Consider the following 72,089-nt stretch of genomic DNA (forward strand, 5'->3'; position numbering starts at 1 on the left):
ACCAAGGACGTTTTTGGCACTTAATCTTGGGGGGGGGGGAAGCGGGGAAGGTGAATTCTGGGCACCATGGAGGGCGGGTGAGCGGGCGCTATTGCTTTGCTGTAATTTGTTCTGGCTGGCGTGGCAGGCATCGTTGGCGGCTTCGCCGCCTCCTCGCCCGGCTTTCCCGTCCTCCTGTTTGCATTGGCCGGCTTCCCCGTCCTCCTCCTTGTCCTTTCTTCCTCCAGGCGGGCAGAGGCGGGGGCCAGGAGAAACGGGCAGCATGGCCGCCTTTCCCTGCCCGTCCCCGCCGTCTTTCCCTCCCGTCCCCACCATCTTTCCCGCTGTTTTTCCCTGTCGCCGTATTTCCCAGTCCTTTCCTCCTCCGGGCGGGCAGAGGCGGCGGCAGGAGAACCGGCCAACATGGCCACCTGGTCCCTTTGTCTGTTTCTGACTCGGCGTGTTCTGGGCATGCGCTCCGCGCATGCCCAGAACCGCCAAGGGAGGCACGAACACACGCTTGGTGTCTGTCCACGGACGGACACCAAGCGTTTTATTAGAGAGGATAAGGACCCATGCTAACAAAGCTAATGAAGATCAAGTATGAAGCTGCTCAGAGAACAATTGTTATGGCAAATTTAAAAAATAGCCAGGCTCTGGTCTATTGATCCTTTTTCTGTATGGACTCATGCTGCTTAGGAGAGGAGATTTGGTCTTGTGGTAACAAGTGTGACTTGTTCTCTTAGCTAAGCAGGGTCCACCCTGGTTGCATATGAATGGGAGACTAGAAGTGTGAGCACCATAAGATATTCCACTTAGGGGATGGAGCTGCTCTGGGAAGAGCAGAAGGTTTCAAGTGCCCTCCCTGGCTTCTTCAAGATAGGTCTGAGAGAAATTCCTGCCTGCAACCTTGGAGAAGCTGCTGCCTGTCTGTGAAGACAATACTGAGCTATAGACCAATGGCTATTCCCATGATCAACGGAAAGTGGGCTAAGGGAGCTTAGCCTGCTCTCCATGGAGCGTGGGAACCACCAGGCTTGCGAACGAGTACAGTGCTCCCATGGCGGCTAGCCCACCTAGAACACCCTCCTCTTAAATGAGGTTAACAGAGCAAGTGCTCCGTTAACCTCATTTCTTTGCTTGTGTGTCATCATGGCACGTGTGGCAACACACGAGTAGAACCCCGACTGGGAGGCTGCAAGTAGCCTCCTGGGATTGGGGGTCTCTCCAGTATGCCCCACATGCTTGCGTGGGACATCCTGGAACTTCTGGTGGCAGTGTGGCCCCTGATCCCTGCAGCCCCTGCTGGCTCTGTGATGTGTGGGCTAAGCCCACTCTCTTTGCAGAACGCCATCAGGTGCTTCACACATGTCATTTGAAGCACCTCAGTATATGGCAGCTTCCTATGTTCCTATGCTGCTATGTTCCTCTTCAGTGTACTGTGACCTTGCTAAGCTGCTGCTCACCCAAGGCCCAACATGGAGTAACCTCAACAGAAATCCCCATATGAAAGGCAGCCAGATGAAAGAAAAAAATAAAATAAAAAAATACTTTGAGTCTCAGCAGAAGGAATATATTGCACTCAATTTTGGAAGGTTATCAACACCTCCTCCATTTCCCTTTCAAGAGTTTGGTGTGAAATATGCTCCTTCTAATTGCACTTGAAACCCCTTTATTCAAACAGCCTGCATGACATTGGAGATTACAGGGCAAAAAGGTTCCACTTTGAAGCAAAATCAATGTGTAATCTAGATCAGGCTTCCTTGGATGAGGCCACCAGGGGCATTTGATGGGCAAGAGTCTGCAAAATGGAGAGCCATTAATGGGGGAGGGAAGAGAGACATCTGCAGCCATTGTGCAGGTTATGTGTCCACATTAAAACCTAGTTTCAGGACCTCTAATATTTGATTTGATATTTAAGTATTGCATTCATTAGACTTCACAACACTAGAAGAGAAAGGAGCCCAGGAAGGATCACTTGGCACCTCTGCTACTGTCTTTTAGGTCCCAGACTATATATATAAATAAATCTCCCATCATTTTTAGCCTATTTTCCTTTATTTATTTATCATATTTCTTTATTGCCTGATATGTACATCTCTAGGTGGTAAAGTAAGCTTATGAGATCACTCGGCTTGCTGTGTTTGTGCCCCTCTTGTAGGTATGTGCATGGAACCGGTTCAAATGGCAGGCAGTTCTGCCAGTTCAAAAGTGTGTTTGTGGGCGGTACTGCTTTAAGGGCGGAGGAGGTTGCACTTACCCCTCCCTCCGCTTCCTCCTGGCTGGAGCTGTTTTTCCAAAATCCATCAGGGCAGCAGCGTACCCCCCTGCCGCCCTGTTGCCACCTTTACCAGAAGTAACTGGAAGTATCTGATGTGACTGCGTGTGCCAGGCACAGGTTCCGTGCACATCCCTAATAGTTTGTAAAGATGTTGTCCACCCCAATTCAAGATGGTGGATGAACATTTGAAGCGCAAGTGGGCTAAGTTGTGAATTGTCTAATCAATTTGGACCAAATTTGGTACTGTTGTAGGGACCCTTCAGTAACATAGTTTGTGATGTCATCCACTCCAATTCAAGATTGCAGATGCATTAACATTTCAGGTGGTAGCAGCCTAACTTGTGAAGATGATAAATATCAATCATGATTATAGTGAAAGGAAAGTAAGCAGAACAGTTCTTACTAGATCTTCTTGTAGTCATTGTAGTGGAATGTTGATAAGACAAGTCCTTTCATTCTTGTAGGAGCCACCAGGTCCTGTAGTATTTGCATAATTTTCATAATTATTATACATATGCTGCTCTTCCACAGGGTTCCTCGGGATCTTAAATAAGCTTTGCGATAATAAAGAAGATTTGTTGAGCCTGGTGGAGCTCTTGCCAGAGCTCAACTGCTCCATGAGAACACATTTTTCGGAAGATCAGCTGCACACTTGGCACTATAAACAGAACACAACAAAAGGCCACAATCAATAAAGCTTGCAAAAAGTACAGAACTCTGCCTGTTATTTGCAGCCTGTTCAAAAACCAAACAGTGATTGATGAGAAACAGGATGGCTTCATATGCGGAAAGGTCATGTTGAATGCCATCATAAAGCTGAACTTCAGTACTTAAAAGGACCCACCAAAATGAGAAAACTGCATATTTATGTTCTGTCAACCAAAAAACATTAGATGGCACCAAACACCACAAATGGTTTTGACACATTCAGATCCACCAGAATTCATAATGGGCTCAAACTATGGGTAATAACACAAACCTATTAGAACATAAAAGCAGCCGAATAGAGATTAAAAGTGAGCTCAGAAAAGGCTGTACAATATCAACAACTTGATTCAGCATCTTGAGTAAGTGTCTAATGATGGCAATTGAAAAAACAAGTTAAGAATAAATGAATATAAATGGCCCATGAATACCAAAAGCCAGCCTAAAGAGGAATTTCTGGCAGTACTTTGTGGAGGGGGGAGTTCACAATTGAGCTGGGGCAGATTCTGAGAAGGAACAAAGTTCTACAATGATGGAGCAGCCACTAAGGGCTTATTTGCATGACTCTCTGAAAAGCATGAAGAGGTATAGCTCAGTGATATAGCACAAGCCCTGTTCAGGCATTCAAATAGAAAAATAGCAAACAAGTAGGGCTCCCAAATAGGTCCAGAAGTCCCTCCCCCAGAGTGTCACTGGCTGGGGCGCCCCAGCCTGCTGATCACAAGAACAGATGTGATCATGCTTACAATGGTCACCTCTTCAGACGAACGTCGCTGTAAACGTGACACGCTGTGAGAGGAACTTCCAGACCTGCTTTGGGCACTTGTGTTTGCTACCTTTTTTTTTTTAAATGCCCAGACACAAGGTACCCAGTTCAATTCCCAGGATTTCTAGTTAAAGAATTGCAAGGCCAAATTACACATTACTTCTAATGTGTCATTTGCTCTTGTACATGTCTTTTTCCCTCTTAAAAGAGCAGCTTCTGGGAGGGTGTAATGAAGAAAAGCACTTAGCCAAATTTTAGTGTTAAATCAGTGACAGCTAGTAGTTGTTGGAAGTTAAAGGACTTTGCGCTGTCTCTTGTCTCAGACAGTGGAGGTCAGACCAGTGAGTCAGAGGGCTAGAGGGTCAAGATATTGGTCACCCCTTCTCCACTGCTCTGACACTATCCCTTTGAAACGTAGATTGGTACTCTTAGGGATTAACTTCCTTCCTCTCTCTCTTCCCTACTTGTCCTTCTACCTTGCAACATGGCAAGCTCCTCTCCCCAGAGGCGTAACTATAGGGGGGGCAGGGGGGGCACGTGCCCCGGGCGCCATCTTTTCTGGTCACGTGGGGGGCGCCGCCATGACAAAAAAATTTTTTAAAAAATTTTTTTTTGTTAATACAAATGTTTCCTGCTCAGTGCAGCAGCGCTGCAGCAGTCAAGGGAGCGCGTTGGTGCCCCCTTCCCCACGAGCGGTCCCTTCCGCGCCGCCTGCGCCCCCCCCCCATTGCTTTGCTGGCGCCTAGCGGCCAGTCAGTGGCCTGGCTTGGCGGCGGCGGCGGGCGCTTGTGAGGAAAAACCTAAGTATAAAGTAGTATGTTGGGGGGGCGGGGGGGCGCCATTTCAGTGCTTGCCCCGGGCGCCGTTTTCCCTAGTTACGCCTCTGCCTCTCCCTGCACCATGTGTGCAGAGAAGATGCAGAATCCATCTGCATCCAGCTAGATAGATAGATTAGAGATCCTAACTCCTCACTTTCCTATCTAGAATGGAGTTCCTTAATAAATGCCTTATATATTGATTTGAAACTATGAATTGGCTCCAAGTTACTTTACTCTCAGCATACATGCACGCCTAAGTGAATTCTGCTGTGTTGTGCCTCTGTACACTCTGCTATAATGAGAAAGGGATTCTCTCACCACAGAGAACTTCCAACAGTAGTGGCAGTAGCTGATATACAGAGCAGGTATGTACCATTGCAGCAAGAAAGCAGCCTGATAGAACTTCCCAACTAACTGCATTAGTGCAGCAGGGATGCAGCCATTTTTGATGCAGCAAAATGAGAAAAGCAGCCGTCTTTTCCAGGAAGCCCTCTGTGCCACCAGAAAATATGCCCCTGAGGATTGTGTAGCCCTTTGGGACATTATTGGTTGACCTTTGGGGACATATTTTTGAGTGGCACAGAGGGCTTCCTGGGGAAGGGGAAGAGCATCAAAAATTCCTGCTTCCCCACAGTACCACTGCAGTTAGTTGGGCAGTTAGTTCTTTCAAGCTGATCTCTCACTACACTAGAGCTTCCTTGCCCAGTATGTCATACAAGAGTACTCAGTCTCAATGAACATTAGAAACCCTGACAGGTCCTAATAATATAACAATTATTTGAAATGGGCTTAAAGTATTCACTGCGAACATCATTTGCAGTGCCATAGTTCAGAATTTAGCAGCATTACCTTGACTGCCTTCCCTATTTATTTCAATCAGAATGGAGTTCTCAATGTTTTCCATGTTAAATGCCGCCAATTACAAGTTTTTATTAGGATTTATATTACACAGCACAAAGAAATTCAATTCTGGGTTGTTTGATAACCTTGCTACATACTGCAACACAAACATGGCATTACTCCCAAATATTCTGTATTCATAACCTGACATAAATAATATCTCAAATTTATTTTACAATCATCTGTGTATTCAGCTCAGCAATTATTAAGATGATGTGTAATTTATGCTTCTAGTATTAATTTACTACATTGCAGCAATACATGGGCAATACCTCATTCAAAACCATTGCAATAACAATGAGTAAAACCAAAACAAACTCATACAAGAAGTTAAAAGATGCAGTGAAGAGCAAAGTATAAAATGTTCAAACTGCAAGATTACACAATCGGAAAGCAAGAAAGAAAGCCAGTCCACTCCATCACCCAGGAAAGAATATTGAGCCACCAGTGGATTGTGGAGCAGCCACAGTCCTTATCTAGGGTAGTGTCATGAGCCATGGGAAGATAACAGGGTGGTATAAGGCTTCCTTATATGAAAATTTACCAAACATTTGATATGAGTGGACAAACTATTTGCAGCCCCCTTCTGAATACCAGCGTCAGGGTGACGTATACCACTCATCTCCTGCTTGTGGACTTCCCAGAGGCATCTGGCTGGGAAACATGATGCTGGCCTAGATAGGCTTTTGGTTTGAACCAGCAGGGCTCTTCTTGTGAGTGAATTTCTCAGACGAGGAATAAACGTGTTTCTGACAGAGTCCTTTTTGTTTCCCATTGATGGCTGAGAATCCCTTCTATCAAAAAGAGCACATTCTGGGAAATAAAGATTTAAATGCCACCCTATGACTAGTTTGCTTTTAAAAAAGATCTCCTTGGGTATTTAACAGTTCCTTTTCTGATCAAGTTCCCCTGTAGCTTTAAGCTCTCATACAGTTTTGTCACTCCTTTGCTTTCTGTGCTTTCCATCTTCCCCCACCACATCAGGGACTACGTGCCTGCTAACTTTATTTCTGTCACAAAACAAGAATTTTTTAAAAAGCAATATATAATCACAGAGAGGGTGAAATATGGATAACAAAAAATATATGGTGGTCAGACTGAGAAAAACATGGTGTGTTTCTCAATAAGACCAAAGATTGGGTTCAAGGAAAAGCTGGGGAAAACCAAAGGACACAGAGGATAAAATGTATATTTAAGTAATCATAGCATAATGTCTTGTCAGTATCCTCCTCTCTTCATCAAGAGTCAATGGACTGCATACTGTTATACCTGGCTGGGTCAGGTGTGGCAGGAAACACACTGTGGGAGCAGGCAAGGCAAAGTCAAACCAGCAGGAGGTCAGGAGCCAGAGATCAGTCCAGGAGGGGCAGGCAGGTCAGAGTCAAACAGGCAAAGGGTCAGAAGCCAAAGATCAGTTCCTTAGGAGCAAGCAGGGTCAAAAGCCAAAAAACAAGCAGAGGGTCAGAAGCCAGGGAAACCAGGAGCAGGAGCAGAATCAAGGCTGGCAGCACACATCCACAACAAAGTTGCCTCAGGAAATAGTGGGGGCAAACTGAGGCACTGAATACAGAGGCAGCACTGCAGCCCCACTTGAGCCTGCAGGGTCTTAAAGGGGCTGCACCCTCCTTCTTAAGCACTGGCTGCGATGTAGCTGGGTAGTTGCTGGTGGGGATTGGGGTGCTTTTGGTTCATCCTCCAACTCACAGGCAAGGGTGTGTTGATGGGATCAGCAGGTGCTGGCATTTCCATTGAGGCCCCTTGCCTCATCCTGTGAGTCTTCTTGGTCAGAGCCAGGCTCAAGGTCATGACCACTTCCCCTCGGGAGTCCCTTGTGTCCAGCTCAGGGTTGTGAACCCTTCATCCTGGGATTCTTTCATGTCAGACTGGTTCATATACAGCTATATGATAGACCATATAACCACATGTTTCTCTTTCCTAATTCTCATAATGTATATAAAAGATTTCTCAGTTGTGAATCCCAGCTACTTTTGATCTCAGGGTGGCAATATTAAAAAAGCAGGGGGAAAGAGCTTAATCACTCCAGCACCCTGCAAAAATTATAAAATGGACACATGCCTTGCAGATGAATGATCTGTAATGCCTGTTTCAGGGAAGAGAGGGAAAGAGGGAGGGAAGGAAGGGGGATGCCATAAAAACACTGGCAAGTCTCCTTGATTTCAGCAGAAGAGGGAAGTACATGCTTAAATCTCACTAAGTGTGGCTGACATCCTGACTAACAAAGCACAAGTGTACTGAGAGATTGCAGGGATGTGCTGGGAGCCCTCGTGCAACTCCCTCATTCCCCCCTGCATGTGTCATGCTGTGCAAGAACTATTAGAGTTCACAGTGCTCCCCATGCTCCAGGGGAGCTTTGTAAGATTGGAAACACATTGCTTGCCCTTGTGCCATGAGAGTAATGTATTCATTAACACACTACTTTTATCCAATACTCGCCTTCTGGGAGTATGCCTCATTAACTGCAATGGGAACTGTCTCAATTAGGCAGTGGGGGGGGACTGCCTCTGGACACCCATGTTCATCCATGCTGAAACAGAAAATGGAATACATACAGTTCTCAAGTGGCCCAAACAGGCACTGGATAGACCTGCTCAACTTCAGCAAGTTTGTTGCTTCATGCGCCTTCAGATCAAGCCCTGAAAATCTGAGAATTTCAGCAATCCTTGCACAGCAATCCTGAGAATTTTAGAGCTCATTTTAAAAGGGCATATTTCTAGTCCTCAAGATTGTGAAAATGAGCTTCAAGTTTCAGGCAAAGCCGGCTGATATCTCAGCAATGGGGTGTGCAGAGTTTGGGCTGAGCAAGAGGTCCATCAGTCAATGCTGTTGGTAGCTGTGCTTATTCTGCCCGGCTCCCATGAGCCTCCCTGTTTGTAGTTGCATCTCCAGGCTTGGAGATTGCACTTTGGATATGCTCAGGAGCTTCACAGTAACATGAGTTCTTAGTTTATGGTACACATGGAGACAGGCCACTCAGTTGGCAATGGGCTAGTCTCCCTAGATTGGCTACAAACAAAGCAAATTGGAATGGGAATCAAAATACACGCTTCCTCCCTATGCGGGAGCCCCAGCTAAGCAGTCTCCAGAGTTAACTTCAGTGAGTTAACTGGCATCCAAGACAACTCTAAACTCAGCGTGAAATGCCTTCACTCACCTCATCCTCTCACAAGAGATAACAACACGCTAACGGGCCAATTATGCCAAGCTGGAAGAAAAATAAATAAGATAGTGAAACAATGGTCTCCCCATCACAAAGAAGATGAGTCAGTGACGTAGACCTAGAGGTATATCTATTGAAATCAGTGAAAGGATTACTAGAGATCCCGTCTAGGCAGGCATACTCTTTTGCGCACCTGCATACTCTGATTTTCATCACAATCAGCCTTGCACATAAAAGGCGATTCCCACATTGTTACACCCAGGAAAGAGCAATCAGACACAATGCATTCCATGCAGGTCCATCCTAGCACTTCTAATCAGACAAGTAGGGCAGTAGGAGTTTGCCCCCAAGGTATGTTTTGGGATATAAGTATTCCCACTTCCATGAATCAGTGTGTTCCCTTGGGTTTGCTACCTGGGACTCCAACAAGTGCTTCCTTGTATACTCCATTGTGCGCTGTACTTGGGACTCCACTGAGCACTCCTTGTGCTCTCTTGCAACCTGCAAAGAGCTTGAACTCACTAGCAGCTTGTGCAATCTGCTGCACCATTGCAACTGGGGGTGTCCAGTTTTTCATACCACTTTCCGGATTGGTCCTTCTCTCGATTCATCCAGCTTGCCTAGCCACCGTAGGAAGCTGGCTCCACAGAGGTACCCTTCTCGTGGGCACCTCTCCCTCTACTAATCCCTGCAAACCTGCTTCCAATCATGCTGTCTTGGAGGATGTGTCTCTACAACCCTCCCCAGAGTCCTGAGTCCCCATTGTCCAGAACAGGTGAAGGTGGCTGTTTGCCTGGCAACTAGGCTCAAACTATCTCTTTCTTAAATCTAAGCTACCCCCTATTTCTCTTGCAAGCCTCTTTCTCTTGCCTGCCTGGGAACTTACACAATTAGACTTTAAGCTAAAATGCCTCATTGCAGTTGGTTTTCTTAGGAATGTATCTTTGTTAGACATTAAGCTAAAATGCCTCATAATAGTAGATTTATCTAGAAATGTATTTGTAATTGTTTTAGTCACACAATTCTCTTTTCTGTATCACCCCCTCAAATAAATTCTTCGTTTTATTTTGAAACTATTACCTTGTCTCAATCCAGTCATTTCTTGAGTCTAAATATTTGCACAACTTAAAAATACTCAGTAGGTCACAAGAATATTTCAAAAAGCATCCCAGATGATCTTGGTGCAGCACACTCTAAAAATCGTATTTACCCAGTTGCAAAGAACATGTATGTATGAAAAAGCAAAAGCACACCTAGAACAGTATCAGGGATATACCAAACACACACAAAAGAAACTGAAGGTCCAACACGAAATCTGACTAAACAGACCTTTCCCTAGACTAACTCACCAAAGCCAAAAGCCCTGGCTTCATTTTCTTGAACTCACCAAACCTTGGTAGAGGATTCAAGCCTCCTCCCTTCCTGGCTTCCCCGGGACCCACTGAAGGGACATTTTCCTGCAGCCAGCCTTTATGGCTGCATGTCCTCTTCTCCACTCCCAGTCAGCTTCTTCTAACAAAGAGCTCTTCTCTTTCTCCCAATGGCTCTCTAGGTCCCACTCACCTGCTCTGCTGATTGGCTGACCCCTGGAGTTCACCAGCCTGTCAGTCAGGACAGGGTTAACTTCCAGTTAACTCTTTAGGGGAGGGGTGGCTGGTCACTACATATGTACATTTGAACAGTTTTTAAAATATATGCACATTGTAGAATTCAGTTCTTCTTGGTGTAGAACTATTTATTATTGAAATCAATTTTGAGGTATTCAGTCCTGCATACTGTCCTATCCAGGGTGAACTGCATATTACAAACAAAAGTGTGTAACAAGACCACCATGGGTTTTTCTTCTAAAAAGAAGTTTCAGGATTTGGAGTGGAGAAATGGGAAAGGCGGGGAAAGGGTTGCATCACTCTTTTTCCACTGGCCACTTTTATTTTGCCACTCCTCCTCTCCCAGGATTACAGGGAGATTTGTGAGATAAACACACATTTGAAAAGCAACTGGAGAAGGAGGAGCTAAAGTGGAAGAGTGGCAGGCAAGGGAAGTGTTAAGCAGCTCATTCCTCTTGCTGCTTCTCCACAAAGTATCAGCTCCTCCTGAGGCTGCATGTGTAATGGGGTGCTCTGTCCTAAGTCTTGCTGCAACAACAAATACTGGCATATGTGACACGTAATATTCCAAAGGGGAGAAGGTGGTTCCTGGTCTTTCTTGAATCCAGAATTACAGGATGGGAACAGACAAGGTCAGCCTCAGAGTAGGCCTGGGGAGGAGGTTACTTCATCACCTCAGTCCTCTTCCTGTCTTACTGCTGCCAGCCGGTTCCCTCTCCAGGAAACATCTGACTCCCATGCTCAAGAGTAGCCCTCATCATTGGCTGCCTTGACTTTAAATGCCCCAGTACAAAACTGACAGGGCTTAAAGCTTACTCCAAGTCCCAACCCCTCTCTGGTCTCACTTCCTGCTTCCTGTCATGCCCAACATGGTGGCCCCATTGGAGCTGTTCCCTGTAGCTATCCCTGCCTTGCCTGCTCAACCCCACCAGGAACTGACCAGCCTGGAACCTTTTCACCCCTGCTCCTTTCAGGGGAAGAAAGAAGCCCCAAAAGAGGGAAGCCATGTCCTCTGCTGGACTCCACAGGGTGACACAGGCAACCAGGTAAGGTGGCATCCTGATGGTAACTTTGAATGAGTGTGGGCATTAGGACACAGCATTGTACACACAGCAGCACAAATCTTTGAGAATGGAGCATTAAGGAGATGTTTTTAGCCATTTGCATTGTACTGTGGTGAGGTCAACTTGATGATGATACCAGTCAATTAGCTAAATTAGTTTGAGTCTAAGCACTCTAGTACAACAAGATGTTTGTGTTACTAAGTGATGGGTAAGTGGCCTTATACAGCTAACAATTCCTTTCAGCTTCTGCCTCAGGCTCATGAGAAAAGAAAAGTATTTAGAGGCTTTAGCTTACTACTTCAGTCCACAGCCTTTTCCTTAAAGGCTGAGCTATGCATTTGTTTGGCTTCAGTTTAACTCCTTCAATTATAATACAGCCTCTGCCTTCTCGAGAAAGGGACACAGCTGGCATACTGGCCAAAGCTGTGAAAAGCACCTCTGGCCACCGCCTCCTCCTGAGCATCCATAAGTAGAGCTGGGTCCAGCAGTACTCCCAAGCTGTGCACTTGCTCTCTCAAGGGGAGTGCAACCCCATCTAGAACTAGTTGGATCATTTCATCCTGATTGGCTCTCCTACTGACCAAAAGCACCTCCAGCACCTCCATCTTGTCTGGATTCAATCTCAATTTACTAGCCCACATCCAGCCCATTACAGCCTCCAAGGCCCAATTCAGGTCATGGCCACATCTGCACATAACACGGAACCGCAGTTGAATAGGCCTGCAGTTCCATGGTTGTTATGTCCGAATGTGGGGAACTGCAGTCAGGTGCAGTGACAAAATCAAGGGTCCAGGATTGGGACTCCTTGGATTGAATTCAGTTTTGTCGCCTCAACCTGAGGTTCCAAGCAACCTGTGGTATGTCCAAATTTGGAACCGCGGGCTGCTGGCCCTGGAACTGGAGTTGAGGGAGGAAGCTTCTCCCTCAACTCTGGCCTGACTGGCTGTGTGGGCTGTCCTTCTGTCAAGAAGGAACCCTGCACAGCAGGCTCCCCGGCCTCTCTGCAGTCTTGCTGACTGCTGAGAGGCAACTCACCAGTGCTCCCTCTAATGGGGATTCCCAGATGTTGCTGACTACAACTCCCATCATCCCAAGCAAAGGCTATTGCAGCTGGGGATGCTGGGAGTTGTAGTCAACAACATCTGAGAGTCCCTGTTAGAGGGAACACTGCAGCTCACATGAACATCTGAATTTGGATAGGAGAGCGGGAGGAGGGGCATGGAACCCTGGGTCCAAAGGAATGCGAATGTGGCCAGTTACACAAAGGATCCTAATAGGCCAAGAGGGGTTGCTAGCTGCTCTGGTTGACATCTTGACTAAAGAAGTGTTTGTAGGACGAGCAAAGTTGTACTAGTGCAGGGAGACTGCAGTGTTTCACTAAAAAGGGACTTGTGCAATTGTACAACTGCACAACAGTGCCATTTAAAATAAAAGACCTGCCACAGTTGCATCTGTTGCTCAAGCCATGCTTCTGCCAAAACACGTTGTGTATTCTAGTACAGAAATTACATTTACATATTTCACGTGTATATATTTTCATGTTGCCCCAGAATGAATTTGTGACTCTTAAAATAAATGCCCTTGAGCACATGCCCTTCAGACTTAGTGCAAGTAGTCAGCGCTACAGCTCTGTGCTAGCATGATGTCCTTCCGCAAGTGCTTCTTCAGTCAGAATGAGGGGTGTAGCAAGGCTGGAGAGGGCCCGGGGAAGATGGACCCTTGCCTGGCCGGGCACTCACGGTATTGTCTTCACCACATCTGTGTCTCTGTTGCAGAAGAACTGTAAGGACCTGGTGAAAGACAAACATTTTCGGGATGCTGTTTCTCTTGTTTCTATGCAAATATATCACACACTTCCCATGCATGAGAGTGAAGAGAGCTGTTGTCCTGCCCAGCCAATGCCTCCCCCCCCATCAGTGGGCCAGGGACATTTGTTCCGCTTTGTTCAAATATAACTACATCCCTGGCCTCTGTTTCTAGAGATTAGAAATAAAAAAAGAAATTTCATGGATGGGGAAGTGAAAAATCAGAGGGAAGAGTAAGGAAAATGTATTTATTTAGAAATTGTCTATCCCAGGGATTCTCAATGTGTGGGTCCCCAGATGTAATTGGCTTCAACTCCCCTAATTCCTAACCAAAGGCCACTGGGGCTGGGGATTATGGGAGTTGAAGTCTAATAACATCTGGAGACCCACATGTTGAGAAACCCTGGTCTATCCCATTTCTCTGCCCACAAGATAAACAATAAAACAACAATAAGAAAAATCAGAACAATAATTAAAGCTAAGCAACAAGACCACAATAGCAGCAAACAAAACATCAGGTAACCAGCTCAATAGCACAACCCCTCAGCCCATTAATCATTTTCATATAGTTCAAGTGCTGTTGAAAGAGCCAGGTCATTGCCACTTGCTGAAAGGCAAATGGAGAGAAGCAGCCAGGTGGGCCTCTCTTAGAAGGGCATTCCACTGCCTAAATGCCACAACTGAAAAAGACTTGTGTTTTCACCTGTCACACCTCAGGAGCTGGTGAGGGCACAGGGTGAATGCAAATGATGTTGATGTTCTTCTGATTGATCTTCTGATGTTAATCTAAATGAATGGGCTGGTTTGAAGGGGAGGAGGTGGTTCTTACCCTCATCTCGGCCATCGATTCATTTATATTTATCTTGGAAATGTGTTTATATTCCACCTTTCCATAAAATGTTCAAGGGATTTGAGGGGGAAAAGTTCAAATCAATAAAAATTCAGTCTCTCAGCGTCAAAATCAGCACACTGAACTGGGCTCAGAAATTACCCTTGACACACAGTGGCTTAGTGGGAAACCCCTCAGAACCTGATTTACTTCAGTTCTCTTCCTCCTTCTTTATTTACAGCCTTGGTAGCATTTATTACCTATATTGGAAATGCACTGAATAGAGTATTCTAGAGCCTGTCCTGTGTGATTCAGCAATCTTCATTCTGGAATGTTTTAAATGAAGAAAAAGCCTTCTTGAATATGTTGCTTCATAGGTGACCGATTTATCCAGTGTACCAAAACCAAAAAGAGTAATTAAACTTTAAACTCTCTAAATGCTGCATTCCATTGGGATGGCGTGTGGGCTTCAAAAACACAAAATAAAACAAACCATCCTCCCACCCCCCCAGTAATGGTTTGTATTTATTCTATGTCTAGTTAGTTTCAATTTCAGGCTTTTGCCTCAAGTACTTGCCTGGGAAAGGCAAGTTGCAGTCCCCAGGTTATTGCCGTAGATTTACAGTCTTGGAAAGTTAATTGGCTATTGATGGTAGGGTAGCTCATTACTGGCAGGCTATGTAAAATGCTTCACTGGACCCATAAATATTAGCCTTCAACAAAAAGGTTATTCATTTCACCGTTTAATGCCAAGAATGCAAACTCCAGTGGTGGTTCAGGGCTTAAACCCCCCCCACAAACCTAATGTAGCCATAGAGATGAGACTGTTCAAAAGATCTATATAATTAATTCTCCAAGACGTGCCTCTGGGGATGCATGGGGCTGCGTCGCGGAACTTTCGCGAGAGTGCCGGTTCCACTCACAAGAGTTCCAGGCTTTGGGTGGGTGGTGGAGCCCGGGCATAGAGGAGCCGTGAGGAGGTGGCCAGCTTGAGGAGGCAGCTGAAGCCGCGCCGGCCTGAGGAGGTGGCTGGCCGGCGGGTGAAGCCAGAGGTGGTGGAGAACTAGGGGCAGAGATGCTCTGTGCCCGGTCAGCTAGTACTCATTATTGGCCCAGGTTGGCTGGTGAAGCTGTATGCTTTGAAGAACTACACAGCTGTATTATGCTTAGAACTCAAGCAGGTTTATTATCATGTGACCAAACGCCAGAGGTGCACCTAGGTAATTGTGGAGCCTGGACCTAAAAGCCTTTGGAGTCTCCCCTGCTGCAAGTTAACCATCATTTTTTAACGCATAGGTTCTTGAGGGCACACACCACACCACCCAAGACAGACTAAAGATGACTTGGAGGCCCCCAGTATGTGTAGAGGCACTGGACTTTGGCCCAGGGGTTGCGTGTGCGCATGTAGCAATCGCACACGTCTGATGAGGCATTTTACAAAACTCCAGCGCCAGTGGGGGGAAAGTGGGGGGAGGGGTAAGTGCACCCTCCCCCACCCTTAAAGTCCCCACCCCTTCGAGCCATTCCTGCCTGGTTCCGTGCACATCCCTAATGTAAATGCCATCTACATAGAAATTGCTACGTAGATGCCCGTGTGAAAAGAGTAGGCAGGCTGCTGTGATACAGGCCTTCCTTTCCACCCCTCTTGCAGCTCACTGGTGTCCGCCCTGAGTTGCTCTATTTTTACTTTTAAAGCTGCTGCTGCTCTCTCCATCTTGAATGTGCGCAGAGGCCTGAAAATAGATCGGCTTCATTTGGGAGGAAGCTGGAGGCAGGTCGGGTAACGGAGTTTCACTGGCGCTCGCTGCCTTTTCTCTAGTTTTGCCTGTCTCCAGCATGCATGCCTGGCTCCTGAGTCTGGCAGACGTAACATAGTTTAATTGGGAGGTGGGAGAGTTCTCTTGCCACTGTCCCACTCTGGCTCCACTGCTGCCATGCAGCAGCAGCCGCCACCCTGGTGACCCGCTGAGGTAAGTGCTCCCCCCTCCAGCATCCCGATTTCAGCCAACACAATTCTGGCAACTGTAGATGAGGAAAATTGTTTGTTTGTTTGCTTGTTTAGCCTGGTGTGGATCACACTGGGGATGCCAATATATTCCAGAAAAGTGACCAAAGCTAGACTAGTTTGGTTTCTGTCCACTTTTACTTAGTGGGGAGGATTTTCCATCACCAAAATATTATCTTCTAGGAGGTAAAGCTCATTGCTGACTGGGCAAAGTCATTTTGCACAAACTATACTGATAGGAAAGTTCAAGAAATTAAATATATGTGATAGAATTTTGTATTAATGTGCTTGCAAAAGGGAATTAAAAGAACAGTTGTAAATTTGTAGGATTTCAGCTTCAAACATTATTGTATAATTGCCATACATAATAATAATAATAATTTATAATTGCCATACATAGTAAATTTGAATCTGAGAAAGATCTTCTGCTTCTCTTGAGCATGATGGTAACTTTTGAATTATTGATGGGCAAAAGTGATGGGCACTCTGGAATTATTGAGTGCAAAAAACCCCACAAAACCTGTTGAGAACAATAACAGAACCTTTTACCCAGCATATTCCAGTGTAAAAAGTAGTGCATTTATCTAATTTAAATGACAGAATCATGTATGCAAAATTTGATGCCTGTAGGTAATTGTGAAGTATGGTTTATTTTGCACAAACATATCCACAAACATATATATATATATATATATATATATATATATATATGAATGATTTTATTATAGATATTATTACATATTTATTCCAAGAAATAACGAATGGCCCAGGGTGACCGAGTGGGGATTTGAACCTGGCTCTCCCCATGTCTAGTCCAACACTCTAGTCACCAGGGGCGTAGCAAGGTTGGAGTGGGCCCAGAGACAAGATTTTAAAATGGGGCCCCCCCACTCAAAGTCCAGGGCCTCCGCACACCCCAGGCCCCCAAGGATTTAAGTCGGATATTCCAAAATAAGTATGCTGCCTGGAAATACATTTCACTGAATACACACACGCACACCTCACAATATATAGTGATATACATTGAGTACTATACATTTGTTTTACTTTTAATGCCTAGAACACACTAGAAAGATAAATGATTAAAATGGGCCCCTCGCTGCAGATTAGCCAAGGAGACTTTCAACCATGCAGGGTGAGCCTATGTTTGTTTTCTCAGAATTCTGAACAAATTCAGTCAAGTTTGATTCCAGGAGGTTTTTCACAGGAGGCTTTTAAAGCCCTTTAAGACACCTCTCCTCTGGAATGGAGGTGCTGCATTCACATGTTGGCCAGATTTACCCTGAAGTCCCTGCAAGTTATTGGGGAGCAGTTCACACACAAGAAAAATAAAATAAAATAAAAGCAGAAGACATGCTTCACAGTTCTCACTCAGACCTTCTGGGTTGCAAAACAACTTGAACATAAGTGCATTTATAAATGAATGAATAAAATAAATATAATACTGTTTCTTCCAGAAGTTTTTGTAATTTTCTGCCATGAAACAAGCCACTTATAGGACTTTTAAGAGTTTTTTTTAAGCCAGCAAATTTTCCAAGCTGTTTAAAAATAAATATTCAGAGACTTCTCAGTCCCCCCCATTTCAAAGCCCTATGGCAAGCAGATCCCTATATATCCGGGTGGGGGGGGTGGGGAAGGTAACCACAAAAAGGAGTTCACACTCTACCTGGCAGCAAGGGGTCTTCTGCTGCAGAGAACAGTGGAGGCCTCTCTGGCTGCCTCCTCCTTCCTGGCTGGCTTGGGCCCTACTGGAGTTCAGGCTTCACAGAGGCCTACACCAGGCCTCCGTGGAAGCCCCGCCCACCCGCCGATCAGCTGAGAGGCGGGAGAAAAGGAGCTCTTTGCAGCCTGTCTGCTCGATTGCCGGCCAGGAGAACAAGCAGGAGAGACGGCGAACAGGGCAAGTGGCTGAGGGGCCTTGGGGCTGGGCAGGGGGCAATGGGGAGTCACGTGAGGTGCCTCTGGGGGGCCCCTCCAGGCAGTGGGGCCCCCAGACAACTGCCTCCCCTTGCCCTATGGTTGTTACGCGCCTGCTAGTCACTACACAACCCTGGCTCAAAATATGCTAGATTGTTTCATTTTGTTCCCCACATGATCAGCTGTCATAGCTCAAAAGCCATTGGCGGAGAGGTACCAATGTAAATTACCGTTTTACAATTAGGAAATGTTCTTGGACCAGCTTCAATTATTTTTGTGCATTGTTTGGATTTGTGATTTCAGCTTCTTCATTTCTGACATCCTAAAATTCAGTAAGCATGCACTTCATACTTGGTGAGGATTCAGGAGTGCTTCTTTAGATTTTGGGAGGTGGGGGGATGAGATCCCACAAAAGTTTAAATCCTGCGCATGCATCTGTTTATCCAGATGTTTATCCAACACTAAGCTTATAGTGTTTATCCAACTCTAAGCTACGCAAAGCAGTTTATATAAGAACATTTGTGGTTACTTTTTAATATTATTTATTTTATTATTTTATTTATCATATTTTTATACCGACTGATACGTGCATTTTTAGGCAGTGTACAAAATTTAAAACAAAATTTAAAAATCTACACAGATTAAAATACACAAAACAAAAACAGTAGCATAAAACAATTATTAAAATTAATTCTAATTAAAAGCCTGTGAGAACAGGTGAGTCTTGAGGGTCTTCCTGAAAACAAACAGAAGGAGATGCTCTTATTTCAGCAGGGAGTATATTCCAAAGTCCTGGGGCAGCCACAGAGAAAGCCTGGTCATGGGTCACCACCAAACAAGCTAGTGGCAACCGTAACTGGACCTCTCCAGAAGATTGTAACAGGCAGCAGTGTTCATGACAAAGGAGGAGCTCTCTTAAATACCCTGGACCCAAGCCATTAATGGCTTTATAGGTAATAACCAGCACTTTGTATTTCACCCAGAAATATATTGGCAGCCAGTGCAGTTTCTTTCAAAACCAGTGTTACGTGGTCTCTTTGTGTTGTCCCAGATACCAATCTGGCTGCCACATTCTATACCAATTGTAATTGCTGGACTATGTACAAAGGCAGCCCCACGTAGAGTGCATTACAGTAGTCAAGGCTGGAAGTTACCAGCACATATACCACTGTTTTAAGTTCATTTACCTCCAGAAATGGACGTTGCTGACGTATCAGCTGAAGCTGATAAAAAGCGCTCCTGTCCACTGCCTTAACCTTAGAAATAAGGGAGAGATTTGGGTCCAGGAGTACTCCCAAGCTACGCACTTGATCTTTCAGGGGGAATGTAAACCCATCCAGAATAGGCAGATCTAAACCATCTCTCAGGTCCCAATCCCCTACAGTCAGTACTTCTGTCTTATTGGATTCAACTTCAGTTTGTTATCCTACACCCAGACCATTACCGCCTCCAGGTAGGCATTTATAGAAGATATGCCATTTTCTGACAAGGTCGACATGGAGAAATAGATCTGGGTGTCATCAGCATATTGATAACACCCAGCATTAAACCTTCTGATAATCTCAACCAGCGGTTTCATGTAGATGTTAAAAAGCATTGGAGACAGTATGAAGCCTTGTGGAACTCCACACTCTAGTTCTCGCGAAAGATTTATACGATCTGAAGAGAAACCAGAGTAATCTAGTTCTCGCTTGCAGAACAACAATCAGCAAGTGACACCATCTGGAATCTACCAGAAAGGTAGGAATGGAACCACTGTAAAACAGTGCCATCCAATCCTACCTCCCTCAGGTGGTCCAGAAGGATACCATGGCTGATGGTATTGAAAGCTGCAGAGAGATAAAAAAGGACCAGCAGAGTCACACTCCCTCTGTTGATAGCCAATTGGAGATCATCCATTAGGCCAACCAAGGCAGTCTCAACCCCATAGCCCACATGGAAGACAGTTTGAAATGGGTCTAGATAATCTGAAACACAGGGCTGGCACAACACAGTAACCAGGGACTGCATTGCAGTGGGGCGCCAATGTTGGGGGGCATCTGTAGTGTGATCGGCCAGGGGTGATGAGGGTTAATGAGTGCTGCCAGAGGAGGAGGATGGCGGGCTGGGTAAGGACAGCACATGCCTGCCGCTCTCTCCACCTTGGTCACTTTAATCAGGAAGTTAAGTAATGGGCCGTTACTTACAAAGCGACAGAGTGTGTGAGTGCAAAGGGGGCGGGGTGGCAGGCAGTAATCGGTGCAAGGAGAGTGGTGGCCGGGAGAGAAAGACTGTGAGACTTGCAGGAGATCTTCTCTCCAACCCCGATTGTCTCCATTGGTCCTTTCAGCACCCAGAAAGCCTTGAGCTGGGAAAGTCTTCTTTTTTTGCAATTAATATTTCTTTCCTTTCTATTCTCCTCTTACCGCCCCCAGACTCAGCTTGGAAGCTGAAGAAGGGAAAGAAGAAGGGGGAAATGGTGGATGCTCTCAAGTTGGCAAGAGGCGATTTCCTGCTGCTTTTTTGGAGTGAAAGGTTGTTGGCTTTACAAGAGGAAGCACCAACCCACCTTGCTGGCTTTCCCCTCTGCCTGTAAACATAGATCCAGTCTCCCCTGCCCTTTCCCTGGAGGAAAGGAATAGATTTGTGTGTGTTTTTTAATTATTGCATTTGAGCTGTGGTCTATGCTTGGATGTTGAGTTAATTCCTCCCCTCCACCCCTCTTAATTTTTCTTCTCCCACCAGCTCTAGCATAAAAGAGGGTGAAAATATCTCTCTTTTGTTTGCAAAGTTTTTTTTTTTTAAGCCCCCAGTGTTCTGGGTGGGGGAGAGAAAAATGTTTGGATGATTTGGAGCAGAGGCTCAGACAAAATCGAAGGCATGAGTACGTTTTTTAAAAAATAATGGGGAGCAGGGGTATTTGAACACCCTCCAAACGCATTTATGCATGTGTCTGTCTATCTGTCTATCTATCTATTTTAAAAGTTGGATTTGGATTTAAGGTTGGTTCCCATTTGAATGAACTCTCTAATGTTAGGGAGTATGATGAGTATCTAGTAGTGATCTTTTAAGCCTGATTAATACAGTTTATGCATTTATTTAAAATTAAAAGAACACCATGAAATGCTTTTCATTAGCCTTTCAGATGTGCTCACAGATTGGCCTGTTTGTGTTTAGGATTATAGCTCAACACCCCTACTAGGAGGTATGCCCTGAGCCCAGTGGGGACTTACTTTTGAGCAGAGATGCACAGGACAGCACTATTTAGCCATTTGTGGTACATCATTGGGTTAAGACAGGGGTTCCCAGATGTTGGACTACAGCTCCCATCATCCCTAGCTGGTGAGGCTAGGGATTATGGGAGTTACAGTCCAACAACATCTGAGGACCCAAGTTTGAAAACCCTTGGCCTAAGAGGAAACATTAATAATGTCCTTTCCCAGTCACTTGGGGAAATCCTTCTTTATCCTAGACAATCAGCCAATGGTTATGTGCGATTCTGCTTTTTGTAAAACTGTTGGCATGTTGAACTAGGACAATGAATACTACCAGTGCAGTGTAGGCTTAGGAGTGCTGGACTTGGGAGACCCAAATTAAAATCCTCCTCAGGGACAAAACTTACTGAATTTACCTAAATGCAAAACTAGCGCCCCCCCCCGCCAAAGTTCTTTCATGTTCGAAATCAGGGGGATCATCTTAAATTCAGAATCCTCTTCCTTTTCAGTAAATAAGGGTATGACCTGTATTTAACCTCTGTTTTTAAAGAGCTTGTCTTAAATTCAGAGTTGTCTTGTATTCAGGTAAATACGGTATTATTAGCTTTCCTTGGCTAATCACTATCTTCTTGATAGTGATTGGCTCTATTTACCCCCAGCACAGTACCTCCAGTGACTGTTGTTGGTGTCTATCTTATGTTTCTTTTTTGACTGTGAGCCCTTTGGGGACAGGGAGCCATTTTATTTATTTATTATTTATGTAAACTGTGATGGAAACTTTTGAACAGCGGTATATAAATATTTGTTGTTGATGATGATGTTTAGAGATATCAGTGTTACTACTGAGTCCAGCTCAGAAGTTGCATGATAGCATGGCTGCAAATTTTATTTTTGATTTGGATTTTTAATATTTAAATAGCAGTACTTCATCCTAACTTATCTCACAGGATTGTTGCAAGAATGTGAAAATGCTTCTTCATCCAGGGCATAATCAATTTTCATAACTGATCATGCATTGACTGAAGTTCAATGCTGCAAGATGTCGAGATGGCCACTAGCTTAGTGATTCCATGAACCACCGACTGGAACGTTCTGAGGGGCTGGTCCCTGGTATTGGCCCTGCCCCCTGCATCTGACACCAAATGCAGGAGGTGGGGCTTGGTGGCACACACATGTTTCGCACATGCATTTTTTTTAAAGGGTGCAGGGGGATATTTTGGCTGTCCCTCAACCCGTTGAGCTGGCACTGGGGCTAAAGCTGCTGAATAAATGATGTTTTAAAAAGATTTGCTTCAAAATAAGTCTGTGCAAATCAGTTTATTAGGGATTTTTTTTAAGCTGCCTTTCTCTCCTGCAGTATTCCCCAAGGTTTTTTTTTAATCTGTGTGTGGAGATCAGTTTTGTTCTGGGTGGCAGTATGAAGGCAGTGTGCACGCACATGCATTCAGAGTGATTCAACCTGGTCGGGATCTAAAATTAGCTGAGTGGACATCAAAAAACTTGAGTGCATGCACACATGCAAAAGCTCTCTCTCTCTCTGTGTGTATAGCCTGCCATTAATACTGATGAGGAAGGGGAACGCTGATTTATAGGTTGCAGGGGGGTGCCAGAGCCCCTAGCACCGGCCCTGCTGCATCATCCAAAACTGCCTGGAGCCGAGAGACCAACAACTAATAAACTAAACTTTTTACCTTTTTACTACAATACTAGACTGTGATATGACATTCGCCCTACTCAGAATCACTTTGACTCACTTGCTGTGTGAAGTCTCTGGGATCTGGGGGCAGGGGGCTTCCCTTAGGCTTCAGGGAATAACCATATTTACATGCCTGAACATTCTCTTGAGTGTTTGGGGGTTGTGTTCAGGGTGGCACGCATGTCCAACCTGCCTGTAAACAGTTCATGGTGGCAGCAGCAAAATCCCTTTAGGGAGTAATTGCAGAGCATAGAAGCCTAACAACCAGGGTCTTGAACTCTGGATTCTACACAACTCCTGGCTCCAACTATGGCTTACTTCTCCACAGTCTGCCTTCATTACTTTCCCTCAGCTGGGCTTTGATGCTGGAAATGAATCTGGTTGGGAGAAAGCTACCTGGGGGCAGAGCTCCTCATGGTTCTATACTCCTCAACCACACACCCATCCCTTTTGATTTTTACATCACACACCCTACTACCCCTTTCTCTCTACATAATTGGCATCAATCCTTGTCTAAACACATGGATGTGTCATAGTTACATCTTTCTGGTTCTCATACTCTTTAATTGGATAACTTTGTACCACAAACTGTGTCAGGCTGCAGAAAAATAATTGTCATTGGAACTTGATGGGTTTTCTACTCCAAGTCCTCTGGAATCTGGCACAAGGCATGTTACTTCAGAGAGATCTCCATTCTACTGAAAGGCAGGCAGGCACCCTGGTTAGTCAATGTAGAGAGGCAAGACAGATGCTAACTAAAACAAAAGTGAAACAAAAATCTTTCAAAAGCTTTAGCTGAAAACAAGATGTAAGGCACTCATCTACTTCCTCCTTAATGAGGTAGTAAGTAGACGACAACCCACTATTGGCAGGGATAGGAATAGATTTGATTATTCTTTCCAGCTGCAGACAAGGTTAAAAGAACATATTTTCCCTCACAACATAGGGTGTTCTTTTCCACAGGATTTTGTCTTTTGTTGTTGAAAGAAAAACAAGGGGGGCGGGGTGGAATTCAAAGGGAAAAATATAGGAATTTGACAATGGCCTCTGAAGCTTGAGAATTTTGTAATCAATCATTAGTGGAAGGGTAGTTAAGCAAGAAAAGCAGTATGGTCAGCCAAACACTGCTCTGTCTGTGGACTGCAGCAATGATCATATCACCAGGCACCTGAGAAAGCAGCCAGTGCACAATGAACCTAGAGCTGATAAGTAAGGAACAGCTGAAGGTCAGCAGGACCTCTCCCCATATTCGACCAGCTGTAGCCAATCAAGGTCAGACACTGCTCCACCACTGCCATCAAAGTCCGCCACTGATCAAAGTCTGCCCCCCATACTTGAACAGCTGTGGTCTATCAAAGTCCACCACTTGAAATGTTCGCTGTTTTGTAACCCATTTCTGATCCACATATAATTTGTACTTTTGTTGTTTCTCCCTTATCCGATCCTGAATCTCTGCATCCTCAGAGTGAGATGGCATGGAAAACCCTATCAGTTGTTGCCATTGGGTAAGTTTGTTTGTAGCTTTGTGTCATCTCAGCAGTTCAAAAAATGATTTTACTGTAGAAGAATGAGGAATAGTTTGATAAGCAAATAGAGCTTCGTAGTTTGCCTCTTTCCAGTGTTGTTGTTGCATAGCAGCCAGTTGTAAACCTTATTTCACTACTCTGTTCATTCTTTACACTAAGCCATTCCCTCAAGGATGGTACAAGGAAAGATTTTTTTGTTTTGTCCCATGGTTATGGAGGTATTGCTCCATTTCAATGAGGTACTCTGTGTCCCACTGTCAGTCACTAGTTCCTTAGGAAGCACCTTCTCTTACAAAAACCAGCCAGGAACTGGATTACCTTGTTTGTAGTATGTTGCCAGCAAATGAAACTTCTGGCCACCTGGAATAGTAATCCACCATCACTACAACAAATCTTTGCTTTGTGGGTTGGTTGTCAAAAGGCCCCATTAGATCCAGAGCAAGTTGTTTCTCAGGGGCCATTGGGATACTCTGCTTTGGGATACTCTACTCTACTGGAGTCAAGGGGGTGGTAAAAGTATTCTGCAATTTGTCACGGATCATACAGCACAAGCCATACAGTGCCTGACTACATTTTCAATGTGGTTGTCCATCACCGGCCACCAAAAACATTTTCTGATTCAACTTTTAGTCAAGCTCATGTCGAAGTGACCATTGTGGGCAATTTTGATCACTTTTGCTTGTAAAGAGGTTGGCATCACCAAACAGTCAGTTCTCAGCAACAGCTCATTGAGAAGGGACAGCTCACTCACTACATGCATATATGGTTGAAGATGTTCAGGTATCTTGTTTTTGCATGACCATCCATTAGTTATGTAAGTTTTAAGTTTAGTAAGCACTTGGTCAGCATTGAAGGCTACTTTCCCTTCAGAAGACATGATCACTCCATGAGTGAATGAAGCTGTTTGTGCAATTACTACTCTTTCATCCTCAACTTTTGGGATTACCTCTTGCTCTGGAAGTGGAAGTCAAGATAACAATCTGCAGTTTTATTCTGAAGACCTGGAAAATATTCCACCTGAAAATCATAAGTATGGTGATCCTTTTGGCTATTCTTGGGGTTCCTCAATCCCCAAGTAGTAAATAAAGTAGATAGGGGCTTATAGTCTAACTGTAAAGTGAATTTTCTGCCCCACAAGTAAGAACTGAAGTGCCTTACCACTCAGAAACATGCCAGAGCTCCTTTTTCAGTGACAGAATACATCTTCTCTGAATCAGTGAACACTCTGGAAGCAAAGGCAACTGTAACTTCCCTGCTCTCTTTTTGCTGTGTCAAGACAAACCATATTTGGAAGCATCAGTAGTTACGATAGTGTGTCAATGTCAAAAGAAATGAGAGCAGAGCCTTCAGAAATGGTAGATTTGATTACTAGCCTTTCAGTATGCATCCCAATTAAATGCTACATTCTTTTTAAAAAGAAGATGCAATGGAGCAGCCTTTGAGGCAAATTGTCTAACAAATTTAGTGTAATACTCCTAAAAATGATGTGCATTCTTGTTGTGTGGCTCTGGTGCTTCTCAAATACCTTCCACCAATTCTGTTTTGGGATGTACACCACTCTACTGTGTCCCAAGTACATCACTGCATGTGTGCAAAACTGTCATTTCCCTGCAGAGGAAGTAAGTCTGTGTTGTCAAATTTTTCTTAATACTTCTGTCAGCTTAGCATCATGCTCTTCAATGGTTTGGCCATATACTAAAATGTCATCCTGAACTTGAGTGATGCTGTCCATTGTCCCAAAAATTGCATGCATCATTTGTTGAAATACTGAAGCTGCAGAGGCTAATCCAAGGGGCAGTCTGTTGTATTGAAAAAGACCATCTTGAGTAATGAAGGATGTGTATTTGCACGAACTCTTGAGCAGAGGAATTTGATGTTAGGCTGAAGAGTAGACAAGTCCAAAGTTGTGAACCCAGAGGCATCTTTCAGAGTAATCAGCATTTCATTAATACTGGGTAATGGATGACAATCCACTACCATGTTGAAGTTCTCATTTCTTAAACCCACACACATTTTAAGTGTACCATTTTATTTCCACACAAGAGCAATGGGAGAGACCCATTCTGATGAATCAACAGGCTCTATGATTTCAGCATGCTGTAATCTTAAAAACTTTTATTTAAGTGGTTGGCACAATGCTATGGGTACATTCCTCATTTTGTGTTGTACAGTTATTGCATTTGTCTTCATCTGAATTTTATATTTGAAATGTAAGTATCAGCAAAAATGTCCTAAAAATCAGCAGTCATATCAGCATATCCATGCTCTATCATCTGTAATACAGATTCCATGCTATTTGGGTCTAACTATCCAAAGATCTTCCTGACGTTTTCAGCCCAATTTTGAGACTCCTTTTGGTGATACATACACTTTCCCATCTGAAGTACATCCTTTGTATTCCAGGACAGCAGTGAGGTATCAATTTATGGCAATAAGAGAACCTCCATATCCCCATGAGTGGATGTCTGAAGGCTGCAAGTGCAGATCTGATGGAGTGAGGAGTCTTTTGTAAAGCAGAAGGGAAATGATAGTGCATGGAGAACCAGAATCAGCCATTATATGCGCTTCATGGCCAGTAAGTTTTACTTGAGAGTGTGGAGAAACAGGCTCTGAGACTGTCACACTTAAAATGCTGTCAGGAAGTGGTTCATCTGCCTCATCCTTATCGTATAGTGAATCAGTAATGGAATGGACTGCAGACTTGCAAACCTTAGAAATGTGCCCCCCTTTCCTGCACCTCTTGCAAGTGACTTCCATGCAGGACAGTATGCAAAATTGGCTTTGTGGACAGAGTCTCCCCATCAGTAGCATTGTTAGCTCTTCCTTTCTTGTGCTGCCACTTTCTCGGGGAGTGCCATATGCAAAGATTGGGTTTGGAAGGTGTAATGATCAGGCAGTAACAGCCTTTCCTTTCCTGTAAAGAGTTATCCGGAAGTGAGCCCTGTCCTGACTGAGAGGCAGTGACCTCTAGGGATCAGCTACTCAGCACACAGTGACCAGGACCAAGAGGGTCTGGAGGCAGGAAGTGAAGGGGGTCTTTGTTCTCAGAAGGAGCCAGGACGGTGATGAGGGCAGATGAAGAGCAGGCTTCATGAGCAGCAGCTATGAAGTCTAGCTGCCCCATGGCCAACAGCAAGCCTGGAGACTTCTCTCATGGAAGGACATCTGCAGATCCTTGAGAGACAGGATTGCAGGAAGCTTGAATTATTTCCTAGAGTTTGGGGTGAGTTCAAGGGAAAAGGAAGCCAAGGGGTTTGGCTTCATGGAAAGGTTTAGCCAGGGAACTATGTGTTAGGTAGCCTGCGTTAGATTTCTTTTGATTTTGTGCTTTTGCAAATCTTTACAATTGGTTCAATCTGTTTTTATCAGTAACATAACAAGAGGAACTGAACCTGGGGCCTTTTATCCAACCAGGGCTCTGTAGGAGTCTCTATACCCTGTAAAGGTGCTTTTAAAGGTTCTTTTCAACTAGGGGTGCTTTTTGAATTATCTTTGCAACTGGGTAACCATGATTTTTAAAGGGTGCCACTCCAAACACCAGCTGGAGTGATCTTTGGAAGTAATCTTGTAAAGTACTGAGTATTTCTTTTTACCTGTAACTTAAAGCTGAGAGATCCTCAGACTGAAACAGTCTGTAGTATTTTGAATAAAGTTTTTCTCTTTTTGGTCCTTTGGATTTTACCTGCCTCTGAGTGGATTTTTAACTTAGGAAAAAGAGGTTTTATTCTGGTGCAAACATGCCTCAGTGTTAATTGTTCAGCAGCCTACCAAGTTTTCCCACCACATGGAAGCTGCACGTGGAGGGTTTTTTGTATTTTTCCATTGGTAAAAGAAGGGGAGTTTCCTTGGAATTCCACTCACACCAGGGCGGGAGTAAACTCTGTTAAAAAGTGGGTGTGGTGGCAGTGATTACCTAGAAATTGTTAAGTTTTAAAGGAACAGCCTTTGTGAGTAAACATGGAGGGAATGAATCAGCATTTTTCTTTCCCCCACGTGGGCTTGAGACAAAGGCTTGACTTAAATCTGCTATTCTCTACAGAAGGGTTTAGACCAAATAGCCTGGATTTCAGGAGGTCGGTGTTGGGTACGAAAGAGAGTGATTTGGCACAGTGAAGAGTGTTTCCTACACCCCTAACCAACTCTTTATCCAAGGTAGGTTTCCACTCCAGTAGCAGTTTTTAATGCAGTTTGGAGCAGTTTCCCCCCCATAACAATCTGATCCCTGTTCATTTCATCAGTAAAGTTGGCAAACTCACAGGTTACACTGAAGGCACACAATGCTGTGATATACTGATTGATAGATTCACCAGGCAGTTGGGATCTAGGATTGAACTTGTAACGTTCAGCAATCAAATTCAAAGTAGGGTTGATATGATCTAAGGCTTGAAGAGCAGCTTCATGAGTACCAGCATCCCCTTCCAAGTTGGCAAGAAAGGGCAAATGATTATATATTCCCAGGCAGTGAAGCAATATAGCCTTCTGCTCTGCTGGAGTCTGTATGGTGAAGGGTAATTGCAGAAATAGGACCTCCATCGTTTCCAGGGAAGAGCAGGTTCTCCTGGGGTGGACAAGAAAAAAAGTGGTAGTGGGATCCGTGCCATGCAGTGGGCACCCAGGGAGAAACAGAGTCCAGGATTGAGAAGGAAAAAGTACCTTCAGGGGTTGCATAGGTCAGGAAACTGGAGACACGATCAGCAGCAGCGATAGTAGGAAGCATTTCAGGAATGTAAGTCCAGTAATGTAATGAAAGGAAAATGCAGGAACATGTACAAGCTTTGCAGGCTCACACACTTAGCTGGTTCAAAATCTCATTGCCAAATGTTTTATAGTTGCTTTCCTCATGAACACAAAGTTATCTTATGTAGATTTAACTAAGAGTTTATTTAGAAACATCTCCATTTTCTTCTCCTTTCCCTCCCTTTTCTTTTCGCACTCCATTCTTCCCTGCCCCCCACTCTCTATAGGATCCTCACTGCAACAAATATCATAACAACAAAACATGAAAGATAAGTAGATAGAATACAGCAGAAGTGAACACCTGAGGATAAAAAAGGGAAGCTGCAAACTGAGGAAGATAGTATATAGTTTGTTAAATTATTGGCTGATACACCAGCTGTATCCGTTTCTTGAGATAAACAACCTCTGAACAGTAGTACATCTGCTGGTCACCTCCAGACTTGACTACTGCAGTGTGCTCTATGTGGGGCTCACTTTGTACATAGTCCGGAAACTGCAGTTGGTCCAGAATGTGGCGGCCAAGTTGGTCTCTGGGTCATCTCGGAGAGAACATATCACTCCTATCTTAAAAGATCTACACTGGTCTGTCAGTAAGCTTCCAGGCAAAATACAAGGTCTTGGTTATAACCTATAAAGGCCTAAACAGCTTGGTGCCTGGGTATTAAGAGAACATCTTCTTTGCTATGAATCACACAGCCCATTGAGATCATCAGGAGAGGTTCATCTGCAGTTGCCACCAGCTCGTCTGGTGGCTACTCGGGGACAGGTCTTCTCCATTGCTTCCCCGAGGCTTTGGAACGTGCTCCCTGCTGGAATAAGAGCCTCCCCATCTCTTAAAGTAAAGGTAAAGTGTGCCGTCAAGTCAATTTCGACTCCTGGCACCCACAGAGCCCTGTGCTTTTCTTTGGTAGAATACAGTAGGGGTATACCATTTCCTCCTTCCATGCAGTATGAAATGATGCCTATCAGCATCTTCCTGTATCACTGCTGCATGATACAGGTGTTTCCCATAGTCTGGGAAACATAGTCTGGGAAGCATACCAGCGGGGATTCGAACTGGCAAGCTTCTGCTTGTTAGTCAAGTATTTCCCCACTGTGCCACTTAAGGTGGACCCCCCCCCCTTACAACTTTTAAAAAGGCAGTCAAGACACATTTGTTCATACAGGCTTTTAATTAGATACTGTTTTAGTAGTTTGGTGGTTTTTAATAGTTTTAATGTTTTAAAACTATTAAAATAGTTTTGAAATTTCAAAATTGTTGTAATGTTTTAACCTTTTTATTGTTTTTATTGCATTGTTGTAAACTGCTCAGAAACTTGCATTTTGGGCGGTATATAAATGTGTTAAATAACATAAATAAATAAAATTACATTATTGTTTGAAGAGCTAATGGTGTCTGAATGCTTACTCATGTGCAAGAAAATATAAAGGAATGTAACTATCAGTACTGAAAACACAAGACCCTGGTTCCTCTGCTATTTAAAGCGCGGCACATTTCTATATGTGGAAAATTATTTCATACTCGCCTCTCTCTTTAGACTCTAGCTTGTGAGGCACAGAACACACACAGCCACAGAGGAGGTCGCAGGGCACTGATATTTTTAGCTGTGATCCATCACAGTCATATTGAGGAGTAAAAAAGAAAGAAAGAAAGAAATCCTGTAGTGAGATTGACAATCACAAAGCTTCTCATCTATCTTCCATTATTTTTTCTACATGTTACAGATAAGTAGCCTATCCAGACTCTTGCCAAGCCTGCCAGAGTCAATTTGCCACATGCACACTTGCTTCTCACTCAAAATATTCTGGTTTCCTCCCATAAGCTTTGGACAGATGCATATTCCAGAAAAAAGCTGGTAAAAGAAGATACAGCACAGCCAGCATAATCACACTTGCACAAATAAGAGGCTATATTTTTCAAAAATGCACATAATTTTTGTTTCCATACATAACATTTTATTTATTTATTTATTTTATTTAACATATTTTTATACTGCCCAAAACGTACGTCTCTGGGCAGTTTACAAGGAGATTAAAAAAAAGTAAAACATTAATTTAAAAACCTAAACAAGAAATATATAAACAAGAAATTTAAAACACAATTTAAAATTTTAAAACAATATTCTAAAAACAACATTAAAACAATCAAAACAATATCAGTTAAAACAGATGATGAACAGATGTGTTCATATTCATGTACATAACATGTACATGAATATGCTTGATTAGAGAACAGAATATGTTGTTCAGAGGCATCCTTTGTGGGGAAAGGGAGGAAAAAGAAAAAGGAGACCAACAAAAAACCTCACATGGCATATTTATAATTAAGAATATTTATATACTGCTTTTCAATAAAGACATTATCGATGTGGTTTACACAGCAAAAAAATGAGATAGTTCCCCCCTCTCTCTCATGCGCACGTGTGTGCACATGCACAGCTACCTCCAAATATCCTTTTCAAAGAGAATCTGCCATCTGAGATGCCACAATGGTGCTGGAGAGCAGGGCTTCTCAGTGGTAGCACTATGGTTATAGAATGCTTCCCCCAAGGGAGGCTTTCCTAATACCTGGCACTCACTCTGCTTTCTTTTTTGGCACCAGGTGAATGCCTTTTAAAATCCCCCCCCCAGGCCTTTTGATAAGAACTTTAAGTCATTACTTTTAGCCACTGTTTTTATTGTGTGCTTTCTTATGGGTTTTATTTGGGGGCGGTGCGGGAAAGAGCATTTTTTGTATTGCTCTTTTAAAATTTTGTTGTACTCGAACAAGGATACGGATATGACGAATATTTATATACCACTTTTCAATAAAAGTTCCCAAAGCAGTTTACATAGATATAAATAAATAAATAAAATGGCTCACAATCTAAAAATGAAACATGAGACAGACTGCAGCAACAGCCACCAGAGGGATGCTGTGGAGGGGACAGATAGGGCCAGCTATTCTTCCCCTGCTAAATAAAGAGAATCACCACTTTTAAAAGGTGCCTCTTTGCTCAGTTAGCATTATAGATTTTATGTATTGCAGAACACTTAACCAGATTTTTTAATTAATTAAAATTAATTTGTGAATTTATTTATGAGGGATCTTTATGTTTTGTATGTTTTAATGATACTTGTATGTCGCTTTTTGGAAAAATAAATGATTTAAAATTTAGTTGTAAATCATCCTGGAACATTTTATGTGACAAGCAGGATAGAAGTCTATAAAACAAGTAAAGAAGTCTCCTTGTGAGCAGTGCTGGCCTTACCTGATTTTAGGCCGTAGAAAGGCAACATAATGGCCCCTCATTTTGGATATTTTAAGAAATGACTCATATTGGTGGAGGACAGAAGCAAGAAAACAGCACATTCTCCTTGGAATCTGCTGCCTGAAAAATGCATGCCATAAGCCAGCTCTTATCCTACACCTTCAGCAAAAAAGGCACAGAGAGGCCTGTTATGCATAACGCCCCCGCCTCCCAAAAAGGCCAATTTATCTATGCCATTGAAAAAAACAATAGGGTCAAAACACATCTGGAGAACTGTGCCTTCCCATTTTGTTGAACCAAGTGCCATGGGACCTGATTGTTTGTAGTGGTGTGCACGGACCGGTCCAAGGCCATACAAAAGGAATTCTGGCAGTCCGGCGGGGGAGGGGAGTGTGTCTTTAAGGGGGGGCAGTAGTACTTACCCCCCCGCCACTCTTCCCCCTCTGGCGCTGGACTTTCCAAAAACGTTCTTGGGGTAGCAGAGTTCCTCCCTGCCGCCCCTGCCTCCATTGTTGTCGTCAAAGAGTTAAAGTAGAAAGAACTGGTGCCACGCATGTGCCCTTTGCGCTGCGCTTGTGCTAATCTCCGCCGCTGGCAAAGGGCGCATGCGTGGCACCAGCTCTTTCTACTTTAACTCTTTGAAGATAACGACGGGGGCAGGGGCGGCAGGGAGGAACTCTGCCGCCCCAAGAATGTTTTTGGAAAGTCCAGTGCTGGAGGGGGAAGAGCAGTGTGGGGGGGGGAGTACTGCCCCCCTTAAAGACACACTCCCCCTAGTGCCAGACCATGCCTCCGTGGTTCCGTACACATCCCTAATTGTTTGGGGTGGCCACTTACCCTCTTAACCTATGGAAGGCCTCTGCTTGTGATGAATGTGCCATCTAATTACTTAGTTACATGGCATTTGTGTTGTTTGGTGGGCACAAGAGGAGACAGTGAGAGCAACCTATATGTGACAACAGCCTGCAGTTCTCAATGCCAGTGCATCCTCCTTGCATGTGGGATTCTCTCTATTATTTTTAAGTGGGGCAAAGCTGGACAACTCTATCTTGCTTGCTAAGCAATAGGATACTGCTTCACTGACCACATATAAAGCCATTGGCCAACATCCAGATTCATTCATTCATTCATTCATTCATTCATTCATTTAGCAAACATACTTTTATACTGCCCCAAACTCACATCTCTGGGCGGTTTACAACAAAATAAAAACAGAAAGTAAAACATTAGTTAAAAACACAAACAAGAAATTTAAAACACAACAATTTAAATTTTTTTAAAACAATATTCTAAAACATTTAAACAATAAAACAATGAAGTCTGGATGTCTTGTAACCACTGCTATGAGAGAAGCACCTGTGTAACACAGTGCTTTTGAAGAACTCCAGACTAATGCTGCACTGGTGCTAATGTGTGTTGGGAATTCTCTCTGGTAAGAGAATCCCTTTTTCATTATAGCAGAGTGCACAGAGGCACAACATAGTGGAATTTAGTTAGGCATGCGTGTATGCTGAGAGTAAAGTAACTTGGAGCCAGTTCATAGTTTCAAATCAATATGAGTGGTGTTTATTAGAGAACTCCATTCTAGATAGGAAAGTGAGGAGTTAGGATCTCTAATCTAGCTAGCTAGCTGGATGCAGATGTATTCTGCATCTCTGCACACATGGTGCAGGGAGAGCAGCTTGCATATTGCAAGGTAGAAGGAACAGGAAGAGAAAGGGAGAGAGGAAGGAAGTGTCCCTGACAGGGGCGTATCTAGGGTGAGGCAGGCAGGGCACATGCCCTGGGTGCCACTTGAAGGGGGGTGCCATTCTTAAAAATAAAAAAATAAAAAAATAAAAAATGGTTGCTGAAAACAAAATGGCCACCATGCATGCTCAAATGGGCTCTGTGAGGCCCTCGGCCATGCCAGGCCTTGCAGAGGCCATTTGAGCATGCACAGTGGCCATTTTGTTTTCAGTGGCCATTTAAATTTTTTTTTAAAAAAACGGCCACCGCACATAATCAAATGGTCCCTGCGAGGCCCTAGAGGCCAGCAGGGGGAAGAGGGACCTTTGCAGACCCCCTACACATGGCCTTTAGGAAGACCCCCTGAAGGGGCTGCAGGTAATTTCTTTAAAAAATATATAATATGTCACTGTACACATATTTAGTTTGGCACTAAGTACAGAGAATCAGGGTTTGTGAATACTGAGCTGAAGCTTATGAGCTAGGATTGTATTCATTTGCTCTTACTTTGCTTCTTATGATAAGTGAGTTAAATGTGATGTCTTAATAATATGGCTATTAATGGTGAGTTTGTCTTTGAATCAGTGTGAAATCCTTAGTATTAAGGCCCACTGGGAGTTTCTTGCTCTCTTTCTCTCATTTTAACTGTCTTTCTGAAAGACTAGAATATATTCCAAGCAGTGACACAGTTTACTTTAATTATTTTCAGAGTATCTGGGAAAAGTCGAATTCTCCATTGATTTTTAAAACTTATATAATAGTGATGCTACAATGCATAGCAGAGAATTGGACAGGCACTTCTGTTTAGTTTTCCAAGTACACCTCCACAGAGTTTTGGGGTATTTCATGAGCCCCAGCATACTGAAATGTGTAGTTTCCCAGCATTTTTTGGTCTGGCTACGTCCACTGCTAAATAGTTTTTGAAATATTAAAAGATTAACAAGATTGACTTGTATTTTTTAGCTGATATTATGGTAAAGTTATCTGAAAGATGGGTGTCAGCTGTTTGGACAGGGGGCGCAATTTCAGTGCTTGTCCTAGGCGCTATTTCCCCTAGATACGCCTCTGGTCCCTGAGAGTAGCAATCTACATTCCAAAGGGATAGTGTCAGAGCAGTAGAGAAGGGATGACCAGTGTCTTGACCCTCTAGCCCTCTGACTCACTAGTCTGTCCTCCACTGTCTTTGAGACAAGAGACAGCGCAAAGTCCTTCACTTCCAACAATGTGTGTGTGTGGAATTTCAACAAGCTCCCTTTGCCCTGGAAGCACTCTGTGTCACCCAGAAATATTTATCTGAGGGGCTGTACATTTTGCACAATCCTCAGGGACATATTTTTAGGTGGCAGAGTTATTTCTGGGAGGTTGTTGAAATCCACCCCCCTCCATGCTGTTTGAGTTGTGAAGCTGAGTGAGTCAAGTCATTTAAAAACAGTGCTCCTCCCATAGCCTCTGTGCTTTATTAGTCTGGACAGAGGTGCTTTTACCCCTGGACGTCCGGGTCAAAGTTCAGGGTCTCCACAGTCCCTGGGCCCCCCCAAATCCTCTTTAGTCTGTCCTGGGTGGTATGGTCGCCAGGTGAAGCATGATGATGCTTAATTTGCAGGGGGCGGGCCTACAAAGGCCTTCAGATCCAGGCTCCAAAATTATCTAGGTGCCCCTCTGAGTCTGGATGTCAGTCGCCATTTATATGATGGCTGCTGAAGTGAATTTACTGGATGGTCTGCCTGCTGTGTTGCTCTGCAATAGGAAACGGAAGCATTTGAGCTCCCCCTTCATCCTTATCCTTTCATTATATCTGATCAAGCACACAAGCTCCCGGCATAGGCAGCATTTTCATTAGTGTTTGGTAAAATGTGTTGTTTTGCAGCATTTGGTTTAAATGGTTGAACTGCAACCTTTGTTAACAGACAAATTGCTCAAGGAAATAACAGCAGCCAGGAATATCTTACAAAAAATGACACAGGGGTGAGATGCTGTAATGACTGCATGTCAAAGTAGGGCTTTTTGTAACCATGTCAGTTTATTAATCCACAAAGCTAGAAATCACTGCAAATCAAATGCAAACAAAGGCATGATAAATTAATCAATAAAGCCATGGGCAAAATACATAGAAACTCCTCTCCCTTAATTATTATTATTATTTTAAAAGCACAATTGCCTCAACTTGGTTGGCTTTTGCAAGCACACAGTGCTGTGTATACTACTAGTTAACCAACTAAAGAAAGCATTGCTGAGAAACTTATTTTTCAAGGTTCAGGGTAACTTTAAGCCCTGTGAGAAACACCCTCTTCCCCTCAATTTATACAACTTAGGAAAGGAAAGACTGTGCCATGGAGTCTGTGTCGATTCCTGGCCACGTGATTTCACAGAGCCATGTGATTTTCGTGGTAGAATACAGGAGTGGTTTACCATTGCCTCTTCCCATGCAGTATGAGATATACAGTAGGTGACTACAAATATATGTTTACTAGGCACAGTCTGGGAAGCACACTGGCAGGGATTCAAACCAACAGCCCCTTGTTCCCTAGGCAAGCTGCTTCCCCAGCTTGCCCATTTTTGTCCACATGAGGGAGAAAGGGCTGTGGCTCAGTAGGGTGCCTGCTTTGCATGTGTGAGGCACGGGATTCAGTCTTCAGCATCTCCCCATTACAGAAGCTCCCACAGCTCAGTGGCACATACTTTGGATGCAGGAAGTTTCTAGGACAGTCCTTGGCATCTTCAGTGAAAGAATTTCAGGCAGCAGGGCTATCTACCTAGAGCTTTCCCACACATAGCTTCCAGCTCTCAGGTAAATGTTGAACGAAGCCACTTTGAATTACACTCGCGGCATGAGGGAAGCAGCCCCTCCCCTCTGCTCTCAGGTTTTCTTTTGGGGCAGGTTCACATTGCATGCCTCCATGTTTTCCTTCTAGCCAATTGAGGGGGGGAGAGAGAGTTTGGGAGCTCTATGGGAAGGAACACAATGTTGCCTTCAAAACCTTGTGTTCTAGACTGGGAGCATTTGTATACAATAGCAGCAGAAAAGAAAAGTGCTATCTCTACTGATGGGCCACCCTGCAAATGGCTGAAGGGCCTTGCTCTTCTTCCAAGGAGCCCCAAGAAGTATACATGATTATATTTATCCCCATAACCTTTGTCATAGCCTTTATATGTAGTCTGGAAATGGCAGTTGGTACAAAATGAGACAACCAGGTTGGTCTCCGGGACAACCTGAAGAGACCACGTTACTCCTATTTTAAAAGCATTACACTGGCTGCCCATATGTTTCCTGGCAAAATATAAAGTGCTGGTGATTACCTATAAAGCACTTGGGCCCAGGGTATTTAAGAGAGCGCCTTCTGCTTCAAGACCCCCACTACTTATTAGGAGCTTTGGGAGAGGTCTGCCTGTGGCTGCCTCCAGCTCATCTGGTGGCGGTTCAGGGTTCAGCCTTTTTTTCTAGAGCTGGCCCGAGGTTTTGGAATGAACTCCCTGTTGTGGTAAGAGCTTCCCCATCTCTGGCAGCTTTTAAAAGAGCCCTTGAGATGCATTTATTTCATCAAGCCTTCAATCTGCTGTAAGTTGGTTTGTATGGTTGTTACTGCTGGTTAATTTGTTCTGTTTAACTGTTTTAATGCTTTTAAATTTCTAACTGTTTTATTGTTTGGTTTCAATTCTGGTTTCTTTGTTTACTGGCAAACCGCCATGAGAGATTTGTAAGAGGCAGTATGCCATATGCCAACCCATGTGCTTGACAGAAAAGTATGGCCTTAATAGTTTACTGAAATATACTACTACTACTACTAAGGTAAAGTGTGCCGTCAAGTTGGTGTTGACTCCTGGCACTGTGGTTGTCTTTGGTAGAATACAGGAGGGGTTTACCATTGCCATCTCCCATGCAGTATGAGATGATATGCCTTTGATCCTATATGCCTTTCAGCATAGGAACATAGGAAGCTACCATATAGTGAGTCAGACCCTTGGTCCATCTAGCTCAGTATTGTCTACATAGACTGGCAGCAGCTTCTCCAAGGTTGCAGGCAGGAGTCTCTCTCAGCCCTATCTTGGAGATACTTCCAGGGAGGGGACTTGGAACCTAGATGCTCTTCCCAGAGCAGCTCCACCCCCTGAGGGGAATATCTTACAGTGCTCACTCTTCTAGTCTCCCATTCCTATGCAACCAGGATGGACCCTGCTTAGTTAAGGGGACAAGTCATGCTTGCTACCGCAAGACCAGGTCTCCTCTTCCATCTTTCTGTGCATCCTGCAACCTGACCCTCTTGACTCTTGCAGAATGAGATGATGCCTTTCAGCATCTTCCTATATCGCTGCTGCCTGATTTAGGAGTTCCCAATAGTCTGGGAAACATACCAGCAGGGATCCAAATCAGCATCCTCTGGCTTGCTAGTCAAATCATTTCCCCACTGTGCCATTAGGTGGCAGTACTACTCTTGCTTGCTAATCAAGTCATTTTCCTGCTGTGCCATCTACTACAACAACAAATATTTATAGTGATGGAGAGCACAGATGGGCCTCATGGGGGAAGAGGTTCTACAGCTTGGGTGCACCTGTAGAGAAAGCTCTGTCCCAAGCCTCCACTATACCTTCCCAAGCCTTGCTTCATCTGGCATAGGAACCTGGAGCAAAGCTCTCCCAGGTGAACTTAAGGGGAAGACAGATTCACATAGTAAAGTGGTCCTTCTGGTACCTGGATCCAAGCTATTTAGGGCTTTAAAAGGGCAAAACCAGCATTTCAAATTGAGATCACAAACAAATCAGGAATGTTTTATAAGGCAGCACAGGACCAGGGTGACATGAGGCCTCTTTGCTGCTGCCAGGCACTCCATCCTCCCCATCTTTATTTGGGCTTCATACATCAAGTCAAAAAGTGGGTGCATGGAGGGCAAGTTGTAAGCAAGCATCATTTGTGACATTGCACATCATTACTGATCACGTGGCACGTCTGTTAAGGCAACAGGTCCAATTTCACGGATTTGTGGAGCCTGAGCTAAAACAAGATAGCTTTAGCTCTGGTCTTAAACCAACAGGTTTTTTTTTAAAAATCACTGAATTTCTTTTCTGAACATTGATTTTCTGTATGATTAGTGTATAAAGACAACAGAAAACTGGACATGGAGTTGGGCCAGCCTCAGGCTGATTTTTCCTGTGTAAAAATATCCTTGAAGGCTATGTCGAATTCTTTTAGAAGTTAAAGAGAAAGTTTTAGGGGACAGGGAGAGTTCACCCACCCAGCCAGAACCTTTTAAACTGCTGTTCACAATCATTGGCAGCCCTTGTTTCCCCTTTGTTGTTTCTCATGCACCCATATTTTACGGCCCTGGCAATATTCCAGCAGATCAGGAATCATGCAGCAAATGTGATGTAGCCACTAATATTTGACTCTGTGAGAATGTTAGTGAGGGCAAATGAAGCCTTTCCCTTTCACTCTGAATTGGTAAGTAGGGCAGACATGAGTTCTTGAATAAAGAGAACTGACGTCTTGGTGTCCTGTTCAGGTGGGCAAGAAACCTATCACATTACTTTGGGAACTTCCTCAGAAAATTTAAACAAGCCCATCCCGGAAAAATTTCCAAATGCAGACTCACTTTTTAGGGTGTATGGAAATTATTATTATTATTTTTAAAGGCCTTCTTTTCAGCTCAACTATAGTACATTTTGGTCTTCTTTGTTCCCTTCTGATTTCTATGCATATCAAATCTACAGATTTGAAATGTTGATTATGGCTCTTTCTGTTCAGAAAAAAAGAAGACATACAATTTTTTATTCCAACAACAAGCATGCGTAGACCAATGCTCGTAGGGGATCCAGAATATCAGGCTGTGTTTTCTTTTTTAAAAAAGATAATATTTTCATAACATTTCCTTTTGAATTTGGTAGGGTGGGGGGATAAATGTCCCACTCGCAGCTTGCGACTGAATATCCTGCTGAGTTGATTAAATGAAAGAACTCTCAGTTAGCTTTTTACTTATATTTGCTGAAATGAAGGCTTATAATCATGTCAGCTCAGGGTCTTGGTCAACAGTCCATTTCAATTCAAATTAATTCTGGAATCTCAGCATAGTTTGCTCCCACTACATTATTAAACTGTTGCAGACCAAGTGTTAATTTCTGAAGAGATAAGCAGTGAGACTCAAGCCTTCCTAGATGTCATGCTCTGTCTGTAACTGGGAAACCTTGTCACCTACTGTCTGGTGTACTGTTTAGGACTCTGGGCTTAACTAGGTGAAGGGGGAAATGTTCTCACTACATATTCAGAGGCATGGCTTTTATCATTACTTTACACATTCTAGGCATTCAAAACAGAGCCTGGGCTCAATCATAGTGAGTCCTGGCTCAACACAAATTCTGGAACATAGGAACATAGGAAACTGCCATATACTGAGTCAAACCATTGATCTATCTAGCTCAGTATTGTCTTCACAGACTGGCAGCGGCTTCTCCAAGGTTGCAGGCAGGAATCTCAGCCCTATCTTGGAGAAGCCAGGGAGGGAACTTGGAACCTTCTGCTCTTCCTAGAGCGGCTTCATCCCCTGAGGAGAATATCTTGCAGTGCTCACACATCAAGTCTCCCATTCATATGCAACCAGGGCAGACCCTGCTTAGCTATGGGGACAAGTCATGCTTGCTACCACAAGACCAGCTCTCCTCTCCTCTCCTCTGCTGTGGCTTCACTAAGGTTTTTCCAAGCTCACCACTACTGGTGGTTTGAGTCACATGCAACATGTTTCGGACCTGTGACTGTATCCATGAATTTAGAAAGCCACCAAATTGAGTCTTACCATTGGTACATGGGCAATGGAAGCGTGCTGTGCTTCCACTGCCACTTACAGGTGGAGGGGTGAGGATGAGGAAGAGCAAAGGCAACTCTTTGTGGACAACAGAGTAAAGACCTGGATGCTTTAAAAGACAGTATAAGTATCTTCAAATGCCGCCTCCCCCCACGAAACATTATCTTTAGTGGCTGATTTCTTTCATGGAGGAAGGTATTAGCTTCTTTTATATACCAACCTTAAGTACATCTATAAAGACAAAATCAGTGCAAGCCTATACATATCTATGCAAAAAGTGGATTTTTAAAAACCTTGGATATAAATTGGGCTGCACTCTAACGTGCAGTGAAAAATCCAAATTGCGTATGAGGCGCTCTCTGATAGCTTGCAGGGACTTTGGGATAAATCTGCCTGATATGTGAATGCACACCCTCCATTCTGGAGGAGATGCGAACTAAAGGGCAGAGCCCTGCTAAAGGGCTTTAAAAGCCTTGTGTGAAAAACGTCCTGGTGTCTGAAACCCTGGAAAGTCACAGCTAGTTTGTGTAGACAACAATGAGCAAGATGAATCAGTGTTCGATCTCATTGCAAGGCAGCTTAACTCATTTGGACATAGCATGAAACCACAGGTAGACAAAGCTGTAGTTAATATGTGAAGCCAAGAATCATGCCGAAGATGACTGATCAACTGTGGCTTCCGGACAGAGGAACCCCTTCCTTTTCCTAGTCTGCATGCCAGCAGTCTCTGTTCCGCTTGCATCATCAGACCGTGGGCAAGGCAACTGCACGTCAGTAAAGTGGCAACTATTGGCTATGCTGTTAGAGGGGGTGTGCTCAGTGTGATCGTGCCTTTTTGGCATTGATTACCCACCTTTGGCAGGGCAAAGACTTTTTAACCTTTTCCTCACACCATTTGCACCACTGCCTTTTCAAGAACTCCCAAGCTACGTGGTCATACAAAAGCACAATTATTGATGCCCCAGGATGGCAGGGAGCACTTCCAGAAGGCAATGGGGTTTTGGTCGAGCTATGCAGAACAGCAACAGAGAAATGCTGGAGATGCAGCTCCTGATGGCATAGACTCTTAGCACCAGCAACCCTATTGACCACCACAAGGGGCACTAGGGGCATAGTGAGTAAGCCCTCTCTGACTACACTTTCTCTACTCAACTTCCCCTTTGTTAGACTGATAAGGTGCCTAAAGTGAAGGTGCTTAGCACGAACAGGTTGCTGAGTGTCAGGTAGTTCATGTCAGAGGCCAACTTGTATGGTGTGATCACCAGCCGCTTCCACACTGGCATGGCATGCCACATGGTAGTGTCCTAGTGGCAGATAAGTGGCTCCATGTTACTTGCAAGGAACTCAAAGGTCTGTCTGGACATTCTGAAGCTGCCCATGAACTGCTGGTCATCCCTCTGTGACACATCTTCCATGGACTGCCAGGTGTTGTCATCAGGGTCGTAACTATAATAGGGCAAGGGGAGACAGTTGTCTGGGGGCCCACTGCCGTGGTGGGGGGGCAGAGTCAAGTCACATGACTGACTCACCCAGCTGCGCACTCACCCGGGCTTCCTTCAGTGGTATTCAGCCTCTGAAATGGATGTGAGTGTTAGGACCTGGAGCTACCAGAACAGCATGTCTTTCTCTAGTACCATTAAATGACTTGCATCGTCCACAATTTACAAAACCTTTTGAAAAATAATTTAGGATGATGTTCTATTGTGGCACATAGGATATCTGTCTCTATCTCTATCTCTGTCTCTATTTCTGTCTCTATCTCTGTCTCTGTCTCTGTCTCTGTCTCTATTTCTGTCTCTGTCTCTATCTCTCTCCCTGATGGATTTCCTAAATAAACGATCGGCAATTTATTTTGAACTTTAATTCCATGTCTCCTCAAGACCATATTAATTAGCAGTGCACCTTTAATGGTGTACTTCCGCTGTAGCTGAATCTTCCCTTCTGAGCTCTCTAAGAAATTGGGGCAAGGGGGCAGTGGCTTGGTGGCTGGCTGGGTGGGAGAAGGGAGAGTCCACTGGCAAAATGGATGCCATGCTGAATCTGCGCAGCTACGGCTGGTGTTTCTGGGAGCTGTTACCTGTCTGGAAAGGCAGTGTCTGGCAAAGCCATGTGACCACCACCTCTAGTCTGGAGGAGTGACCTGCGTTTTAAGCATTCAGAGTTAAAGAAAAGGCAGGATTTATGCATGTAGTTTATGATGGCTGCATTTAAAAGGGTGGTCATGGAGTCTCCCCTCGGTAGGTACTGCAGTGGAAACCCATATCCTGCCATTGGATGAGAGAGCCTACAAGCAGAAAGTGGACTCTCCCTAGTGGGGATCTGCTTGCTGCATTGGAATTAAACCTCTAGAAAAATGGCTTTTCAATTCTGGCGGTGAGGATCCCTACCTATCCCTTGTGGGGGTCCTCTTTTAATCTTGAGGCCTGCTCCCTCCCCCCACCCCCAGGAAGAGAGGATTGGGCCCCTCTCTTCCCACTTTTACTGGTTGAAGATAGAATGCACAAGTTTTCCCTCTGCTTTTTTGTCATTTGTGCACAGAATGATTTATGCTCTGGGCATCAGTATCAAGGCAGGGTATGTGCATGTGCATTCAGAATGGGGCCTTCTGGAGTGGGATCTAAAATTAATCCTGCAGATTGCTTTAGACAGGGTTTAGACCGGGTCGTGCAAAGTATAGCTGCTGTCATTGTCTGCTAAAGATTATTCAAATTTCTAGGGACCTTTCCCCCGAAATCTAGTTCAATCCAAACCCCAAACTTGCCATTTCCTGCCTGCCTGTTTGTTTTCTCCTTGAATAGCATTTCTGCTCAAAAGCTCTTACATCAAGCTAACAAAATGGCTTCAGTATGGTCAAGCAAGCAAAATGATTTCCACAGATCCCTAGCATGGAATTGTCCTTTTTCACAGCTGCTGTGCGCTGAGTAGACACTTTCAATGGGCTGTCCATCACGACCCCAAGTTCTCTCTCCTGGTCAGTCACTGACAGCTCAGACCCCACCAGTGTATATAAGAAGTTGGGGTTGGGGGGGGGGGTGTTTGGCCTGATATGCATCACTTTACCCTTGTTTACATTGTACCACATTTGCCATTTTGTCGCCCACTCACCCAGTTTGGAAAGATCCCAATGGAGCTCCTCACAATCTGTTGTGGATTTCACTACCCGTAATAGTTTAGTGTCATCTGGCAAATTTGACCACTTTGCTGCTTACCCCAACTTCTAGATTCTACCCCAACTTCAGGAGAGGAGAGCTGGTCTTGTGGTAGCAAGCATGGCTTGTCCCCATAGCTAAGCAGGGTCTGCCCTGGTTGCATATGAATGGGAGACTTGATGTGTGAGCACTGCAAGATATTCCCCTCAGGGGATCAAGCCGCTCTGGGAAGAGTACCCATAGCCTCTGAGAATTTGCAGCATCACCCACCTCTCCATTGATCTCATTCTGGCTTCCTCCTCCATGCTTTCCAGGACCATTTTTATGGTGACGTGCACTGCCATGCTGGGTGCTCTGCCTACCATTGCTCAAATCTTCTTCACTAAGTGAAAAGGAAGTGGATGTTGCCCATCACCACTTCAGAGACTTTACAGGGCTCATGTTGCCTGCCTGTCCCCTCCTCTACTATGGAGGAGGGTGTGGGCAGTCATGTGTGCTCTGTGAGTTCCTTGAATAGCAGATCGGAAGGGGCAGTGTCTCCGCAGATGACACAATGAGCTGAAGAATGCTGTTTGTTCAGATGGGAGTGGGTGTGAAGCATAGAAGGAACAGCAACCTGACTCTGATGTGACAACTCAACCAAGAGTTCCTTCACAAACAACTCAACCTGTTCCTGCTGACAGTTACGACACCTATTGTTTCTTTGTGAGGTGAAGGAGGAGAAGTGAAGCCGCGTACAACCAGTTTATTGAATGCAGACGTAAGTAGTGGAATGGCATAGGCAAAGACAGTGAGGCCATTCTCATGACCAGCGGTGTGTGGGTGTGCAGGCTTTAATCTATCTTCCCCCACAGGATCGCTCTGAATGTCTTCAGTGTGCGAGCCACGTGCCCACACAATCCACGCTGCTGGGAGCAGCACAGATCGATAGAGGTCAAGATTCATTTTCCTGGCCTCTGGATATCCCAAAAGGCACTGTGATGAGCATATGCTCCTGCTCTAGCAGGGAACCTTGGCTGTTCTCTTCCACGTAGGTGGACATTAGGTGTTCAAGGGCCTCAATTTGTGTCTCATGTCTTCCTCCTCAGAGTCTATGGAGTACAGAGCAGACTGAAGTGTCTGTCCCTGGTGTTAATGAAACCGCCTTGAGGGTGATTGGCCTGCACCCCTAAGTTTGGGTGAATGTGGGGAATTTAGCTCAAAAGGGGAGACAGTTCCAACTAGCCTTAATTTGTGCAAGTGTATGAACTCAAGAAAATCGGCTTGAGAGAGAGGTTTGAATTAAATCAAAAAGGAGTTTATTGAAAATAAAATCAGACTAAATTACTATGTGGCCCTAGTTTAAAGGCACTACAAATATGCTATGAAACAGACAATTGTAAGGCACATTTAGCTTAAAGTTCCAAATTATGTGCAAAACTCCCGGACAGGCTAGAGAGGTACTTTAAGATAGAGAGGCAAGATTTCAGAAATAAGAGAAAGGGATAGGTTCAGCCCTGAAGAAGCCGGGCAAGAGGCTATATCACCTGTCCTGGAGAGGAACACCAAGGTGGTTTGCTCTTATTGCAGTCTGCTGGGGTCCAGAGTGAGAGGCACTGAGATGTTTCGCAGTGGGAGTCCCAGGTGTAATATACACAAGGAAGCACACTGGGTCATGGAGTTAGGGATACTTATATCCCAAAATGTGCCTTGAGGACACATTTCTTTTGCCCTGCTCTGCTGAATAGGGGAGCCCATACAATCTTTTTTGGGAATGCATTGTGTCTTTGACCTTCCTGGTAAGAATGTGTGTGAATCACCTATGGCATTCAAGGGTGATTGTGAGGACACTTGGAGTGTGCAGGTGCATTTAGAGAATATCCTGTGCTGGGACTGACTCTCCCAATAATTCTATCAACAATTTAAATAGGCACACTTTCAAAGTTACATCACTTACTCATCCCTATTGTAATGGAGGCTGCAAATAAGAAACTTGTCTTATCTGTCTTTTCTCCCTGGTCTGATGGCCAGGTATTGTCTCTCTTTGCAAGAGGAAGAGGGAACTTTAGATTTCATTCCAAGGCTGAAATGATCTTAGATGCCAGACACTTGCAGCAGCGAGACCTGGGAGTCTGCTTCTACCCCTCATAGAGAGTGTAAAGCTAATCCTCTTTCCAGTTTGTGGGGCTTTCAGGCAAATCTAGGGGTAACCACCCCACTGACAACTAAGCGACTTGTCCCCATGTACAACATAGACTGGGAGCTCACATTGTGGTGCAGCTCCTAAGCATAGCAAAAGTGCAATCTCCAAGCCTGAGATGCAGTTGCAACCTGTGAGGCTTCTGGGTGTGGGCAGAATAAGCTCAGCTGGTAACACTGGGCATCCACAGCTGGCACAAGCACAGGTGCACTGTGCTCTCTGCCTTCCCAGGAAACTTTAGTGGCAGCAGCTTCTTGTGTGTACTCCATGGGAAGGGGAGTCCTGCATAACTGGCTTGCCACCCAGAACAACTTGCAACCTCTGTGGCCTGAGCCTGTAATGTTGACACAGTTGCATGCTGCACTATGGCCGTGGCTGCCATTGAACAACCTGGGTGGGTAGAGGAGGAGGTGGTGGCTGATGAGGTGGTGGCTTACAGATCCCTGTGGAAGGAGCCTGCTGCTCCCTGCCATACTGATGGGTGGTACCATCTGTCTTGCCCTTTGCATCTTCTGTGGGATGGGGTGTCCACTCCCAGCTGTGCTCCTGGGTGTTATGTCCCTCTGATCCAGGAGGAGTAAGGAGATGATAGAGAGTGGAGCATCAGCTCTGAGAGGCAGCGAGCTAGAAACATGGCCACCCTAGAACTGACACATTTCTGAGCTGTTCTGAGCCAATCTCTCTAGGGTTGTGGGAGGAGCTTGCACACAAAACTCAGATTATAGCGGCAGCAGAATTTGGACAGCACAATGCTGCCTTCTAACCTCAGGTTCCAGCAGCAAAACACACTACAAACTGAGGGTTCAAATTCAGGTTTGGAAGCAAAAATGGAACAGTGGATGTGTGACGATACTGTGGCTTCATGAATTCAGATGGTCACAAACACCAACATCTGGCACATTTACCTCTGGTTTGGCATTATGTCTGAACACGGCCATAGTCTTATGGCTCATTCTTTAGCCACTGACTGTGCTGCTGTAGCTCTCTACAAAGTCTTATTCTGCAGCTGTATCAGTGACCTGGGAGGGGAGGGGGAGAAACACACACAAAAAAGGCTGCTAGCATGTCACCTTTCCAACAAAAACAACCACCATTAACTTCAGCCAGGATCAATGGGAATAATTACAGTCTCTACCCGTGTAAATCATCCATGCTTCATTAATTTTCATGCCCATCAGGGGATATTAACAGCCCTAATCGCATTACATGTTTGCCAGTACAACATGAAGAAAGCATTGACTGCTATGGCCTGAGGCGATTCCATTCTACTGGACAGCTTAGACATTGCAGGGCTGAGCATGCAATTAAGATTTCTTTTTATTAACCAGTTTTTACATTACATTCAACAGCCCCTATGCACAATTAAATGTCCCGTTTAACAAGCATGATAAAATTCTCATTAGCTTCTATTATAGGCTTTTGGAGGAAGCTTCCTGCTTTGCTATAGCACCAGTGTAATCTAATTAACTCGACCACTTAGAATGTTTCTCCGTACATCTCCTTCACTCCTCTCTTCACTGCCACCAGCTCCCTTGAAGTTGATTGGGCTTCTTGTGGGAAACAAAGCCATGGAAGATAATTAATGTCATTTATCCTAGAAAAGAGCCAAACATTAATAAGACCTGTACAATGGTAATTGGAAAAAGGAGGCCTTGCAGAGGTCAAGCATTGAAGCAATCATACAAAGATACTTGTTGCCATCAAAGTACACACACCATCAAACCAAGCAGAAAAAGGGGCACTGGCTAACAGAATGACTCAAAGCAGCAAGAAAGGGTCAGAGACAAAGGAGGGGGGATGCTATTGCCAAGGAAGGTGCTTAATGGATAGGGAAAATGCATGCAATTGGTTCTGCCCCCGTGACTGGGATATTTGCATATACTCTCCAGTCCCATGAAACTGCACCACAGAGAAGGGCCCCCCTTAACCTTAATTACAAATAAGAGGGGAAAGCTATTGTGAATCTAGGAAATAACAGCATTCATTCCAGATTTGATTACCTGGGTGTTATGTAATATTGTCTTAAGCAAGAATAAGAACCATTTTTCAGCATTTGTATTTCTATACCTTAAGCAGATGAGGGAATGCTGACACTGACAACTTAGTGCTATGGTGATCTGAAAAATGCTCATCTGGTGATTAGTGGCCACTCAGTTGGCAACCAGTTGAAACAATCACTGGGGTTGCTTCATGCCTTCAGCAACTTGAACAATCCATGCACAGGGATTGCAGGAGGGAAGATGTGAGGACCATCAGAGAGCACTGATGGTCACTACATCATTGCCTGCTGCCCTAAGGAGATACAATTTGCTGTGAAATAGAAATTGAAGGATGGTTTGCAAGTCAAATGAATGGCAATGTTACCATGGAAGCTAAATATGTCATCCTGGAGGAGATGCATGGGATTAGGCAGTAACCTTGACCTTGCTAGCGAAGCATAACTGACTGGGGGGCCGGAGACTCCTCTGGATGAGTGATATCCACTGGGGCACAGGTAGGAGAGCTGGTCTTGTGGTAACAAGCATGAGGTGTCTTTGCTAAGCATAGTCTGCCCTGGTTTGCATTTGAACGAGAGAACTCATGTGTGAGCACTGTAAAATATTCCCCTTAGGAGATGGGGCCACTATGGGAAGAGCATCTCCACGTTTGCATGCAGGAGATTCCAAGTTCCCTCCTTGGCACCTCCAACATAGAACTGGGGAAGACTCCCGCCTGCAACCTTGGAGAGTCCCAAATCAGTGTAGACAATACTGAGCTAGATGGTCTGACTTGGTAGAAGGCAGCTTCCTATGTTCCAATGCTCCTATGTTCCTTGGGGTAGTGGTATCCCTGGGAGGTATGTGAGGCTTTACATTGTCCCCCCTTCCTTATCTCTCTGATTGTTAGTACCTCATTAGGCAATCTCTTAGCTTTGCTGACCCCTCCCCCCCAACTCATGCCCCTACTTGTCTTTAACCCCACTGCTGTATTAATCCTGGTGGTCTCCATGTATGTTGTCTCTCTAGCTTGGCTGCTGTTCTCTACCCCATGACTGAGTGACCTGGTTCTGAGAAGGAATGTGGTCGCTAGATGAGATGTTATGTCCCTATACCAGGATTGTATCATTCAGCAAGAGATGGTTCTACCCTGAAGGGTAAGAACCACATATACCCCAACTGTCCTCATTTACCTAGGAGAGCTGTGGCTTTGTGAGGCCTGACCTGGGTGAATCACACCTTCAAATGTGTCCCAATTTCTTATTTATTGGACATTTTAATTAAAACATTGTTAATGAAATTGACCCTGGGGTGATTGGTCAGCACCCCAATGTTCGGGCTTGTGTGGGGAATTAGCTGTTAAACGGGTCAGCTCCACCAGTTTTAATTTGTGCCAATGTTTGGACTCAAGAAATGGCTGGATTTGAGGCAAGATATCATTTAAAAATTAAAAAGAAGAATTTATTTAGAATAAGGAGGATACAGGAAGAAAATGGTGTGATTAAGGCAACCCCCCCCCCAAGCATTACTAAGCAATTTAACTATAGTAAGGCATTTCTGACTTTAAAGAGCAATAAAGTATGTTTCTAAATGTATTAACTCCATTTAGACTTTTTAGCTTAAGATCTAATTGTGTGAGTTCCCAGGCGGGCAAGAGAAAAGAGGCTTGAGAGAGAGATGTGGAGGGGGTTGGATTTAAGAAATGGGAGCAGAGATACCTGTAGTTTTGGGGCCCAAGCAGGGGCAAAGGCCCATATTCACCTGATCTGGATGATGAGACTTCTGGGCTGCAGAATCTCGCTCCTCAGCATGGTGGACAGCAGGAGGGGTGCCCATGGGTCCAGCTTCCTATAGGTGTGAGACAAGCTGGATGGATTGGCACAAGGACCGATCCTGATAGTTGTTTCAAGTTTTTTTCAGTGTGCAGGAGGGCAAAAGCAATGCCCAATGGAGACCCAAGTATAGCATGTAAGGGAGCGTGAAGAGGGCTGGATGAAATCCTGGAGGGAGCACAAGGGAGTGTTTGTTGCAATGGAGTCCCAAGTAAAAGGCGCAAGGGAGCACAAAGATCATGGGGAGCATCCAATGGCGTCCCAAGTGTAAAGCACAAGGGAGCACACTGGATGATTGAACTGGGGATACTTATATCCCAAAACTTGCCTTGGGGCTACATTCCTACTGTCATTCTTTGCTGTCTAGAATTGTCTGGGTGGACCTGCACAGAATGCATTGTTACTGGGTGTGACAATGTGGGGTCACCTTTTGTGTGCAAGGCTGGTTGTGATGAAAATCAGAGTATGCAGGTGCATGAAAGAATATCCATGCTGGAAAGGACTCTCCAGTTACCCTATCAATAATTTCAATGGGTACACCTCTAGGTCAACATCATTGACTCATCTCCTTTGTGATGGGGAGAACATTATGTCACCGTCTTATCTGCATTCTCCCTGCTTGGCATAATCAGTTCATTAATGTGCTGTTATTTCCTGTGAAAGGAGGAAGGTGAGCAAGGTGGTTCACTCTAAGTTTAGAGTGGCCTTGGAGTTAACTCGCTATAGTCAACTCTGGAGTCTACTTAGCTGGAAACCCCTGCCTAGGAGGGAGGGAGAGGGTTGGATCTAATCCCTGTTCCAATTTGCTTTGTGTGTAGCCAAATCTAGGGGCAACTAGCCCACTGCTAACTAAGTGATCTGTCCCCATGTGTACTATAAACTGACAAGTCACATTGTGGTGCAGCTCATGAGCATATCCAAAGTGCAATCTCCAAACCTGGAGCAACTGAAAACAGGGATGCTCCTGGGAGCCAGGTAAAATAAGCATGGCTGATAACAACACTATGAGGCTATTCATACAACACCAGTTACCCTGGTTACCCTGGGCAGCTCATGCCATCTGGAGCATTGGGAGCCCTCTGGTCCCAGCTGCTCCAGACCTATGGAGCCCGGCTTTTGCTACCCAGCTTTTTACCAATGTAGAATGAACCAACGGTTCATTCTACCTTGGCAGGCAATTGTGTGTGCAGTTGCTGCTGGGTAGTTTGGCTTCTCCCTGGCCTGCTGCCATTTTAGGCAGTGAGCTGGGGGGAAGGAGTGGCCGTGCAAAGCGGAGCAGCTGCAATAATGAGAGCAGCCACTTCACTGTTCCCACAGTGCACTCTGGGATGCAGGAGGACTACCTCCTCCCAATCCCAGCTCAGGACTCCACTGCTGTGCTGCCCATGTGGGCAGGCAGTGTGGCGGAGTCCAAGATGGCCACCGCTCATGTGGGGGGAAGGCAGGTAAGCTCCCCCAGTCCTCCCCAACCCCACAGCTAAGGGTGTGAGAAGGACATTTATTTGTGTATATGCTATAGGTACATGAGAGTAGAAAGGCAGGTCCCAGCTGATGAGCAGACACAAGCCTGTACAGTTTGAATCTATCAGCCCTGCCTATTTCAGGGCTTCCTTCACTGCAAAGAAGTAGGAATGGAAGCTTGCCTATGCAAAGGAATAATATAGTGGAGCTCCCAGTTGCACTCCAGACAATTGTTCCCTGTCCAAAACCATACCATGATTACCTGACCTTAGAGGCTGCAGAGAAAGCTGCCAATTAGCATTTAAAAAGACAAAGCCTTCCTTTTCTGTGCCTCAGGAAAGGATACTTTTGGACTGTCCATAAAGTATGTCACCGTGTACAGGACTTGCTTAAATTTTTCCTTTCCTAACCTGTCAAACTTTGCCAGTTTTAATCCATGTTGCCTCGAGACTCCCTCCCTCACAGCATCCCCACTGGATGGGGATAACTTGGTGGATTGGCTGCTGGCCAGCCATTTTCTTTGTTAGGGAGATGTCTGGTAATAGTCCAGGATGCCCATGTTAATGTTTCATAATGGTAAATCAACTGATATATCTGGTAGTTGGGAGGTCTACAAAAATGGCTCAGAATGTCTGGAATATAGAAAAGGTCTCAGAGCTTGGAAGGTGACACAAAGGACACCCTAAGCTGAGGGAAGGGGCTGATTTACCATGTCAGTGTAAAAGGAATAGCAAGTTGGCAGCTTCTGGGTGAGTCAGAGATAGAATGAGAGAGAAGCCCAGAAAAAGAACTGACACACCCTGAGGTGCAGGGCCTCTCTCCCTGGGAATACGATATGCAGTAGAGGACTTGGTGCTTTGAAGGAGTCCACATGCTGCTTGCCTTTACCTGAGCTCAGCTGGCATATTTGTAAGGCAAAAATTACTAAACAAGGATGCTACACCCATCCATATTAGTCTAGATGCCCCTCCTGGCCCATTCTCCATAAGCAAATGGGTCTCTAGACTGGAAGGACTCTTCATGACCATGAAAAATGGCTTTGAGTCTCCAGGCAAAGATTTTTTTAAAAAAAATTGTAGGGAAGGCCATGAGAATGCTTTCTGGGCACCTTAGTAATTTCAATTTGGCACATCACATAGATGACAAACTCATAAACACCGGGTTCTTAAATGGTGGGTCAGAGCTCATCTTCCGAGAGTGACCTCTCTTCCAGCCCATCAGATAAATAAGTATTGCTACCATGCCTGCCCTCAGCTTTGTGAGCAGCAGAGGAGTGGACTCCTGTCTCTCTGTTCGCCTCCCCACGCCTTGGAGACATCAGAGCACCTTTTCAGGACAATGTTCAGGACATCAGAGCACCTTTTCAGGACACATTTCCTGACAATGTCTCTTCTTGAATTCTAGATTAATATGTAAGCGGAGCACAAAGTGAGAAAGCTATGAAAATACTAATTCCCTTTGCGACATCTTACTTGTGTGAATCAAAGTTTTTAGCAGTGGTTGCTATAAAGAGCAAATATCAATCAAAAATAAACTGGGAGCCCCTTTGGTAGTCTCAATCATAAAGTCCAGGTTTAAAAAATAAAGCAGGAGTAAGCAAGCTAATCTTTCTAACTGAAAAGGCAAATGTGCTTTATGTCTCTCTCGCTAACCAAATCACTAGTTTTAATAAAGGGCTCATGTAACTTTATACATTATTTTAGATGGCTCCTGTATCAAAAAGCTTGAGAACTCCTGCTTAAGGGCATTCTCTCACAGTCTTTGAGTCTGTGACTGGAGTGTAGGAGACAATCTTCTAGGTATGCTGGGAGCATCAGAAGGGTGAAGGCCGGGGTAACAATGGCCACAGCACAGACCCTTCACATGCAATTCCCTCTTCACCACATTCATTCATTCATTCATTCTAGCAGGTTGAATACTGGTTCAGCTATTGGCCTTGCCTCTCCCCTCATACTTCAGGCAAGCTTTTTGCCTTTTAAGAATGTACCTCCATTTTAACTGACCCAGGGATTGAGAAATGGGAATACAGGAAACCATGCTGGTGATGGTACAAGCACTAGCCAATAGCTGTCTGCTGCAGGTACCATATCCTCTGGTTCAAAATGAACCATGCTTAAAACATAGGACTGGTTATCAGAGCTCATTCAGGAACCAGAAAAGGTATTTTTGTATGGAATATTTTGAGGATGCTTTCAAACAACTCCTCAGTGCTTTTAAAATATTACATCTGTTTTCACTCTAAATGCTTTACAGGTAAAAATTAGCACCTTGAATTCTGCCCCAAATGCTGTAGACCCCATACTGATGCCAAAGCACTAGTACAATATTTTCCTGGTATACTATTTCTGCCAGGAGGCATAGACATATAGAATGCTCTTTTTGATGTTAAACACTGGCCTTTTACTGATCCTTTCCTTTGTTCTCATAGAGAGATTCTGTCTGTAATCACATCATCTTGCATGGAATTTATCATCCCAAAATATAGTCTTTCCTCGGGTCAGGAAGATTATTTCAACTTCTGTGGAGGAGATCTTTTGATTAAGGCCATTAGCAGAAATGCCCGTAAATGCCGACTTTCACAAACAGCAGGAAATGAGTTGATTGATTCTTCCTTTGATAAGCATAAACTGTTTTCAGGATTAAAAGGAGAGTAGTTCAACATTTTCTCACAACTAATTCTGTTCTTCTGCATTCTGCTTGAAAAACATGGCCACTGTGGATATTAAATCTTTTTGCAAGAAGTCAGCAGATGTTCTGTGGAATAGCCGATTGCAAAATGTTAAAATATTCCTTATTTCAACTCTTTCTGTATTCCAGTTCGAGGCCTGGACAATCTAAGGACCAAACTAGATGTGGCATGGAAACCCTGCGTTTAGAACTCCCTGTGTATTTTTCTTCTTTTAGTCCAAAAGCAGCTGTGGACAATTTGGACTGGAATTATGGCCCCAGGGTAAAGATTTGATCCTCTCGTGCCACAGTCCTGATCCAAGTTGCAGAGGAAGCCACCTTAAACTGAGTCAGACACTGGTGACTGGTCCATCCAATACTATCTGCCCTGACTGGCAGTGTCTCTCCAAGGTTTCTAGCTGGAGCCTTAGGAGCCCAGGAGATGCCAGGGAGTGAACCTGGGACCTTCTGCAAGCAAAACAGATGCTTTACCACTGAGACCCATCCCCATCCCCACCCAGCTGCTTTTGGACTTTGAGAGAGAGGGGGGGGGGGAGGGAAGGAGGGAGGGAAATTGGAGTCCCCAAAACATGCCCACTTTGGCCCATGAGTATGTAAGAACCTTATCTCACAGGGGCTGATTAAAGGATATCTTTACTGAGGTTAATGGATATCTGAGCTTTAGGAACCATCTCCATTCCCCCCCCACCCCCAGCTGCTTTTGGACTTTAAAAGGGAGAGAGAGGGAGGGAGGGACATTGGGAGTCCTTAACACATGCCCACTTTGGCCCATGAGCATGAGTGGGATAACCTTCTCCCACAGAGGGTCTATCTGAGTCCTTTGCTGAAATTGATGGACATCTGAGCCTTATATTACATGGATGCCTATCCTGCATCATTCCAAACAATTTTATGCCCCAGGAAGGCAGCCTTTAATTATGCACAGTACCGTCTAGATTTTACCAATTCACTATCTTAGCTACATATAAATATGCATTTTCTGGTTAACTGTTTCTCCTCCCTATCTTGAGAGGCAGCATGGTATAGTGGCTAGAATGCCGAACTCGAGCCCTAGTCAGATGTTGTCTTCAGAGGCTGCACTCACGTACAGCCTCTGACAGTGTGCTGAGCGTCCCTCCCCCAGTGTGTTACCCACTTGCCTTCCCCAGCAAGCACTCATGCTTCTCACGCCTGAGCCTGCTGATCACAGAAGTGCTTGCCATCACACTACAGCATCTGCTTCTTCAGAGGCTGTATAGCCTCTGAAAATAACATCTGAATAGGGCTTAGGAGTTTAGGATACTCCAGTTCAAATCCCCACCCAGCCAAAACACTCCCTGAGTGATCTTGGACCAGTCACTCTCTCTCCAAATAAACAATCTGAAGGGGTTTCTGTGAGGATAAAATGGGGAGGCTCATGTATGCTTTCCTGAGCTCCTTGAAAGAAGAGTGAGAGAAGCATGTAAAAAAATAGTTAGGGTGGGTATGCCGACTACTTCTTCCCCAGATCACATCTTCTTTTCTGGCATCTGGCAGCCAGAAATACCTAGAGGGGATATCTGGGAAAGTAGGAACTGGCTTCTCAGAATAGACAAATAATAGAATAAATTAATAAACATTTTGGCTGCTAGGTTTTATATATACTAAAAATAGGGGAACAGCCATTATTGCATTGTCATTACTGACTCATGTTGATTAGCCTCACTAGGTAGGTGACAGAGACACTGCTCTTTGATTTTACCCAGAAGGCCTGGATGAAATCAGAGATCAATATCTCTATCAGCCAGTGAGACTAATTCAGTATGACTCTGCACAACTCCTATACTCCATCTGAACATTGGTGTAAACTTGCTGTTCAAGACATGTCATTTTGGTGGATCCAAATAAAGGTTTTAGGAGATTGTAGATTTTAGGTCCCTGCCCCCAACCTGTAATGGACCAACATGGCTACCTACAAGTTTTATATTCTGTCAAGGGTATTCTGCTTCAGAGTTTTGTTTTTTTTAAAATAGCAATAAATCCAACTCTGACTACAATCATATTATTTGCCATGGCAGCTTTTCCCATATGGTCACAATGTTAATTTCAACTAATTCCATTCCAGATCAATTGGAAAGCTTCTTTTATTTATTCAACCAACACCATTGTCTTCTACAAAGCAGTCTGACACATCAGTGACATACACAACTGCTTATGTATTGCACACAACATACCACTCAGCACTACTGAATATTGGATCGTCTCAGTTTGACAAACCCTAACAAATGTCGCCCCACAAAACAAACAAGCCAACAAACAAAAAACAAGCACTTTAAAAATTGGGAAGCTTAGATTCAGCCAGTGTATGCTGGGAGAGAATTCAAATCGTTGTTCCAATATTTGATGGCAATGAACTTGAAGAGTATATTGCCAGAGTGTAATTAGAAGGAGAAGGAGAAGGAGAAGATTAATGGTATAATGATATAAGACTAATGATATAAGGAACAGAGGCCCTCCTGTATGGCGACCAGTCACAGAGGAAGATGTTTAGTCCTTTCAAAATATGTTATTTGGAGTGGTAAAAGGGAAAGCAGTCTGTGTGAATGCCTTGCTGGGGCCTTTCAAATTTCTCACATTTATCTTATTTTTATGACTCTATCATTATTTTTTGGGGGAAACTTTCATGAGAAAAGGGAGGAAATCAGATTGGAATAGATCTGTTTTGACAGACTGCTGTATTTGAAGGAACATTTCATTGTAATGTTAGAGAACAATCTATTGATGAAGGTTTCCATCATCATCATCATCATCATCATCATCATCATCGATTCATTAGTTAATATACCATAGAAGAGTTTCTTTTAAAGTTTAAGAGGAAAATGACAGATTTGTTTCCACTTCCCTTACACATGGGAATAGGTGATCTCCCTGCAGTCATAGCCACATTCATAAATGAGGACAGTACTTCATCATGTCCACTGTTTTCCTAATAGACAGTGGATTCATGTCACAGTAGTGTCATACAAGTTATGCTGCTGTTAATCAAGAGATTCTTGTGCAGGAAATAACTGAGTGAGTTTTAACATCTTGGCCGCATTCATATGTAATGTGGAACCACAGTTCCAATGGTTCTGCTCCTGCTCGCCTGTCTGAATTCAGATGAAATGGAGAGTTCGCTCTCTGCAGTCAGCAAGACTGCAGAGAGGAGGGGGAACTGGCTGTATGGGCTTCCTTCTTTCATGAAGGACTACCTGCACAGCCAATGACAGCTGAAGAGAGGTAGGAACTTCCTCCCTCAATTCTAGTTGGAGTTAATGAAGTCTGCATTTCTGCATTCAGTTGTAACACAGGCTGTGTTTTTTGGGTTGGAGTGGCGAAACTCACTACAACCCAAAGGTACAAATTGCAGTTCAGAGAGCAGAACCTCATCTCACTCTCCGAATGGAACTGGGGGCTGGCCTGCATTTGGACATAACAGTCCAAACCGCTGGCCCCTTCAACTCCAGTTCTGCATTATATGTGAATATGGCCATTATGCTCTTAAATTAATCAATGAACAAATATTATGGGGTGTGTGTGTGTGTGTGTGTGTGTGTGTGTGTGTAAGTAATCCATTTTGGGGAACCTGGCATTAAAAAAAATGAAGTCAGGCAGTTCATGTAGCATCAATGGTGACTCATAAAGAAGGACTCTTTATGGTTGTAATGCTTTGAAATGTTGCTCTATTGCTAGCTGAAGATGAATCTTCTCAGCCTCGGGGACAGCAGTGGCCCATCCTAACAAGCTAGAGGGGCAGAGTATGAGTTTCAGCTGCTTGGGTACTGGCAGCCTACTCTCTCACTATCCTCTGGCTGTCGTCCTGGCCATTCACCCAGTTGGGGATTTCCCTCCCCAGCTGGTGAATGAGCAGCTTGCATAGCTCAATTACAGGTAGGGAGGGCCAGACGACAGCAGGGAGAATGAGCAGCTGTAGCTCATTCTCCACCTCTCCAGCTCCTTAGGATTATGGGCCGCTACAGCTCAAGGAATGAGCTTGTACAAGAGGTCATACAATGTGTTCTGCAAGAATTAGCTGATGGCTGTGTTACACTAGCACTAGTGTAAGAACTAGTTTGGAACAGAGGTTACTTTTTTGGTGCAATGACCGTGCACTGCATCCCTATGTCACAACAGCATTTAGATTAGCACAAGACTAATTTCCTGGCTGCCCAAAGTTGTGCTGCCATGTGTCATGATACTCTGTTGCAAAAATTGATGGCAACCCTTGGGATAAGTTGCATTGGAGGAATTTAGGGGCCTGTGAATGAGATGATGATGATGATGAGGAGGAGGAGGAGGAGGAGGAGGAGGAGGAGGAGGAGGAGGAGTTAAAATAATCGACATAGCAATACCAGGTGATAGCAGAATAGAAGAAAAAGAAATAGAAAAAATTACAAAATACAAAGATCTACAAATTGAAATTGAAAGGCTGTGGCAGAAGAAGACCAAACTAACCCCATTAGTAATTGGCACCCTAGGTGCAGTTCCAAAAGACCCTGAAGAGCACCTCAACACCATAGGGGCCACAGAAATCACCATCAGCCAATTACAAAAAGCAACTTTACTGGGAACAGCCTATATTCTGCGACGATATCTATAACAATTGACAATAAAATTCAGCCATCCCAGGTCCTTGGGAAGGACTTGATGTCTGGATAAAACAAACCAGTCAATAACACCTGTCTGACTGTGTAAACAACAACAACAATAATAATAAATAAAATTTATTTGTCAGCCGCTGCATAACAAATTGTTTTCTGGGTGCTTTACAACTCAATATTAAAACAAGAGATAAAAACACACATTAAATCATAACAGACCAAAGGGTGGGGGGAAGGATTGAAAATACAAAATACAATACAACAACAATTTTAAATAACATTTTTAAAAAATCAGTTACAATCAGATCACAATTTTTTAAAATTTAAATTTAAAAAGCCGGAGCGGACAAAAAGATCTTCACCTGGCGTCTGAAAGAACAAAGCGATGAAGCCAGGGGAGCAGTGTTCCCTCTAACAGGAATTCCCAGATGTTGTGGACTAAAACTTCCATAATCCCCAGCCAAAGGCCATTGCACCTGGCGATGCCTGTTAGAGGGAACATGGCTGGGGAGGCTATTCCATAAATGGGGTGCAAGCACCCTAGTAGCCAACTGCCTCACCTTGTTTGGTAGGGGCATGTGAAGAAGGGCCTGCAAAGAAGATCATACAGACCAGGTTGAGACTTATGGGGCAAGGCGCTCCCTTAGGTAACCCTGTCCCAAGCCTTTTAGGGTTTTAAAGGTTAAAAACAGCACTTTGAATTGGGCCCGGAAATGGACTGGGGGCCAGAGCAGCTGACGAAGCACTGGTGTAATATGCTCAAAACGTCCAGTCCCAGCTAATAATCTTGCAGTCCTGTTTTGTACCAGCTGCAAGCTATTTGTACCTGTGATGAAATGAAACAATGATGCAAAGAGCAGAACTATTTTTATGTAAATTAGCTTGGAACATAATGAAGCTGTCAATCACGAGTGGCTCTAACTGCAACAGTTGGGAGTAGGGAATTAGCAGTGGAGAGAGGAGGAGTGGATTTTCGGGTCTGGTGAGAAGCAGTCTCAAAAGGAGATACTTTAGACTCAAAGTATTAAAAACAGTCTGTGGAAAAGACTGGGAATAAGACAGTGAGGCCATTCACACAAGAAAAAACTGTGTTCTGCCCAGGTTTCGGAGCTGTGTGTGCTCCCAATTTTCAGTTGTGTGGGTGCAAACAACTCTGCAAGAGGAGTTGTGTGGAAGCAAAGTAGGAGGAAAAGCTACCCACAATCACTTCTCTCTCCTCCTACCTGGTTGTTTGCACCCACACATCCAAAAATTGGGAGCATGCACAGCTACCAAACCTGGATAGAACATAGTTTTTGCTTGTGTGAATGACCTCAACCTATGACAAAGATTGGGTGAATGGCAGTCTGTGATAAGGGCTGGGTAAAAAGGACAGTTCTAGGAAGGAACTGGTTAAAGGAATGGTTACAATGTTAAGTACTGAGTGAAATACAACCAACCAGCCACTATTGGGTGAACGGGTTCAAAGAACCCAGGCCGTGCCCAATCAGGGGCTACACCTTGTGGCCTCGACACGCCCCCCGCATCTGCGCCCCCCGTTTGGGAGTTAAATGGCTGCTGCCAAGGCAGGGAAGAGCTGCTCCTGGCCCAAATCTAGCTCCCAAAGGGGCTGCGCAGCTCCGTTTGGGAGCCAGACCACACACCCCGTGTCTGACTTCAGACGCGGGGGCGTGGCAGGCCCCCTCACCTGACGTCTGATGTGAGGAGCGGGGTGAGTGGGGTCACCACTGTGGCCGCACATAGGCTGCTGGTGGTCAGGCTCCACGCCTGTAACCGAGATCTGTAAAGAGAAACAAAATCAATACTGTAACCAAGTTAACAGCCCTACTTAATAGTAGTGTACCCGAACCTCAGAAAGCATCTTTAATAAAATGATTTTGTTTGAAACATCTCTGATTGAGTGATTCCTGCCAACAACCTTCCCCACATCTGCACAAGGTCATATCACCAGGATAAGAAACCCCAAGCGTTACAGAGTCTTCCTAACAAATAAATGGTGGCAGTGGAGACATAGGTGAAGTGAACAAGCCTAGGTAACCTTAAAGGTGAACAATATCTGGAAATAAACTTAACATGCACAGCAGAATCGGACCCAAATGACATTGGGCCAAAGGGCAAAGTCATGGCAGTACAAGACGTCTGGCTTCAAATTGCCACTCTGGGCCAAATTAGTTGTCGTCTTGGCAAAAGTAGGGTCTCAACCTTACGATTGCTGAGAGAACAGGGAATGCAGGGCCAGGGAGCATCAGCAGTGGTGAGAGAAAAGATCTTCAGCCTTTCCCCACCCATTCTCCGCTGCATATGCTGCTTCCATGGACGCTGCTTTCCCCCAGGCAAGCTCACTTTTGGTTGGTGAAAATATGAAAAATCAAAAACAACCTCAGCCAGAGACATTAGCAAGGAAGTATTGAATGGGGAAATATTTAGGATTCCTTCCTGCTCCTCACCAGTTCTCTGGAAGCTGCCTTATACGTAGTTAGACCATCTAAGCTCAGCATTGGCTACACTGCCTGGAAGTGGCTCCCCCAGGTTTCAGGCCAGAGTCTCTCCCAGCCCTACCTGGAGATGCTAGGGAGTGAACCTGGGACCTTCTGCATGCAAGCCGACGCTCTACCACTGAGCTGTGGCCCCATCGCCTAAGGAGAATATCTTACAGCAGACGACACTCACATGCTCACAGTCACCCATCCAAATGCGAACCAGAGCAGACCCTGCTCAGGAAAGGGGGCAATTCATGCTTGCTCCTGCGAGACGAACTCTCCTCTGCTGTAAGTGCCCCACAGGACTATCATTAGACTTCAGTGGGAAATAATGTTGAGAGCAGTGTGTGCTTTGCCCTCCACTGTGGAACTCAGTGAGTAATGCTTGGTGATGTTGCCACCTCTCTGCCTTACGTGTGGCAGAGATGACAACATCCGAGTGGTATGACCACACCACACAACCTGGAAATAGTCCAACCTTCTTTTGCATTGACCTGTAGGCTCTTGCCCCAGCGGGGCTGGCACAGCAGCATGTGGTTCTGCACTTCACACCAGCTTGGACAGGCGCCAGCAGAAGATCTGCAGTGTTTCTTCTCCCATTTCAGCAGCTGGCGGAAGGCATTGGGGGTGCTGGTGGGGGAGCGATTTCAGAAATGAAGCTGCAGCTGCACAACCTGGTGGTGCCTTCCCTCGGTGGTTTCTTATTTATTCTGTGCTGGCAGAGTCAAGAACTTGCATCTGTGTTGTGGAAAGGGAGCAGTTGGACTGGATTTGCAGCCTGGAGATGTATACACCTCCGCAGCTACTTGCAAAGTCAGCACCTGCGGTGAGACATTGATGTATTGAGACTCGGAGCCTGATGTTATTAGGACTTGTGCAAAATAAAACTAAACCTTTTACCACCTCTCAATGCCATCTGGGTAATCTCTTGATATATTTTCTGGCCTCATCATAATCCGTATCATTATGCATGGCTGACAATACTAGAAGTTGGTAGGAAGGAGCCTAGAGATTGACTTAATTTTTCTTCCTTTACAGTGTGCTTTAGCCAGCTAATGGTGCAGTAGGGAAGTAACTTGACTAGGGTGTAAGAGGTTACTGCCGGTTCGAATCCCCGCTGGTATGTTTCCCAGACTATGGGAAACTCCTATATCGGGCAGCAGCGCTATAGGAAGATGCTGAAAGGCATCATCTCATACTGTGCGGGAGATGGCAATGGTAAACCCCTTCTGTATTCTACCAAAGAAAACCACATGACTCTGTGGTTGCCAGGAGTCGACACCAACCAACACAATGGCACAACAACAACAGTGTGCTTTTAAAATGGGACATTTGTTTTGAGAACTTATTACTGCAGTCACACTGAAAATATCCTCCATGACCTGCCCTCCCACCATAATCATGAGGACTAGAAAATCATTGTAGAATCCAGAGGGAAAAAACATTGTGGCATACAATGGCCATGTAGTGGAGAAATAGATAGTATTTACCGAAAGGCAAGGGCAGACTTCTTTCTCTGCTCTTGCTGTTTGTTGTTTGTCATCCCTGCCTCTAGTCATCACTAACACTGGCACCCAGTTTAAGGCATAGAAATTGGCATGCAGTAGCATAAACAGATGCAAAGGAGGAGAACAGGGCTTTTCTAACTTTAATACTTCTGCAGAAGTGAGAATGACAGCCTAGGTACCTTTTCCCATACCTGCATGATAAGTGTTTCATGCCAAGATTCCCTCTTTGACACAGCAAAGTTGGTTCTGTGTTGTTTGTTTTAAATGCTTGGTTTGGTTATTGCATTTTATTTTAAATTGTCATTGTTAACTTTTGTTGTTGTTGTTCAATATTTTATTTTAATTGTACACTGCCTTGAGCTCCAACTTTTGGAAGAAAGGTGGCATACAAATGTAATAGATAAATTAATTAAAGAACTCATCTTCCAAATTAAAGTACTACTCCACCAGCGTGCAGGCAACAACTTCCTCCCGCTCATCAGACTGACTAAGTTTGTGTAGACCTTCGGCCGTTCTGGGGATGATGGAAGTTGAAGACTAACAACATTGAGGGACTCGCGTTTGGGAACCTCTGGTGTAGACAATGTGTTCCAGACAGCCTGGATGCACGCAAGAGTTTGGAGTGAGCACCACAGTGATTTGTAACAGGGATACACCATGGTCAGAAGCCTTGCTCCCAGTGGTCTTTCCAAGGCGCTTTCCAGATTAGCCACTCAACAGTGGCAAAATGCTTCTGTTCAGGCAAATCACATTCAAAATGTAAATACCAAAGCGCCCAGCAGGGGGAGCAGTCTCGCAAAAACTAACAACCCCGAAAAAACAGCAACTTTTTAACACTGGGTATACAACATTATAGCACTATATCACAGTGATTAAATTTGAAACAAGGCATTTTGGAAATATGAACTGCACCCTGCTGTCAGCGTAGGGACTGTGGTGTCACAACACAAGAAGTGCAGAAGCACACTTCAGAGATACGTCATGACCCCGTTGCAGGGTCTAATCTGGAAAGTGCCCAAGAAGAGGTCTTTCGCTGTGCTTGAGAGCAGAGTGAGACTATTATCACATTTCCATCCTGCCCTTCCTCCAAGCAGCATACATACTTCTCCCATTTTCTCCCTGAATAAAGTCCAAGACTCTAGCTACTATGACACCCTGGATCTTGAAAAGAAAAGAAAAGAAAAGAAAAGACCCCCCTGCTTTAATGTGAAGAAACAATTAGCACAACCCTCAGGGACATATTTTTGGGAGTCACAGCTGGCTTCAGAGGGACAGGAGATGGATGAGAATCACCCTCACCCCATAGCGCTGGCAGAGGGTTGCTGCATGTGCTTCATTAGCCTGGATGTTGACCACAGACTGCTGCCATCAAACGACCTACTTTTTAATGGAGATCAGGCTATTAGTTAATTAGACCAAAATCCATATTTAGCCGAACCTTAAGAAAAGAGTTGGGGAAACGATTCCACTCTCATTTTTTCTCAGAGAAGTATTTTATTTGAAATATCTGAAGTCTAGGGATCTAGGAACAAGGGAGGGGAAAATAACAGGTGATTTATATATTTATTATTAAGCCTCACTGAAAACCAAACATCCAAGATCCTGATATATGTAATTTACAGTTAGCATTTTCATGCGATTGGTTTGTAAATGTGGTGATGTTTTAATTGAGTTTTATTCAATGTTCAGGAGTGGACATTATTAACACATTTGAGAAGTGTGAAATTGAACCAATTAACAGGAATGGACATACTGTATGTACTGGTAATTTAAGAATACTATTGCTGCTTATTCCTGCTTCTCATTACTAATTACTGCTGGTGCATTTGTGTGTGATCTGTAGCACCAGCCAAACAGTCTGTTGGATTTGCTCAGGGAGGGCATTCCGTCACCAAGAAAGTCCTGCCTCTGGTCACTGCTCCGCAAATGTGAGAGAATGCCAGGTCAGAGAGCAGAGCTTGCAAAGACTGTCTTAAAGCACTTTAAAAGGTTCCTCTTTGCTGAGATATCAGGGCTTGAAGGCTGTCTTAAAGATCTTGTGACCCCCAGCGCCAGGTGCAGACACTCAGAATGGGAAGGTCAGTGGATGGAGCATTGGGAGAGTGAGATGGTATCCTGAGAGCACCCCCACTTCCATTCCTATCTTGGCTTGGCTGGTGCTGCACTTGGAAACTTGGAGGACAGATCTGGGGAAGTTTACACCTCCCCCATTGTCCACCCATGTTTCCATGACACATGCCATGTCAGCATGTTTCTGATATTAATATCATCATTATTAATAATGATAATATATCCTAATATATTAACAATATTTACATTCTATTATCCAACAAAAATAGTTCTAAAAATGGTTTACACAACAAAAGGAATAAGAAGATGGTTCCTTGTCCGAAAAGAGGCCACAATCTAATGCACGCATGCACGCGCGCACACACACACCACCAAGAAGGGAGGCTATGTAAGCGGAATAGGGTCAGTTGCTCTCCCTCTGCTAAGTATGAAAGACCCAACTCTTGAAAAGGTGCCTCTTTGCTGAGACAGCAGGTCTTGAAACTTACAACAGTAGAGTAGTTGAAACTGACAAGTTCTATAAAAGACTTGCTTATTTCATTGCCAAAATTGCAGAACAGCAAAGTTGCATATTCTATTTTTAAAAATATGATATATAGCTTCGCTGTTCTACATATTTTAAAATAAAAAAGTCTAGATTTTTAGTATGTCAGCTGTGCACATATGCACTTTAAAACAAAAAACATTATCTTAAAATTATTACAGGGTCATTGTCTTGGTCTATTGGGTTATATACATCCCTCTTTCAGGTGAATCCAGGTGAGTTCCGTAGACATTCTCAGGTCTCTTCTTATAGCTACAGGAAATTTTTTTTTAAAAAAAGTATGTGCTCTTTATGCATTTGGAGCAACTATTTCCACCAAGGACTACCAAATTATGTGCACAGAAATAGAATTAAATATGTTCATTATGTTAGCAAAACCATTGATTATGTTCTGCCTGTCAACTACTCTTTCTCAAATTAGTTTGAAATCCTTTGGTACCAAGATGGTGGAGAAGGCAGAGGTGTAAAGCTGATGATTAGAAAGTGTGACTTTTGGAAGTTTTCTTATGGTAGATCAAACCGTCAGTATCCTGTTTTTTCCTTCTAGCAGGTGCAAACCAAGAAGTAATTGCAGATCGAGAGAAACTACAGGTTGATGGAAACCCATCAGCTTCTCTAGCCACACTTTACACACAGCTGCGTCCTTGAAGCATTGTTATCTAACTAACCCCTGGGGGACTCTCTAGTGTGAGGAGATGGGAAAACTGCCAATCAACAAAAGATATTCTCTTGGGTGAGCAAAAAAGGGGCAATTTTCTAGCCTCTGCTGTTTTAATTGTATGGCAAATTCAGAGCCTTTGTTGTGTGTTGTTTAGGAGTAGGGGAAATATCCAAGATAGACTTGGAACCAAGTGCCTAATTCTACAACTTCAAAATAATAAAGGTAAATTGCACTAGATAACAATCTTGTTTTCAAAAAAGGAGGGGGCAATTCAGACCTGGAACCCTGATTTTGTTCTTTGTTCCCTAAATGTAATTACTTTCAACGTTTGAATTTTAAACTTCAGAAAGAAGTTTCTGTTGTTGCCCATAGATACAGGCTAATTTGCATGTGGCTCCTTCATTAGGAAGAGATGAGATCTTTAGAGTACTTCAAATTGCAGAGATCTGGTGTTCTTATTAAAACAAAATGTTGCCTATACTTTTCTGATCATCAAGCCCAATAACCTCTCAAATATAGTTCCTGCTTCCTATATTAGGGTAGCAGATCCCCTTTTAGAGGTGTATCTCTTTGGCCAGGTGTGCCTACCTCATTTGGGTCAGGTTCCTCTGCTCTCTGCATTCCATCTGACTATAAAATGCTCCAACTGCATATTAAGGGTAGAACAGATGTGGCAAGTGGGAGTTCTCTAAAATAAGTGTTCTAATTGCCTAGACAGAATCCTTGACATTCCAACCCATTACCCTAATCTTCTGACTGTCCAAATACAATGAAGCATTCATGTGAAGGCTAGTCTATTCTGATTTTTTGAATCATGCAGTCCAGTTCTGTCTCTTGGCAAGAAGGTCACAAGCTGGATTAGACTGTATCTACTTATGGTTTCCACTTCTCCCCCTCCAGCTGAGACTCTAAGACCAAATTCACATATATTTTAAAGAGCTTTAATTATCACTTGGGGAGCTTTTCCTGCTTGAGTTAATGCACTTTAATACTATTCACAAGTAACAGGAGGACCTCATTACTCGCAGAGCCAGCATCCACGGTTTCACGTATCCACAGTCAGGTGAATGGCACTTGACCTTAGTATATGCAAAGAAAAATGCAGATTAAAAAAGGGTTAAACCCATGTATTTGTGGATTGGAGGTGGCCAGAAATGACCTCTGAGGTCATTTCTGGTCACCATTTTGTGCTTGGAAACCATTTCGTGGCTTCTTTCCAAAGAAAAAACAGCCCCCCCATTTTAAACAAAAAGCCTGGCAGAATTGAGTCTCTTGGGGGGCATTGTTGGACATTGGGGGACATTGCTGGACCTGCAAAGCACAGTAGGGCACTTTACCTGGCTTTATTTCATGTCCCCCCAATTTTGGGGCCATTTTTGCCCCTTTGGAGCCTAACCCCCCAGGTTTGCATTGCCCCAGTGCAATTCATGGTTTCGGTATCAGTGGCACTAGCTGAGAACAGAACCCTGTGAATACTGAGGTTTTTATGTATGTTTTTTTCTGGTTTAAATGCTACTTCACAGCCTCCAGATAATGTGAAAAAGACCTCCTCATTCCTGACTGTCCCAAATGCTGACCCACAATATCTTGTGGCTAGATGCAATCCCATAATATGGTATGTCATCTCATAATATGGTACTCCACCTTTCCATATCAGCTAGCTACCCACCCACCCACCCATATAAAGCAGCCTAGAGCAATTGCTTTGCATAGAAGGCAAGCATTGTTGGGGGTCAATTTAATCTCCAGTGTACCCTGTCAGTTACTTTTAAAAATTAAAATATCATTATATGTCCCAGGACTAGGGTACACACTTGGGCTGCATTTGCACGTAACAGGAAACCAGAGGTGAAGGAGCCTGAGGTTGACTTTCTTGTATGTCTGAATTCATGAAACCTCGGTCCTGTCAGAAAACTGACCCAAGGTTTTCCCAAACTCCAATTTGAAACATAGGGTTGTAGTGAGTTTCGCTGCTCCTACCTGTGGTTTGCAGCTACCAGCATTACATCCGAATGCTGAACTGTAGGCTGCACTTGTTGTAACTGGAGTTGAGGGAGGAAGTTCCTCCCTCTCTCCAGCTGTGATTGGCTGTCAGGGCTGACCTTCATGCCAGAACGAAGCCGGTTCCCTTTCCTCTCTGTGAATGCAGCCTTAGTCTTTTAAACAACAGAATCTCAAAAGTGCTATGGAAACTTTCTTTTGGGAGGTGAAATGCTATCCGACACTGCATCTTGAGAATGGGGGCAAAACTGGAGGGCGAAATTCAGTTCAGCCTATCTAGAAATAAATTTAGACTCTTTCTCACAACAGACAACTTGAAAACCTGTCATGTTTTTATAAGTGAAATTATACACAAACTTTTATCTGCTCCTTGACTAAAGTGTGGGGAGATTGCCAGGGTCCAGATAATGTTTTGGGGGACCCAAATCCAGCCCATGGATTACCCATTGGTCATACTTTCTCCACATCATTGAACTGTATCCATAGTTTTTTCTGAATTCCCAGTTATGCTGCAAATTTCTGACTGAACTGAGTTTTTGGACTCTAGATGGCAGAATTACAGCTTCTTTGCTCTCTCTCCCCCCTGTCATATGGTTCAATCAACACTTTGCCAATGCAGGTGGACAATGCTTGTTTTAGAAGTTAGGATGAAAAAGAACAAAAAAAGTATTTTCATTTTAGAAGCTTGTGGGTTGCATCCATTATGTTATTTGGCTCCTGAAGCAACCTGGTCTGCCTCTCGTCAGTGTTCAGACTAAAGAGTGACGTTCTGTGTCTGCTTCATTGTTTACTGCCTATTTCTTCTCTTGCCAATGTTCCATTCCATCTAGTTGATTCAGTTTAATTAAAGCATAATTGGGCAGTACAGAAGAGTTTATTGTTGATGCTTCTTTAAGGGATAAAGAATTAAACACACACACACCCATTCTCTGAATATCCCAATGCATAGCCTTTGGTGCTTCAGGGATTTTAATTGGCCCTGTTTAAAACCAACAATACTACAGATCATTTGAGCTGCCCTGAGAAGTCCTTTATTCTTCATTGTGTACGGAATTTAGTGTGTTTTGCTATGATCAAAGTGCAAGAGGAAAATCTAACTGAAATTGCACACAAGATGTTGAGTATCTGTGAATCTTTGTTAAACTCCAAATGGGCTTCGAGCTGTATTGCATGTGAAATGGAATGCCTGTTGGAGGCAGACAGCACAGCAGGTCAAAGCGGGCAAACTTGGCCCTCCAGCGGTTGTTGAACTACAACTCCCACCATCCCCAGCAAGAGTCGTAGCTTAACATCAGCTGGAGGGCCAAGTTTGCCCACCTCTGCACTAGAACTATATTGCCATTTCCTTAGAAAAAGGCCCAGGGGAGGTCCAAGTCATTTTGCTGCCTGAGGTGAAAGACAATATAATGCTTTGATTTATTTTATTTTTATATTTGTCTCCTACTCTTCCTCCAAGGAGCTCAAAGTGGTGTACATGGTTATTTTTATCCTCACAACAACCCTGAGAGGTAGGTTAGGTGGAGGGAGACATCTGGCCCAGAGTCACCCAGTGAGTTTCATGGCTGAATGGGGATTTGAACTCATGTCTCCCCCATCCTACTCCAACCCCTGCACCACACTGGATCTCCTTCTCCCACATCTGTGGGTGGGTGCTCAGCATTCTCAGGCCATACTGCTGAGGCAGCAGCACACGAGTACTCTTGGACTACAGGTATGCCACCAAGGCAGGCAGTGGCAGCAGGGGCGTTTCTGGCTCGTGGGCAGAGGGAGGGGGAAATGAACAACGTACCCTAATGAGGTGAGGAAGGATGATGGCAGCAGGGAGGCTTCTGGGATGGCAGATGTGGTGGAAGGGCGCTAGTGCTTGCAGCCCCCCTGCACCTCTCCTCATGCCTGTGGTTGAGGCAGCTGCCTCACCCTGCCTCATAGAAGGGCCATGCCAGCTTAGACACCATCAAAGGGTGCATCCAAACTCACCATTTGGGCAATTTTAAACAGATATGCACAGGAGGAGGGGACACAGCACCACATGTATGCTGTGATTTGTCACAGAGTTGTCAGGTTGCAACCCCGAGGTTGCACTTTTACCTCTAACATGACACATGCATCAGGAGAGATTGATGCCACTGTATCTCTTGCCCCATGGCTTCCTGGTCAGGTTACGCGCCCCTCTCCCTATTGGCTGTACTGCAAAATTGCAGTTTCTCTTGCTTCAGCAGATGGGGGAGGATGAGCAATTGGAGGAGACCAGGGAAGAAACAGGATAGGGGCAACCTCTCCCACTGCATGTACATTATTAAAGATAAAGATGTGATCTCCAGCTTACAACTGTACAAAATCTATGTGCCACTTCATTTGTGTGAGTGGGTGGGCTTTGCTAAACTATGTTAACCTAACTCAGGGCTGCACAACTTTGGCCCTCCAGCTGTTGTTGGACTATAAGCTCCATCATCCCTAGCCACAGTGGCCAATAGTAAGGGATGATGGGAGTTGTAGTCCAACACCTGCAGGAGGGCCAAAGGTGTGCAGCTCTACCCTAAATGGTGTGGACAGAAGTCCTACTTAGGCCTGATGAAGTTGTGCCCTTACATCAGTATTCTCAATCACAATACTAATTTTGGCTATTCATTTATTTTACTGGAAACTATCACGAGTTACTTCTTGGTCCCATCTCATGGCCGTCTCCCTGTCCCCTCCCAGGTACACGCATGTTTTCCTCAAGACAAATAACTGCTTGGAGGGATTTAAGAACGGGTAAATGGAGTGGGTAGGGTGAAGCTTAACCCCCCTTTCCCCCAGCACCATAGTCCTGATCCAATTTATCCTCCCCACCCCAGCTGTTTTTGAAAGCTCATCTCACATACGATCATAGGGAGCTGCCCCATACCGAGTCAGACCATTGGTCCATCTAGCCCTGTATTGTCTAAGCGGTGGCTTCTCCAAGTTGGCAGGCAGGAGTCTTTCTCAGCCCTTGATGCACGCAGGGGTGGGGACGTGGAACCTTTTGCATGCAAGCATGCTTATGCTCTTCCCAGAGCGGCTCCATCCCCTGAGGGAGATATCTTGCAGTGCTCACACATCGAGTCACCCATTCAAATGCACACAAGGCAGACCCTGCTTGGCTAAGGAGACAAGTCATGCTTGCTACCACAACACCAGCTCTCCTCCCGCTTGGTGCTGAAACCTAAAGTTACTTGCATTCATTTCTTGTTATGCTTGCTCCTGCTTTCCAGTCCCTTTGATGTCTTCCCAACTGTTGAGGTTTAGACTGCAAGCTTCCTGGGGCAGGAACCAATCTCACTCTCTTTTTTTGCTTATATGATTCTGTGCCTACATTGATTGCACTTATAAATAAATAATGTTATTCAAAGAGAATTGTAGGTTGAAGTGAACTGGAAGAGAGTCGACAACCCATGGCAAGTTCAAGAACTTTGGACTTGATATCTCTCATTTTAATTCTATTTTTGTGCTGTGTCTGGCTTCCACTTGAAACCTGATCCATTGTAGGGCATTATGTCTCAATTGTTTTTCAGCTGAGATCTATACAGAAGTCACAAAGTATTATATTAAGGATATTTATCTACTGCTTTTAAAAAGGGTTCTCAAAACTGTTCTAATGGGAAAAAAGAATAAGATGGTTCCTTGTCCCCAAAGGGCTCCCAATCAAAAAGAAACAAAAAAGAGGGACTAACAACAGCCACAGGAGAGATGCTGTGTTAGCTGAACAGGGGTAATGCTTCTCCCCCTGCTGAAAGGTCCCTCTTTGCCCAGTTAGCAGGGGTTAACTTCTGATTTCTGTCTGCTTGCTTTCTTGATCTCAGTGTAAATGGAACAGTTGGTGAGCTGCTACAGGAAGTGGAGTGGCATATAAGAGGGAAATAAACAGTTATAAGCGACAGAGCACAGAACTGGGATAGCAAGAAAAATGTGCTATGAAGGAAATTAGATTTGTAGCCCTGTTGCTAATAGCAAAGGGCACATGCTGTCAATGAAGTGTGTCTTGCAACCAAAGTGTGCACAGGAACTGGAGGAGAGAGATGTGCAAATCGATTCGAGTCAAACCTATTCAAGCTTGAATTGGGCTGTTCTGAGTGATTTGAACTTGAATCAAATCACCCTTAGAATAAAGGGCCTGATTTGAGTTCGAATTGAATCGACCCTGATTTGA

The 72,089-nt window shown here is 44.3% G+C and overlaps 2 long non-coding RNA genes across 4 annotated transcripts; one reads left to right on the plus strand and one right to left on the minus strand.

Moving 5' to 3' along the window:
- Window positions 1-575: 575 nt before the first annotated feature.
- On the minus strand, window positions 576-17,934 carry LOC128340476 (uncharacterized). Of its 3 annotated transcripts, none has more exons than XR_008313741.1 (5): window positions 17,604-17,934; window positions 8,622-13,088; window positions 6,719-7,994; window positions 2,664-2,918; window positions 576-1,780 (listed from the first exon to the last, which is right to left on the minus strand). It is a non-coding gene; the product is annotated as an uncharacterized LOC128340476 (long non-coding RNA). The 3 variants fall into 3 exon arrangements; XR_008313740.1 differs by adding an exon at window positions 14,193-14,258 and having other exon boundaries at window positions 576-2,918; XR_008313739.1 differs by having other exon boundaries at window positions 576-2,918.
- Window positions 17,935-22,165: 4,231 nt separating this feature from the next.
- LOC128339776 (uncharacterized) lies at window positions 22,166-30,280 on the plus strand. The gene is made up of 4 exons (XR_008313208.1): window positions 22,166-24,249; window positions 26,674-26,845; window positions 28,310-28,422; window positions 29,235-30,280. It is a non-coding gene; the product is annotated as an uncharacterized LOC128339776 (long non-coding RNA).
- Window positions 30,281-72,089: the final 41,809 nt, after the last annotated feature.

Source organism: Hemicordylus capensis, chromosome 1 (genome assembly GCF_027244095.1).
Source record: "Hemicordylus capensis ecotype Gifberg chromosome 1, rHemCap1.1.pri, whole genome shotgun sequence".
NCBI lineage: Eukaryota > Metazoa > Chordata > Lepidosauria > Squamata > Cordylidae > Hemicordylus > Hemicordylus capensis.